This window comes from Siphateles boraxobius, unplaced genomic scaffold (genome assembly GCF_051911475.1).
Source record: "Siphateles boraxobius isolate OS27281-9 unplaced genomic scaffold, OSU_SipBor_1 1, whole genome shotgun sequence".
NCBI lineage: Eukaryota > Metazoa > Chordata > Actinopteri > Cypriniformes > Leuciscidae > Siphateles > Siphateles boraxobius.
The window spans coordinates 20721688-20793776 of record NW_027508699.1 but is presented as its reverse complement, the minus strand read 5'-3'; the positions used below and the strand labels follow the sequence as shown (position 1 = coordinate 20793776).

The following is a 72089-nucleotide window of genomic DNA, read 5'->3' as shown; positions in this document are numbered from 1 at the left end:
GCCGCTTCAGGGCACAGAGGTGCCTGCATTTCCCAACGATCCTTCGAGGAGAGTCGTAGAACAGTCAGTTCAGTTGTTCCCTGTCGGTTCGCCGTTACAGGGCACCGAAGTGGCTGTTCGACCAATACCAGATGGCAGCTTTGAGAGACTAGCGTGGACACTATTGCCAAATATATCTTGCTGGGTCCTGCTCACTATAGAAAAGGGTTGCAGAATTCAGTTCGGTTCTCATCCACCCCTTTTTCTAGGGGTCCTCCCTATGGTGGTGGACCCCAGGGAGGCTCTGGTTATGTTATGACAGTGTTCATTCCTGGGAAGCAAGTCTCTGAGGAGGGTCGCAGCGCTGCCAGTTCGGTTGTTCTCTGCTGGTTCGCCGCTCCAGGGCACCAATGTTACAGGGTTCCCAAACGATCCTCCGAGGAGGGTCGTAAAGCACTCAGTTCGGTTGTTCCCTGCCAGTTCACCACTTCAGGGCGCCGAGGTGCCTGCATTTCTTAACGATCCTCCTCCGAGGGTTGTAGAACAGTCAGTTTGGTTGTTCCTGCCGGTTCGCCGTTACAGGGCACCGAAGTGGCTGTTCAACCAATACCAGAGGCCAGTCTCGAGAGACTGGTCCCCTTAGTAGATTTTCTGGCAGTGTGTAAGCTACTGCCAAATACATCTCATTAGGACCTGCTCACTATTAGCCTGGCTAACGTCAGACCTAGTCTCATTGAGACGTGGGTCTGGGAACCACATGTTCATTTTCTAGTATTTGAGGCGTGGTTTACGAATTCCAAGAGCCGTTTATTGGGTACTACGAATGTCTATCAAATGCGCCTGTACGTAGCTCATAGCCAATCCGTTTCAATTATACCAGATGACGTATGTAGAGCGACAGAAATTAGACGTGGAAGAAGACGATGGGTCAGAGATTTATGTGTACACGATGGCGTTCAGCGACTATTGACTATAGGCTGCATCAAAGGTAACTTCTGCTGCCATGTTGGATCCATAGGTATAAACAAACTGCTTCGGTGTGTCGCATAGACGTCGTCATCATCTTGCTGCTCCCTCCCCATTCTGTGATTGGTCCCCTCGCTGAGGCGAAAATCTGGTCCATGGAATCCAGGCTGCCTAGCAGTGTGAATAAAATCGCACTGTGCCCAAGGCAGCTTGGGGAAACCCAGGCTAGCTCACTATAGAAAGGGTTACAGAATTCAGTTCATTTCTTTCGCCCAAATTTCTAGGGGTCCTCCCTACGTGGTGGACCCCGAGCAGGCTCTGGTTATGAAGCAAGAAGTACAGACTCTTCTGCGAAAGGAGGCTATAGAAAGGGTTCCTCCTGCCAGTACGGAGTCAGGGGTTTACAGCCGTTACTTCATTGTTCCAAAGAAGGATGGAGACTTACATTCAAACAGATTGTGTCACAGATTCAGTCTGAAGACTGGTTTGTCACGATAGATTTGAAGGATGCATCCTTTCATGTAGCCATCCATCCTCATCACAGCAAGTCCCTGAGGTTCGCTTTCGGGGTGAAGTGTACCAATACCGGGTCAGTCAAAACTAGGCCAGTCACTGACTGTTGGGTCTCATGGCAGCTACGTCCAACATAATAACTTTTGGCCTCCTGTACATGAGACCCCTGTAGTGGTGGCGCATAACCAAGGGGTTTTCGCAGAGGGGAAATCTTTTTCACATGATCAAGGTCACGCGGCGATGCCTACGTGCCTTAGTCATGTGGAAGAAACCTTGGTTCCTCGCCCAAGGCCCAGTGTTGGGGGCTTCTTGTCATCGCGTAATGCTAACGACAGATACTTCCTTCACAGGTTAGGGGGCGATCATGAGTGGTCGCTCGGCGCAAGGTCTGTGGCAGGGCCATCTACTTTCTTAGCACATAAATCGGCCAGAAATGATGGTGTTTCAAGCTCTCAAACACTTCCTACCAGACCTAAGGGGCCATCATGTATTTGTCCGCATGGACACATTGGTGGTCTCTTACATCAACCATCAGGGGGGTCTGAAGTCACGTCACTTACGCAAACTGGCACCAGATCCTCCTGTGGGCACAAGGGAATTTGCTCTCTCTAAAGGCAATTTACATCCAAGGCTTTTTAAATTCAGGAGCAGACATCCTGTCGAATGTGGTTCTCACTCAGTCATCCAGCTCCTCTGGGGCTGGACGCTATGATGCAGACGTGGGCGAGGTCACGTCTATTGGGGTGGTTGGGGGACTTTTTCTCTCAGTTGAGCGGGTTGATCCATATCAACCCTGCCATACTCCCTGCATGATCGACTTGCTTCGGTCTATCAGAAGCTAGTGCGGTCTGTTTTTAGGTGTGCTTTATAGTTTCCTGGTCGATGACGTCACCTGCCTATGACGTCTCGTCTCTTCATTGGACTGATTATACACGTGCTTCACGACGCAATCACGCAGGGGCGTTCCCACAGCGTCTCAACTCAGTGTCTCGTTCCCTCTTCAGGGAACCAGGGTTACAGTCGTAACCTGAGACGTTTTCAACATTGATAATATGAAATGTTTCTTGAGCACCAAGTCAGCATATTAGATTTGAGTTCTGAAGGATCATGTGACACTGAAGACTAGAGTATTGATGCTGACAATTCAGCTTTGCCATAAATTATTGAAACTATATTAAAATAGAAAGAAGTTATTTAAAATTGTAAAAATATTTCACAACATAACTGTTTTTTTTACTGTATTTTTGATCAAATTAATGCAGGTTTAGTATAAAAATTTTGTATAAAGTGACCTCTTTACAGAGATTAAAAATATTACAGACGCCAAACTTTTAAATCATTATTTTTATTCTATTATTCTATTATTTATATTACAATATTCTTATTCAGATATGTTGTATTTAAGGCTATACATGTCCAGTATATTGGATATTGAATAATGCACAGTTCTCCCTCCAGAAAAATATAATCATTGCATTTGTTTCATATTTAATATGCAGCAATTAACATTTTTCATAACTACACATTGTTTAATTGTAGTTTGCCATTTTCAAGACTTGAGGTCCCTCTTAACATACCCACAAAGCGCACAGTTCTGCGTAAGAAGGAGTTGAAGTTGCAGCCTCCTGCATTGATACTCCCTTCTGAACCAGAGCGAATCTTCAGTTTGGACTGCATGCAGTACATCAAGGCTTCACCCAGCATGATCTAAGCCAAAAATGCACAGAAGATTGAGAGCTGCCTGAAGCATCATAAAAATCACATCCAATCTGTCAAGTATTTAATTATGCTTTACACAAGATGCTAAAACTCAGTCCTTGACCATGCAATTCACTGTTACTGTCCACATTGCATCAATGAATAGAGTAACAGGATTTTGTATAATTTTCACAGAAGCTACACTGGGATAAATAGGTTAGGCTGTTTATGAATAGAGTATGAACACTCACAGACGCTGCAGGGCCAGCAAAGGCCAGGCTGAGCAGCATGAGCAGAGGGATGAGCTCGTCTCCCGTTTCCACATAGGGCATGCTCAGTGTGCGGTCATGGCAACGGAACCCAACTTTGGCTGGCTGCAATACGTCTGTCAGCTCCAAGAAGTAAAGAGAGATCATGGAGGATGCCACTATTGGCAGCTGAGAGAGAGAGAGAGAGAAAGAATGGGTGGGTTATGGGAAAGGTGGCACAGGAGAGGATTATGGAGGGGGAATCAGTCAACATTTACTGCATGGACACATTCATGAATTATTCATGCGAACAATATTAGGCATACAGTGGCCCCCCGAAACATTTGAACACTTAAGCCAAGCTTAAAAATTTATGAATTTCTTGGCTTTAAATAACAAAATATCAAACCAAGGTATTTATTTGAAAAAACAAACAAACAGTGTAAACGATTTGCATATTGTAAAAACAAGATTAAGCCAGGATTATGCCTTAGTTCAATTAGGACATTTACCACTGGTTTCACAGACAAGGATCAGTCTAAACTGCATGATTGAGTTGTGTTGACTGAAAGCAACTTGCACTGTCATATCTTAAAATAAGGCAGTCCCATCGTTTTGTCTCTAAATAAGGCCTAATCTATGGCTTAATTGAAACCCTGTCTGTGCAACTAGGCCTTAGATAGCTTTTATAAATGTGCCTTAGAAAAAAAAAACATTACTAGTGTGCATCTTGAGACAAAACAAAGGCCCTTTTTAAAGATAGTTCAGTTCAAGTTGCTTTCAAATAAAACAACTCAAACATGCATTTTATTTTGGGACTAGGCTTAAGCCTTGTCTGTGAAACCAGGGGATATTTTTTTTCCATTTCGTTTTCAAAGACTATTAGTTTGTTTATCCTAATTTCCTGTTTCCTTTCTGTTTACATATGTTGCTATGGTTATTCATTGTTTAATTGATTACACACACTTGTTGCTTATTAGCTTTCTGTGTATATAATGCCCTCAGTTCTGTCAGTTCATTGTTTCATGCACTACGTTGCCTTCGCTAGTTTGGATTATCCTTGTATTGGTTTCTTTTGTTTTATTTAATAAAGTTCTCTGCTTTAGCCAAATTTATATTGTTTGAATATGATATATGAGAATGTAATATATAGGCTATGGGCTATAAAAAATGTATTAAATGGACTTGAACTTCCATAAACCCTTTTAGAGTCGTGGTCTGGGTTCAAACGTTCTGACATGCAAAGTGAAGCATTCACATGACTTGAAAGTAAGTGAGACTTCGTTTTTTGTTGATCACGTGTTTCTCTGAAAACAATATGCGATCCAGTATGGAACTTCCCTAAGAATAGAGATGCGTACTCGATACATACATGCTTCGGTGTCATATGTAACATCACAAGTTCATACTAATTTGATGAACTGCACATGTGGTTACTAGCCAGGACACCTGTGTGAACTTGAGAGCAACTGACTTTATACAACCAAGAAAACTTAACTTGAGACCAGTTATTTAAATTAATTACAAAATAGCAAAAGAGTGATGTTAGTTCAAAGAAAAACTCTGTGGCATCATTTGTGGCATCATTTGTTTGCAGATGCCACTTGGTTAAATATTTTTTTAAATCCACTGTAATGACATTCAAACAAGTAAATCAAGACATAATAAGTCTAAGAGGTAACTATTTACATTTTCTATTCATGTTTCACAACATTTTTTCTTAGATGTTTACTTCAATATTATCTCCTTGAAAAGGAATAAAGCAGTTTAAGCCCAAGTAATCCTTGCTGAAATCCTGTTAAAATCTCTTAACCCTGGTTAAAGAGGTACTTGACATCGCCTTCATTTAAAACGGTGAGAAGCTGAGTTTTCCATTATCCATCTTATGACTCACTATATGTAAAATAAATGGCATGGTGTTAAATATCAACTTCACATTTGTCATTATATGTAAAGTTCACAAATGTCAAATTACACAGCTAAGATGTGCAATTCATTTTACATGCTCTTAAGATTCATCACATCATTATATTGTAACTCAAAGTGACATGTAAATGGCATTCTATGTAGATGACTCTCCTCACAAGATCAGGCAGTGGTGCGTGACATGTCATGCAATTTTTTTTGGCAGTTTAAGGGCAGGATGAAGAAGGCTTGTAGAGATTGTTAAAGCTTCACTACAACAACTGAAATACAGTGAGAGCATACCTCCACAAAATAGAAACATGGCAGTAATGTCATGCTGTCTTTGGGAGGCTTCTTCTTAGGCTTGTCTTTTGGAGACATCATTTTGGGGTTAGGCCGAGTAAAATCTAAAAGGGAATACATTCAAGACAGAATAAGATCAAACACATGATATTTAGATACATATTGTTGAAAACATAAGTAAGTGTCTATGCTTGTGGTATTAAATAGGCTGCAACTTTTAATTAGCTCAACCTAAAATAGTCTTGGAATAGTTAAGTGTTCAAATCAGTCTGGTAAATGGATCACTGAGCATGTTTGTAAATTGTCTTGCTAAGCATGCAAATATGATGTGAATGTGTAGACAAATTTAGAGAGTGTAAATTTATTACACTGATTAAAGCATCAGTAGGGTTATTTATTTAATTATATATAGAAAGAAAATTCCATGGAGGAAGAACGGATTTATTTTTTGTGTGATATCAGGCTCATCAACCTCTTATTTATGCATGTAATAAAATCCACTGGTCTTTGTGGCTAATAATAAAAAAAAGACCTCTAAAAGTTGACTTGGAGAGTGTTCCATGGTACTGCAAAATATCCTTTAACTGTTCAAGATCTTATTAAATTACAGGTAGAGCTTTTAAGGGGTTCAAAATCAGAGCTTTAAGACACATTACTGCAGTGCAACATTAACGGTTTTGGATAATATTACAGCATTGTGGTGGTATTTGATGAGGTAGACTGCATAGTCAGTCAATATCGTGATTTAATACTACTGCCTAGTATCATATTAAAACAGTGATGTGAATATTAGCACTGTGGTCAGTTCTGCATATTCCCAGACAACTGATTAGTGACTTAGTTAGGCTTCCCTTATTGGAGTTGCATTGTGGAATTCACTGACATATCATGCAATAGCTTGAATAGCCACATCTCTCTCCAGGCGGACAGCTAATGAAAGTTGGGTGACACATGGTGGCCACATCGGCTTCCATGCCTCACACTGCTCAAACAAAGAAGGCTCTTTTCAGGGGAGAGGGGACTATTTATCCTGCACAACTTTGTTTGTTTCTGAAGAGAGAGGGGGATAAGGAGAAGGCCGAGAATGAACAGACTCAAGGCTGTGCTGTCAAGGAGTCTATTGGCTGGCAAATAAAAAGAGCTTAGCAATAAAGCAGCAATCAAGTCGGCCTGTGAGCCTCTTCAGCGATATGTCTGAACTGGTGGGAAGTTGGTAGTGAATAAATAGGTACTAATAGTAGAGAAAGTGAGAGATTATTCAACTAATTTTAGTGGTTCCTTACTCAACGCTGGAAAAAGAATGTTTGAATAGAACCTGAAAGAGAGTCTGCAGCGCCCAAGATCTAAGATAACCCAAAATGTCTGCAGTGAAAGAAGCGACTTCAATTACAGTAGTGTGTTGTGTAGCCTAATATTAGCAAAATCATGCTTTGAAAAACCAAATTCAATCATTTCTCAGTTTCGCCTTGGGAATCCAACATTTTTATCAGTAAAATGATTAAAATAGCTAATACTTTTTTTCTTTATTCTTTTTGTTTGCCATAACATACAACATCAAGTCCATAAAATGTGGATGACTTTATTATTTCGTTATTGAATTATTTATATTGTGTTTATTGTTTGCATTTTATATAGATTCAGAAATGTGTTACAACATATAAACTTTTTTCATTACTTTCTGCTAATTGCTCAATGGATTCTGATTGGCTGTCAATATGTTTATCCTTCATCAGGTGGAAAAAAAAAATCGTTCTTAAAATGATTCCAACGATATCGTTCCTCTGTGTCCTTGTCGTTAGTTGTGGTGTGGACTCAAAATTGTCAACTAGAACGATTATAAAACATTTTGTTGTGGTTATTGTTACAGTGATCGTTCCTGGCGAGAACGGGCCTTTATGCTTTGTCGATGTCCTAGAACAGTATGCGACGAACTTTTGACAAATGGCTACTTACTCTGGCATAGGCAACTTCTGTTCATGAGCGTCTATTTAAAAAAACTCTTTATGTTTTAGCTTTTGTTTACTTTTATATGACTTTTTGGTTACTGAAACGTTTACAAATTCTTATTAAATGTACACTTATTAATAAAAAGAATACATCGTTTTTGGAGGGGTCTGTGACCCCTGTGTGGTTGTGTGAGTTGAGGTTGAGGGATCCCACCCTTGAATCACTGACCTACTGTACCAGCTGCGCTGTCCACTACACGGTACTGAAACTGCTCTGACTGAGCAATGCTCACATGGCTACAACGGAGATGTTTCATTAAAAAGGAAGGTGAGGATCATCTGTGCTGAATAGAGCATACGCGATTTCACGGGACATTCTTATATTTGTCTTTTAGCATATTGCCTAGCTTATCTTAGGCTATGTGAAAGCCCCATTTAACGTAAATTATAAGCTACACTTTCATTTGTTCCCCCCTTCTCTCAGATTTGGCATTTCAAAATGTCCTCGTGGTCAGTGACCATCTCACATTCACCACTCTCCTCTCCTGAAATGGTGTCATGAATTATTCTGGATGTCGTACAACACCCAGCGTAATGCTAAGGAACTTTTTTTATAATTAATGTGTATTTCAGAAAAAGAAATATAGCCTCGATAGGCTACTACGAACCAGCCCCATTCTACATGTCAGCTTTCAGCATGTCTGCTTTTAAGGGCTCCCAGGAACAGGCTCGGTCACAATCCGACTGACAGACACTGATATCTCACCTCTTTCTCGTTGATGTTGGAAATTCATCGACTCCCTCCGACCCCTTCGCCGTCGCTTCGTTCGTCTGTGGTGCTCCAGCTTTCCTCAATGCGACTTAATCCATTTCACGCTTGTACAATATATCTTTGTGTTCACTCCCCCCCGTCCGCTGAAGGTAAGTGATCGGATAAAAGTATGAATGGGACTGGACACTCCACTTATATTTCCTCAACGTAGCAAAGTCACTGAAGTAAATGTGAGGAATTACCTCGGAATTCGGCCACTTTCTCATGAAGATCTCAAATACAGAGCTCTCGGATGAGCGGATAGTAATCGAAACAGGAATGCAGTGACTGTGTAGGGCACCGTGAACACAAAAGGCTACTGGGAAGGGGGTTTCTTGAGGGAGGGGACAGAAATGAGGGAGGAGGCGGTCCACTTTTTAACACAAACACACGGAGAGCTTCTGAACCCCCGCTTATTTCCAGTCATCAACCCGTGTAATGTGCAAGAAAAGAGATAACGCGACAGAATAGCCTATACGAGAGTTCCGTTCACGACCGCAAGGGTTAAGTCGCGCGCTCCTCTCTTTGTGCATGTGCATCGACTGCTCCATCGTGCTGGACGTTATCTGTACTTTTAGATACTGAGGTATTCTTCTCGAAGCAAATGTCTTATGTGGACCCACGTTAGACAGGTGTGAAGTTTAGGCTCTTTGTTTATTTGTATGGGGTGGGGCTGCATTTGGACCATGCGCTCCTTTGTGTCTAGGTATGTTTCCCGTCACAAGCGGACAGCAGCAGCACATGGCGCACTACGCCTCCAGTGAGAACATGTCAGCGCGTCATCGCAGCACGCTCGCTCCTCGCTTGAGTGAATCTCGCTTTTTCCTTGAATCATAGGGCGACCATGAGTGTTTCTGGTCTTGGATTATTTTTTGTTCTCTGAAGCACTTTTGTTCATTTGTTCAACATTCCCCAATTCCAGACCCACTCTTTATCTTTAGGGAGATAGAACATATAAAATTAAAATATGACAGAACACAGCCTAATTTCTCCATTTTATGAAAATATAGCTAAACGCAAGAGATGAATATATATAAAACGAATATATGTCAATACAATTAGTAAACACAAATAGCAAGTGTATGTGAGCTTCAGGTGCTGCTTGGTTATTGTGTATTGAATAAAATATGAATCAATGACAAATAAGAATGTTTGAGATGATAAACAGGAGAACTGTTTCAAAAATCTAATTCAAAATACATGAATAATGAATAACCTTTGTAAGTTTCATACATTTCTGAAAAACAAATTGATTTATTGACTATGATCTTAATAGTTATTTTCAATAAGGTTTTCAAAAATGTTTACAGGTTTACAATATTGTTATAAATAATTTCATTATTTGAGGAATTTGCTTAGTTACTCGATTTGACCTGAACAAAACGGCCAAAATATGTAATGTTTTTTAATGTAATGACAGTAATGGCTCTTTTATGGTTTTCTTGTCCCATGACACCACACTGACTTTAATTTGGCAGAAAAAACATTCAAATTGAAATACTAATATTTAGTGTTTTAAAAATAATAATAATAACTAACTTTTATGGGGAGGGGGATTCAAGAATTTCAGCCTAACAATGTGACTTTTTCCTTAATTCAATCTCTGGACAGTTTGGCCTGTAAAAACACACACATTCTCTCTCTCTCTCTCTCTCTCTCTCTCTCTCTCTCTCTCTCTCTCTCTCTCTCTCTCTCTCTCTCTCTCTCTCTCTCTCTCTCGCACGTACACTTTCTACATTTTTACATTTTCAAAGAACATCACTTAGTATGATTTATAAGCTGTTTTCCACAAGGACAAGGATTTTGGATATTATGTCCCCATAATGTAGAGAGTTTACCAGGCCCCCCTGATGTTTTTTTGAATAACTTAAATCCAATGTTATCTGACAAGGAACAGGGCACTAAATAAAAATGCAAAGCTCTCCTGCAAAATCTCAGCACACATTGCTCCAAATGTTTCCTACAAGAGAACTGAAGCAAGGGGCAAAAAATAAAAACAGCTCCTCCCCCTATTTCCCCTCTCTCCCACACTAGAAGAATGGGGGGTCTCCTGCAGCAATGGGCTTACCGTTAGTTTCCCAGGAGATTGTATGAGGCCTCTTGGGCAGTCCTCCTATACCTCAGGATTGGGCCCAGCTGCAGAGAGTTAATAAAATCATCAGTCAGCCATTCAGCCTCACTCTTCACGTCCTCTCTGGCCAATTAGTCGCACACCGTATGTGGCTCGACTGCCTTCACAACATGTTTCACGCTTTCACCAATTTCTTACACACTCATTATAGACTCAAAATAGAGAATGAGGTACTATCTTGCAGCTTCTCCAAGTGTCACAGTATTAAAATGTAAGAGCTTTCTTGAAAAGATCTCTGTGTATTAATCTCAATTGAATTCTTTTGGGATCAGTTATTACGACAACTGACCTAATTATTGCGTCCAAATATGCTGCTTTGGTCCTCGCAGGTTCATAATCATTATGGACTCGCATTGCATGATTGTATCATGATTGATTTTTGCTCAGCTCTCACTTCAAACCATGTCTCATATGTCATATGGCCATGTTAAAAGAAATAAGAACTGCCGTCTAAATGTGTGGTGAGAGACCAGCTCATACTTCAAGATATATGTCCACTGACATTCCCATTTCTTTCCATGAGTACACGGCTCACTGGCTGTGAAAATTTTCACTTTTAATTCAATGTTCAATATACCATGTATCAATTACCAGGGAATAGTGTGCTTTTTTACTTCTGAATCTTCATTTCTGTGAGGGAAATACTATGGGAAATACTGAAAACGAAAAAGCAATGAACTTTCATTCACAAGCTCCTATTTTGACTAAACCTAAACAGTTTTGGTCACATTACTGCAAAACAGCACCGAAGACCCCTTGTGGCAGAAGCTTGCCACCACAGCTAGTCTCACCCAGAATCCTTTTGGCACCTTAGATTTCTTCCTTTTGATAAATGTAGAAGTGATGCAATTATATTTAAATTGTTTTCTGGAGGCAACAATTCAGTCAATGTGATTGAGAAACCGAAACAAACATTCCATTATGTTTTCATACATTGCTTGTAACAGCAGAGGAGATAAGTTGTAAAGCGGAAAACCAAATGTAATGTGCTGCATCCATCATAATTTGCAACATTATAATAATTTATTATTTTTTTCCAGAGATGCTCTGTTATTTTTGTTGAAAGTCAAACAAATGTTTTTAAATATATAATGTGAGCGTGCAACATTATTTTGGAATCATAAAAAATCAGTCAAATAGCGCCTTGTGAAATAAGAAGGAAATAGGAAACAGTAAAACAAGGGCCATAATTATGTGACGCTAAATTGTATGCCATTGTGTGAATGTTACACGTTTGAATTAATTTATAATTTAATTTTATAATTTAAGATTTTAATTTGTAATTTATCTACAATTAACTTTTTATCACTTCAACGAATCAATCAATCAAAAGTCACAACATTTCATTTCCTGTAATAGGGCTATTCTCTCTTCTTTTATCGTCAGTGAAGCAGCACTGTGAAGTGAAGACACTGTGAAATAGTCGTTTTTTAAATTATTGTAAGACTAAATGCAGCTGTTAGTCACATGCAAAAGCGTTCTCGTGTGACCTTTATGTCTCTTTTTTGTGACATTGAATCACTGGGCTATAGCTGAGAAGATGATCAGCTCTATCTCCGCTAGGTTCTTGAGTTGGAGTTGGTGTTCTTTCACTCAGTCTAAGACGTCTGCCAGGTACGCAGAGATCCGTGCACTGTGGGCTTGTCCAGCTAGAACGACACGAAGAGCTATATGTCATCTGTGTAGCAGTAGAAGAAAAATACCTGTTCCTGGATGACCGAAGAATCCAGTGCTGATGTGTAGCCTACATTCAAAGGGGGATAAAGCACAATGTCCTGAGATACTTCAGCAGTGAAACTTTAGTTGATTACAGAGCTTGCAAAGAAGCACTGTTTTGCCTTTTCAAACTGTATTTGTAAATCCGACAAGGCAATATTAAATGTAACCGAAATCGGTTAGGTCTATCTAACAATAATATTCAAGAAATTGGAGAAATGTAGTATAGTAATCAAATGCAAAATAAAAACCTGCATAGTCTCCATGGTATGAAATAATAAGTGAAGGATTTTCTGTTTGTTGTTTGATAAACATTAAGGACAGCAGCAGGTTATTAGGTTTGCAACTACATCTGAATTTACTCTAACACTAAGCCTACCAGTCTACCAACACTCTACTAATACTCTAATGAGAGAAATTAGACATGTAGGTAGGCTACAGCATCAAAATAAAGTGAAAACAAATACCCAAATATAGTAGCCTACACTGTGACGGTCGCGTCTCACCAGAAGATGGCACCCTCAGCTGAATCATCCATCCAACTATTTTTCAAACCGCTTGTCCAATGTGGCTATAGCGTAATATCATACAGGTATTATTCCTTTTTAATTGATTATTAAATTGTTTAATTAATGTTTAAACATAGTTTCCATGATAGTGTTTGCTTAGCATGTTTGCTAAGTTTCAAGTGATTAGCCTATATGCAAAAGCGGCCTAAGCTGTAACTCTGTGTTCTTTGGATATTGTTTTGTAGGACTATAAAAGTAAAAACTGCAGATATAACAGGTATGGATACATTTTTCTGAGAAAAAATAAAAATAAGATTATATAGTCTAGATGAAGGGCAATTTTAGAGTTGCTATACTGGAATGAAAGTGACTAGTGTAATTTAAATGCACAACCTGTGTATTGAAATTATTTTTGTTCTGTTTAGGTTTTTAGACATGTTGTAGCCTATAATTTAAACTGATGTATAAGATCAGTCCTATAGGCTCGTGACCAGATGTTCTCTTCTCTCTGACCCACTACAGAGATTGGCAAGTGATAAAAGCACTAAAAATAGATAGGCCTACCACAGATAATCAAAACCCAATGCTCATCTCTCTTCAGCTGGAACACACTCCCTGCTAGGTTTGCAAATGCTTATGCCTAAAAAGCTGGATTAAAACATGAGAAAATTAGTATGTCGGCATCACTATGCTACTATACTGATTATACCTGTATATTTTTTTCTTGCAGGAACTGACGCAACACCGTGAGTATAGGGAAGAGGCTTGTTCGACTTGAACCGGCGCTGCGCAGACCGATCGGTTGATGACATCAAAGTACCGCGAGAGCGATTCAAAAGCATAAGGAGCCGTCTGCTCTCTAATCGCTCTCGCGGTACTTTGATGTCATCAACCGATCGGTCTGCGCAGCGCCGGTTCAAGTCGAACAAGCCTAAAAACTGTTCGCTTTATTACTCTTTAGCATCAGCCAAACAACATGCAACCTGGAGCGCCCTCTAGTGGCAACAGACAAGAATGAGTTAACCCAAAAACATGACAAAAACCACATATTTTAAAAATTCTATATTTACATTCACAAGTTAAATTATTTAATAACCCACTTGAATACTTAAAGCAATCGTTTTGAAGTGACCAGGCAATGTTTTTCTTAGCATTATTAAGAGCGGTATGAGATTTGAGCTAGCAACTACAGTTTTTTACAGACAGATTTTTCTCCTGAAAGCATTCGGTGTCAGACTGTGTGAGGTTTGAATCATCGACATATGGCAGCTCTCTCTTTCAGGTCATGTTGTGTAAACTGTAGCAGCAGGGTGGCACTACAGCTAAGGGCTAAAGCATGGTGCTCATGAGAATGACAAGCAATGATTGCACAGCCAAAATGCTTCTGAAATGAATGTTGTCAAACATTACTAATTTTGGGGTCACTGAGAATGAAGATTATGCTTAAAATTGTTGATTTGCTCTAGTTTTCAAGGTATGGTATTGGGTCAGAATGGTGGAGGATAAGTGAATACAAATGGGAAGGGTTCTCAATTTAATCCAGAAATGACTCAAATACATCTTTGACTGGATCTATGAATAAATCTATGACTGGGTTTGGACAGAGTCAGAAAGAGCTTTATTGCCAAGTATTTTTCGTAAGGAATTTGTTTTGGTGACAGAACAAGCTTCCAGTACAGGGATAACAGTATATATTTATATACTTAAACAGATTATAATAGAATTAACGAGGAATGGAATAAGAAGAGATAGGGTATTGTCATATAAATATAAGTGATATTGATCTTTGCAGAGTGGGGAGAACATTTAATTGTTCATGAGGCAGATTGCCTGGGGGAAGAAATTTGTCTTGTGCCTGGCTGTTCTAGTGTTTGCTGCTCTGTAGCGCCGGCCAGATGCCAAACGTTCAAAGAGAAGGTGGCTTGGATGTGAGGGATCCAGGGTAATTTTCTGGGCCCTTTTTCTTACTCTGGATGTATACAGTTCTTAGAGGGTGGGCAGAGGAGCACCAACAATCCTCTTAGCAGTCTGAACCATCCTCTCTAGTCTTCTGATGTCTGATTTTGTAGCTGAGCCAAACCAGTTATTGAAGTGCAGAGGACAGACTGAATGACGGCTGTGTAGAACTGCATCAACAGTGCCTGTGGCAAGTTGATCTTCCTCAGCTGGTGAAGGAAGTACAACCTCTGCTGGGCCTTTTTCACAATGGAGTCAATGTGATTGTCCCACTTCAGGTCCTTATAGAGCACAGGACTAGTGTACTAGCACAATTCTGTTATTTCTGTAATGGCTTCACCATAACATAACAGACACCATAACAGACAGCTGTTCATCATCCGTCCTATGTACAGACTCACCCTATTGTATTTGAGCCCGATAACGGTAGTGTCATCTGGAAACTTCAGGAGTTTGACAGAAGGGTCTTTGGCAGTGCAGTTGTTTGTGTACAGGGAGAAGAGTGGTGAGAGAACACAGGCTTCTTCTGTATTCCCCTCTGATTCGTTGGTCCATTTTTTTTGTAGTCCTTACTACAGGCTTGGCTGATTAAAATTTATGCATGCAAATCGGGAGAAGATGCAACAGACAGTTATCAGACAGAACTTGCTTTTTAGGCAAAACAATGAATGATGTAATCTATGTCATACATTATATGAATTGCATCATGTTATTCCTATAAATCATGGATGATGCAATAATAACAAAGATTACATCACTTTGCTGAACAAATTGACCTATATCAGATCTAGAACTCATACATCAAGGGTACTAAACTCAATTCCTGGAGGGCTACAGCCCTGCAGAGTTTAGTTCCAACTTCCAACCATACCTGTAGTTTTAATAAGCCTGATGGACTTGATGAGCTGGATCAGACCTAATTAGGTTTGAAGCCAGAGGTGGACAAAGTTCACAACTTCCTTACTTGAGTAAAAGTAGCCTACAGATACTACTGGTCAAATATTACTCCGTTACAAGTAAAAGTTGTAAAGACCAATTTTTACTCAAGTAAAAGTACAGAAGTACTCGTTTTTAAAAGTATGTAAGTATCAAAAGTAAAAAGTAAATGTCAATGCATTGTATTATTATTGTTGCATAGGTGTATGTAATACTTATGGTACCTTATGCCTCTGAAGCAACCTAGTAAATACACATATTTGTAATATCTGTGGAATTAAGAGCTTTTAGAATGTTATAAAAACTATAGAAATTAAACTTAATTGACAAAAAAAGACAGCCATAATCATCTTCATTTTTTTTATTTAACACTCCTACCACCCCCACAAAAGAAGTACACATGTCTATCCATTCATGCACATTTGAATCAAGTGGTCTGTAAAAATCCAACCTGCTTTAAAACCCAGCTACACAACCATAGCTGTATAACTGCCCAACAGCAATAAAGATCTATTTGCCATGGACTTAGTCGACGTGTCGACTGATTGGGATCACGCCAGGGAGCCAGTCATCTTGTAGTGCTATTGAAACAAGCCAATGGAATTGACGTCTGTGATTTTCATCACAAAGTATAAATACAGAAAGTGGATGCACGCACAAGTTGCCTTTCGCTTCGGAGCCGATCGTTTGATGTCTCTGAATAGTGCTGTTGTTTACAACGAGCGAGTGTGTCGGTGTTCATCTGGAAGCGCGAGTGCAGTGGTGATCGCGAGCTTTGAGCTCTGAACTGCTGTTTTAGCAGCAACAAATTTCTAAATGTTTGTGTTTGTTGATGGCTGGTTAGAGGGCGGAAAAGTGAGTGCTTCACTGTTTCAGTTCACTGTTCAGTGTTGCTGCGGTCATTCCCCTGTGTGCTCCGGCACTGGTGATGGGTCCTATTTCCAGAAAGAGCAACATGGGTGTGTTTGCATCTTTTTCAAGATGTCATTACACTCGTGCGTTTCTGGATGCGGTCGTTACTTGTTCCTCTCTGACGGTCAAAATTGCTGCATAACGTGTTTGGGCTTACAGCACGCTGAAGCAGCTTTTGTGGACGGTTCATGTTCCCATTGCGGGAATATGACTGCCGCGGTGTTGAGATCGAGACTCGCCTTCGTCCGCGAAGCTGGAGTCCCCATTACCATGCCCCACCCCCGGGTGCCGTGTGGGATGGGTGATCAGAGGATAGTAATGGATGTCTCACCCGGTAACCATTCCCTGTGGGCTCCTCACTCCTCCATCACACTGCAGCCAGTGGAATTTCCTGTTGAACAATTGGGGTTCCCCCAGAGCATAGGATGTCGATAGCAGCATCGGAGGGTGAGCTGGCCTCTGGAGATGACTCGGCTGCGCTATCTCCCTCTGGGAGTGTAAAGTTACCCGAGCCGGATCCAGAATTGTCAGCTATGCTGAAACGGGCCGCAGAGGCCGCCGGGCTCAAGTGGAATCCTCCACCGTGTCCCGCTCAGTCTCGATTGGAGGATTGGTATCTCGGGGGACCTTTCTTTCCCGAAGTGCATGGAGAGCTTACCAGGTTTTGGACGGCACCTTTCTCTGCCAGAAACTGCCTGAATAGCTTTTTCCCCCTCACTACCTTTGATGGGGGAGCGGTGAAGGATTGCGAGGGTATCCCTCAGTGGAGCTGTCTGTCGCGACATAGGTGCACCTGTGTCCGGCGGCCGTTCCCTTTTGGACGGGGGATCCTCCTCTCCCCCCAAGGCCTGTGAGTTCTCGTCCCTTCTGACGGGCAGAGCTTACAAAGCCTGTGGGCAAGCCGCCTCCTCTTTGTGTGCCATGGCGCTGGTACAGGTCTATCAGGCCAGGGCACTCATTAACATGCACAAGGGTAGCCCAGACCATGCGCTCATAGGTGAGTACCGCACTGCATCCGACCTTGCCCTCTGGGGCACGAGTGTCGTGGCATGCGCGATCGGTCTGGCGATGTCCACCTTAGTGGTTCATGAGCGCCATCGTTGGCTCAGCCAGGTTGATATGGTGGATGTGGACAAGGTTCGGTTCCTGGTCTCCCCAATTTCCCAGCTTGGGCTGGTAGGCAACAATTGTCTGCCACGCAGGCACAGAGGGCGTTCCCCTGCCGCCGCTCCCGCTGGGCCTCAGCAACAGCCTCCAGCCAGGCCTCAGCATGGAGCTGGCCGCAGTAAGGATGTCCAGCCCGCTCCAGGTGCTGCCAAGCCAGGTGGCAAGCGACAGCGAAAGCATTCCTGAGTGGGCCGCTCAGGGATGGAGGAGGATGCTCTTGGAGTTGGTCACCGATACACTCCCTCCCCCCGGATTAGGGCTGGGTGGAGTCTTCGTTTGTGTGTGTGTCTGTTCCACCGATTGGTCCCAAAAAAAGCAGAGCAAGCGGTACCCACACATCAAAGGAAGAGCAATTCCTCTGTACCTGGGTCCCAAGAGGGCAAGTCTGATGGTGTGCGACCCTGTAAACCCTTGCACCCCTCAGCCCCCTCTTGTTTGCCAGCATGGCAGCTGGATGTGGTTTGAGGACCCGGTCATCTGCCTTCTCACGCATCCCTGGCTATCTCGTGGAGACAGGTAAGTATTGTGCACCATACTCAGACCCTGCTTCGGGCCGTCTTCGCGCCTTCCGAGCCGGGTCCCTGTCCTCCACCTCGCTGCCCAAACCTCGGGTACGTCTGTGGTCCCCTGGCCCAGTTCGTGGAAGCCAAAAATGCTTCCCAACCGGTCCAGATGGCACCAAACTAAACCATCAGACTCGGCTTGCGATTCCTTTTCGCTCTGCTTCCGCCGAAGCTCAGTGATGTTCATCACACCTAGGTGTTGAGCAAAGATGCTCCTAAAAGTTAGTGACTTTCGTCACACTTGGGTGTTGAGCAAATATGCTCCTAAAATTAGTAACTTTAGTCACACCTAAGTGTTGAGCAGTGTTCCTGTCATGTGTGCGCACATCGCAGTCTACTGGCGAAGGGCGCGATGCAGTCGCTCCCTCTAGTCGATATGAAGGCTGGCTTCTGTAAGCCGTACTTCATTGTACCCCAGAGAGGTGGGTCATGACCATCTTGGTCCTGTGTTAATTGAGACGGGCCCTTTTTTGAAAGCCTCCGTTCAATTTGTTACACAGGGATGAATTTCCAAATGCTCCGTCGCCAAGATCTGCAAGGTCTGCAGCATTCGATCTGAGAGACATGTACTTCAGATCTCTATCCTTCCGCACCACAGGCCACCCTGTGTTTGTGCGTTCGAAAGGTGTGAAGTATCAGTACAAAGCCCTACCCTTCAAGTGCTCATAGCCAGTTGGGTCCTCAGGTGAACTGGGAAAGAGTAAACTCGGTACACCGCATCTCTGAAAAAGAGTATGTGGATGGTTAGTGCTGTATAGAAGTGAGAAAGGCTTCCACTGAAACTCTTCAGAGGCTCCTGGGGCATATGGTAGACGCAGCCGCTCGGCTTCCTTCATATGAAGACCGCTTCAGCACTGACTTCACAGCCGAGTCCAGAGGTGGCCTTGGCAGAGCGGCATGCTCTGTGTGAAAGCACCCTGGCCTGCCGCCAAACCCTCAGTCCATAACAGACCTTTTGTTTCTCTGGGCCTATGAGTGTCCATTAGTGAGTTAAAAATCCGGTTTTTAGAGAAACAATTCTCCTGCTTGCTTGGTCTCTATTCAATTCAATTCAATTCAATTCAATTCAAATTTATTTGTATAGCGCTTTTCACAATACACATTGTCTCAAAGCAGCTTTACAGAAAGTGCATCTATCTAGAGGGTAAGGACACATTTTCGGTCAATGAATCGTGGTTGGAATTCGGGCCGGCTATCTTTCAAGAAATTTTAGACTCCGGCCTGGATATGTGCCCAAGGTTCCTACCTCTCCTACAGGACCAGGCAATGAGCCTGCAAGCGCTGTCTCGGAGGAGGCAGACTCAGCCCTGGCTTTTCTCTGTCCGTCCGCTCCATTGTGGTTATACGTGCTCAGTATGCAAAGCCTGGACCTCCGATTAGCTCTTGTCTGTTTCAGAGACCAGCAGAAAGTAGGAAGGTTGTTTACCCTGGTCTCCTCTCCCACCTGCTCCGCCCCCATCAGTCGGCCCCCAAGAGTCGTCAGCCCTGCCTCCTCCCTGGCTCCTCCCGCCATTGTCTCCCCTGGCCGCCTGCTTCGCCCTGGCCGCCTGCACAGCCTGCTCCGCCCTGGCCACCTGCTTCGACCTGGCCGCCTTTACAGCCTGCTCCGCTCTAGCCGCCTGGACAACCTGCTCCGCCCTGGCCGCCTGCACAGCCTGCTCCACCCTGGACATCTGCCTTCTGTCTGCCCTTCACCTGCTCTTCGTCCTCCTGAGTCCCCTCCCTCCGCAGTTGGCCTATCTTTGGCTGAAATTTGGCCGAATTTCAAAGCGAATTTAGCCGAAATTCGATTTGAAAATGAATGTGAGAACACTATCATCTCATAATAGTGGAATAAATTTCACTGCTACAACCAGGGCTTCGTTTCCCAACAGCATCATAAGCCATAAGTTGATCGTGGAACAATTGCCACCAATTGTCTCTGATAAATTAAGGCTTCAGATGCTTTTGGGAAACACAGCCCAGGCTGTTAATCTAGTTTAACATTGTTTAGTAATCATTGATTTTAAGCATTTGCTATTGAATCAACCAAAGCGAGAGACACATATCTCTGGCAGAAATAATAACCACCCAAAATAGTTAGCGCAGACTTTAACACAACGTTGAGGGACTTTCAACAAAACAATTGCTAAAAGTGAAACTTACACTCATAAATGATTATTTGAAAATGTTTTTATTAATAATAGTAAATCCAATAACTCTTTCAGACTTTATAACATTTAGATTATATATTGGAGGCCAGTGACATTTGATGGTCAAACATCTCAAACAGAATCATACTTTATCACCATTAAAACACACAAGCAAACAATATATTTATTCAAACATTATAAGTGGAAAAAATACACCACAGCAAGACAAGTAGTGGCTTAATCAAAATTGGTAGTTTGGTCCATGGCAGCTTATTTTGGCCAAGAACCGCCCACTCACACAGGAAGAGGCCGCCTGATTGTAAACTGACCAACCCAGTTTGTTTTATATGTGCCCTTTTGGGCTTGGATAATCTGAAATGGATAATATCATAATATTAGTAATAAAACACTGAAAAATGTATGGGGCTCTGCTCATGGCATGCAGAGGAGAAAAGACCCCTATATATTGTGTCCATGACTTATTAATTAGTTTGCTTTTTATAGTTAAATCATAGCTACGTTTTAATCAATTTGACTGTTATCATGAAATGAGAGAACACAATTTTACAACGTGACCACAATTTAACTGAAACGAGGGAACTAATTGGGACAAGTGTAGCCACGAATGAACGAAAATTAAATAAAACATCATAATTTGTGGTAATGAATTGTTAATTCATGGCCATTCTGCCGCATGTCATGTGTGGTGCTCCATAAAATGAAATCGAATAGGTGCACTTTTCTGACTGTTTCCATCAATGGCGGCACAAAAACAAAAAAATGTTCAGAAAACAAAGCTGAATGTAGTTCTCATGGATACTGTATATAGTTAACTTGCTACTAATTTGCTCAAGCAAAACCCTGATGTTATTAACCTTGCAAACTTTGTCAAATCCAGGGATTAGTTCTTCCTCATTGTATCAACTCTTAACATGAACAGCTTGGACTGTAAAAAAAAAAATCTATATGCCTTTATTCCCAAAAGTTGCTAAACACCTGCCAATCAGATCAGAACTAGAGATGTTATTTTTGTGTGCAATAAGCATCAGATGGTAACTGAATGCACTGTGGGTGGTCCATGGGCCTGCCGTCCGAGGCTGAGACTAGATCCATTGCTGCTTATCCCACTAAATAATCCCATTGAATTATTCACAAAAAGAATCTATTTTCATGCTGGACGTCTGTGGGTGCAAATATTCACCTTTGCCAGCAAATATTTAATGTTGCATTAAATGTCTGTTCTCTGTCCAGTTGTCTGGCTTTAAACACACACACACACACACACACACACACACACACACACACACACACACACACACACACACACACACACACACACACACACACACACACACACACACACACAAATGCTTTCTCTCTGAAGCTGGAAGTCAGCCAAACAACTGCAGGATTACAAGCTGAATCTCCATCACAGAGTGTTTCATCCATCACTACAGCACTCCAGCTGTCATTGAGAGAGAAGGCAGAACATATCCACTGCCTTTGTGAGTGTCTGGACACATAGTGTACATCACCTCCCCCTATTGATGTCTTTGGTCAGGGTGTTGGTGGTGGGGTTAGATGCCGTGCTTGTTTGGGATTGACCGAGCCGTTGTCCGACCAGGGTCCGCTGGAGCTCAGCTCGCCTGGCAAGGGCGGCCCTGAGATGGCCGCGAAACTCCTCGATCCTCCCCTGCAGCTCCCGCAGCTCCTCTTCCCACGGTGTAAACTGTCCTGAGCAGGCCGGGGGTGAGAGCACCAGGCTAAGACTGAGATTAGGTCCGCCATTGGAACACAACTGGGTAGGCGGGCTTCCCACCAAGCCCCTCCGGCCCCTTTCTGGCCCAGGGGGTGGACCTTGGAGCTGGTAGGTGTTGAGAGTCTCCAGGTTAAAGTGGACATGCTTGTTATGTTCTTTGGCCTCTCGACCAGCCTTGACACTCTGATTGTTCCACTTGGTTGTAGAAGTGGAAGGGGAAGTGGAGGAGGTGGAGGGCGGAGGAGAAGAAGTGGAGGGTGGCAGGCGGTGGAGATTACAGTTCTCTGACAAGCACAAGGTGGGACTGAGAGGAAAACACAGCGGCAATCAGTTTTACAAGATGCAGGGACACAGCACATCACAAACAGACTCCACAATCAATGGAAACATGGAGCCTCTTCTATATGCCATTAATGAAACAGTATTCACTCGCTTTTACTGGAGAGGCGAATATAGATTTTTGTCCTTTGTTTTCTAATTTCTTTTTTATGGGTATTTTTTTTAACATAAATAACACTAATTGCACACATTAGTTCAAAGCTCAAAGGCAATAATATTTTCTTATACACAGTATGCAAATTATAGTGTACCGTCGTCAACTGGTCATTACAGCAAAATAAAGGATGATTAGGGAACCTATTTTGACTGCCTTAACTGTACATTATTCAACTTATTAAATGGCTACTTACCAAATAAATATATAAATGGTCATGAAAAATTGATTTGAATACAATTATATTATAATGTAATTAGAAAAAGTCCATTGAATGATTTGAGAGACATAAAACTAGCACAGCTACATATGCTGGAAATTGGTTGCCTGGAGCAATGAACAATTATACAGTTTAGTGGTCATTATCTAAAAAATGTTGACCTATAACTAGCCAATCAGAATCGGCCCATTCCAGAATTCCAGCGAGCCATATAATAAATTGCTGTAATTTGACTGGTAGTAATTTGACTAGTAATATAGTACTGGTGTAAATTTCAACGAGGAGAATTACTTCATTTAATGGTGCTTTTAAGAAAGTGTGGTAATTTGTTATGCAATAATCACAACTTACCATCTGTTACTGCTCTCAACCTCTGATTTCCTTTCATCATCACAACCCACATTTAATGCACGGTGGATTTTCTGTACAAATAACAAAAAGGCCACTGAACAATACTCAATGAAGTATATACTGTATATAATCAAATGCCTACTACATAGGCTATAGACTTGTGCTTTCAACTTCCTAACACTAGAGGGAGCAGATGCCCTGTTTTTTATGAAAGGAACATGCCTTGTAACTTATATATATATAAATTACTAAACAATAACTATGGTTATGTGTTAGTAAAGGCTCTACTTTTGGTGCGTTCAAGTCCTCTTGGGAAGTTCGCAGCATGAGGTCTTAAGGAGTAATATGGCGGTGTACTTTCTTTTACAATTACACAAAAATACAGCAGGGTTCTTAAACTCTAGAAAATGAGTTGAAGCATAATGGTGGCACACACTCACCTGACTGGTGTGGAGCCAGTATTTGAATCTCTGCTGGCGGCGGAGGTGAGGCAGAATGAATCTGAAAAAAGTGTGTTCCCCCAGCAGAGTGAGTAAAGCACCTGCAACCCCCACACACAACAGCACGAACAGCCCCGAGAAATGCTGGATACCCATCTGCAGAGTCTGCGCACACATACACAACAAGAAATAAAAACACACAAGCACAGAAGAAAGGATCACAGTATATTGCAGTTCTGGTGATGACTGCACATTTCCCCCAGAGGGTTTATCATTTTTTGAAAATAAAATCCACAAGTAACATCATCAAAAAGAATAGCAGAAAAGTCCACATGCAATCAAGGGATTCTGTAAAACTGGTGATTTTACATATATTTAGTTTCTGTTTAAATTTCTTTTCTTTTTTTGCAAACAACCTATGAATCACCAATATTTAATGTCATATTACAGTAGATGCTTTACCAGAGCTTTTTTTTTTTAATTAAATGTGAATCCTAGCGTTTTGCTCTCTCAGGGTATACTATAGACCTCCCTGTGCCTGTCCCATCATTATTTTCCCCTCGGGTGTTGGAAGCCCCAATATACACAAAGGAATCCATCATTCCCCTGCAACGGCTTTGATCTGGAGGGAGGAGTGCTGCTGACTAGAGAACTAATCACAATTTTATAAAGTATTGTTGTTATAATTGAAATTAAAGGCATACGGAATTGGAGTAGCTGAAAAGGGGAAAATATTCCACTTCCTGTCCCTCATATGTGTGGAGCATCCGTGCAAAATGAGAGACTCATTGGTCATCTAGCATTGCACACACAGAGAGACTGCAGTCCCATGTTTAGTTCATCACAGTCATGCCACCTCTGTTGAGAGTGTGTTCATTCTGCAAATAACAGGATTGCCTCCAGCCCTTTATCATGATGTCAGTTCCCAAGAGAGTGTTACAGAATGGGATAGTGGCTAAATGCACATGCATACATATGCATACGTGCCAGTGCCACTGACCAGATGAAGTGCTCACTGCACTTCATGTTGGCTGCTCTGATTTCATTAAAATAATGCAGCAACGGTATACAATAAGGTTCTATTTTATCTTTTAAGATTTTTCCAACCTCTGCTGTGCACTTTCTATAAGACTGTTGTGGCTAGTGCTCTCTTCTTTGGTGTGGTGTGCTGGGGGGTGGGCACACACACATCTGACAGGAACAGACTAAAATAAACTGATTAAAAAGGCAAGCTCCATCATTGGCATGGCACAGGACTGGGTTGAGCAAGTGGAGGAGGTGAGGATGTTGAGAAAAATAAACTATATCATGAACAATGATGTGCGCCCATTACATGCCTTAGAGGTGTTTGGTGGAATCAGAGTGGCAGGGTGATTCCACCTAAATGTACAACTGAACGGCATTGTAAGTCTTTCCTGCCTGCTGCTATTAGGCTCTTTAATGTGCAATAACTAATAACTGATTCTGATGTCTAATTTGTATTTATTTATTTATTGACTTATTTTATATTTTATATACCTATGTCCTAAGTATTATTAAAATAGGGTGGTGTTTGCTTTAGTTAATTTTGTGTATTTTTTTTTAGTATTATCATTATAGGGTATAGTATGTTTTAGTTAATATTTTATAGGGTATAGAATGTTTTAATGAAAGTTTTGTTATACGAATGTTGTTAGGTAGATAGATTGATGTTGTCTGTGTGGGAGGACTGAATGTGGGTGCTGCTATTGTAACAAATATAATCCATTCATCCATCCATCCATCCACCTTTTAAGATTAGTTATGGATTTAATGTTAATGTTAATACTCAAAAGAGTTCTATAAACAGAGATAATACATTTTAAAAGAATATACTTATATAAGAATGTAAAAGAAAAATGTATAATAGTCTAAATTTATATTAAATGCCATTACATAAATATTTGAGAGTTTTTTTAATCCTTAGGACTCGAGTACATCTTTATATGTAATTTCATTATTACTTCTATTGTCTGGTTAAAAGTGTACTACTGAACATACCGACAAGCATTTATGGTAAACTAAAATATACTTTAACTTAATTTCTATTGAAACGTGTATGTCATGTATGTAAATATATTTGTAATTATAAACTGTAATGATGAATCTGTAATTTAGTACATATAAAATATATTAGCTTTAAATGTAATATTGGGTAGCATGCTACAAATATATTTTGACAATGCTTCCCCATAACTGGTGTATAATGAGATTTTCTCAGTTTTTTGTTCAAAAAGTTGCTTTTTTTTACCCACATTCAAGTGTTGATAAATAAAGAATGCATGAATTTTTTTTCTTTTTTCTTTTTAAAGCAGAGGCTCTTTTCTTTCTATTGATATATTACATGTTCAGATATTTATACAACAAAATATTAGTCCATATAAAGCTTTGAAGTTACTCTTTTAGACAAAAATATTTATTTGTCTTTGGCTTTATACACTGTTGGCCCAAATACAGAAGTAGTGTTTCAAATATGAACAACAAATAATATTTAGGTATAAAAGCTGACATTTTGTTTATTCATATTTTAATTACTCATTTATTTTGAGAACATGCCAGATGCAGCACTTAATGTTGGATTGTTGCTTTAAATTCCCCATTGCTTTCATCCCCGTATCTTTGTATCTGGCTACGAACCAAGATGCTGTTTGAAGAATCCTGAGTAATTTAATTAAGACTGCATTACGTTGAGGAAATAAAATGCTGTTTTTTTGCATTTGAAACTCCTTCTATAAACAGCTCTAGAATAAACATTCAAAGAGGACAACTGACTGCGAGGACCCCACAGTCGATCCTGTATGCTTGTTTGCAGAATTTATTGCGCAGCAAAGTAGTGGTTTTACAACATTGTGTCTGTGGTGACAGGACAGCTTGGCTCCAGTGCAAGAGAGAGGGAGAGCGTGAGATGAGTTCCAGCTGGCACAGGGGCCGAAAACAAATGTCATTGCTTGTGCTCATGAAGTCCCCCATTCATAACCACAGCTAGGTAATGAAGCCAGACTGTACAAGACAATGTCTTACAGGAGTGCTACAACTCCTGGGAGGTTATTGACTGAGACTCCATTGATGGAGTGCGCTGGCTGCTGCTACTCAGAGCCTCAGGTGTGTGGGGCGGTACGGCTGACATGGAGCCCTTGGGAATGAAAATGGATTGTGGTGGCCCGGCGTCGCTCTGACAGAACGGCTATTAAACTGCAGGAGACAGTAATTCCAAACAAAAGGATTTTTCAGAGACAAAAAAGCCTGTCGGATTCATAGAGCAACTTGGTCAAGGGCAGAAGCCTCTCACTCGCCTATGAAACAAGAACAGACACGCACACATATACTGTACCGCACACTCTCAGCCTTTCTTTTTTGATGGCTCACCTCTGTCACAGCAAAAACCCTCTTCCCACAGGGAACCACTTTATACCACTTGTCATGCAGCATGTCCATGTAACCGTCAGACTTGTAACGGCTGACGTATTCAGACACGTTTCGGGTGAGAGGGGAGTTCTGGGGTAGCCCGATCCCGTAACCTGAGAGGACAAAGAATATCAAAACAACAATATACACATACAGCTCAGCTTAGCAGGATTTTGTTAAAGAGACCACATTTACATTCTAGAGTGAACTGATACCTCTATTACTCATTGTCAGAGACGCTTGAGAAGGAACAATCATGATATTTTAGTCATCACATTAAAATAAGTGTACTACTTTAAAGCTTGACAAAACATTATTAAAACAATTACATGACTTTTTATGTAAAACTTTAAAATTGACAATTATTAAGTGTATTTAAGGGTGTTAGGCAACAGTCATGAAAGTGTACTTTAAGTAAGCTTGTTAAAAGTGGCCTTTTATTTAATTATTATGAGTTTTTAAGTACATGGAGCAGCTAAATCTTGAACCTCAGGGGAATCACCTTTTTTAAAAAAAAGCCAAACAGAGGAGAGTCTGCTGGCAAAAAGAGAATGCAACAGAGCTTGGAATAAAACGAGAATCAAGATTGGCTTGGCTTTTCGGGGAAGGCGAGAACTCAGGGATTTGAAATGTTGTAAAAGTGATGCAGAGATGGTGTTTATTACTCAAAGGTGAGTAAGGTATTTTATTGAACGGATAAATTGCCATATGAAGCTCTCTAATAGAGTTCATTGTACAACATTATCTATTGTGTCTTTCATTATGGTTGTACGCTGTGCTGGAATTTATTTTCAAGGAAGTACCGTATCTATTAATGGGTATAGCTACAGTAACTTCATCAGCTTGAGATCCTTTCTATCTAAACTGGTTATTAACCCTAAAGTGAATGTTTTCTGAGCAGTAGGATAACCATATTCATCCGCACAGTCACGTAAAGCCGAAGCAAGGCCAAAACAATGTTCTTCCGCAAAATGCATGTAGTTTTGTTTTTTATCTGCTAGAGGGCCAAAAGTTACATTGTGTACCTTTAAGTGCACGACTTGTTTACAAGGCGATGTGTGATGCATTAAATAACATTAACAACGTGAACCTTATTGTAAAACATTAACTTAAATCCTGTTAATATTAAAAAAGTAACACATCTCCCAGATACAGCTTTGAAGGTACTCTTTAGACAAACGTGTTTTGATAATCTAGACAAATAAATAACTTTACACATACAGCACAGACAGTCCAATGATCATTGTGGGGTTTTGTTAAAGAGACCATCCACATTCTAGTGTGAAATGATACCTCTATTATTGATATGTCAGAGAGCCTTGAGAAGGAACAATCATGAATCTTTGGCAACCCGTGCCAATGTACCGTCTGTCATTGCGGCGTCTCTGCAGCCAGGCAGCCGGAGAGATACGAGCGCAACTCTGACATCCACAAATTTCATCAAAGCCCTCGCCTCACCGGCAAACCCACACATCACTCCTGGCAACTGGCAAGCAACACCCCCCCCCCCCCCCCCCCCAATCTCCTTTCAGCACGTGGCACAACATCCCTTGAATTCTGATAAATGTCTGTCCTCTCCTACTGAGTTCCACTGCTGTATTTTGTTACTCAGCCCTCTACAACCAATAAATGTGTGCTGTTGAACTCTTTGAACAGGGGGCACCAGCGGGCTTCTGGAATATTCTTAATGGAGTGGATCCAGGCAGTCATAAAGTGTGCAGTGCAAACTAATACAATAAGGGATTTTCCAGCAGTGTTAAAAGGACATGGTCCACTCTGAAGAGACGGTTCTACTGAAGGGTGTTCATTCAATTCGAGCAAAGCCTTTAAACTGATGCCTGTAGGGGATCTCAAAAGAACCATAATTCAGTACCAAATCATGACAAAAATGGGAAACACAAATGAAATAAAAACTATATGAAAATGAAAAACATGCAATAAATATAATTATATACAGACAGAGAGACAGACAGACAATTAAATGTTAGGTTTTACAGATGTTAAAATAAATATTTGAAAATACAAAAATTACAAATTGTATATAATTTTGATCTGTCTATCTTTCTATCCATCTATACAATTTATATTAATATAAAGACAGACAGACAGATAGATACACATGTGTAACACATCTTCTTCATCTGTTTCACACACTAGGTCTGTTCCTAGTCAACAGCAGGCTTCGAGTAGATTCCTACGGTACATCTACAGCTAATCTTTCGGTAGCAGTACAGTCGACTATTTTCTTACAGACCTTAACCCAAACTCCCTCAGAGCGTTCACAGTCAGCCCACTAAACCCACTATCAGACCACAGTAAAATAACCCTCTACTTAAACAGAGCAATGCCCAACCAAGAAGTATAGATGACATGAATTAAAAATGTATGGAAACAAAACAGTAAAGATACATATCTAAGTACAATTATGGGACCAAAAATTCAAGCCCTATTAGATCAATTCCTCACCACTCCTTTCCCACACAACAGTGAAGGTACAAACCTAGCAGACAAGCTGAACAGTATATTTGAGGTTTCAGCAATGTTATACTTAAAAACTTAAAAACCACAAAAAGAAAACCAAAAAGACCACATGAGACTGAGAAATGGTTTGACAATAAGAATCCTATCAAACCAGAAACAAATGCTGAAAATGAGAACATCCGTCATCTCTATCACGAAAAACTTAAAAAATATAGGAATACTTAAAAAAAAATAAAAGAACAAAACATAAAATGTCAGCTCAGGGAAATTGAAGAATCATTAGAATCCAACCACTTCATTGGAACACACCAAACAAATCTTACCATCAAGAACTAGCTATCCAGAATAGAGATATTTGGATAAACCATTTCTCCAACCTCTTTAGTAATATAAACAAAAATCAGGAACAAACTAAGGGTTGCATGACAAACTAAGGGTTTTAGAATCAACCATCAAAGACTACCAGAACCCCTTAGACTCTCCAATTACACTAGGCGAATTATTAGACAAAATACAAACCCTGAAATCGCAAAAATCCTGTGGTGTCGATGCCTAAATTAAATTATTAAATACACAGAACACAAATTCAAATGAGCCATTCTCAAGCTCCTCAATATCATCCTGAGTTTAGGTATATTCCCCAACATTTAGAACAAAGGTCTTATTACCCCAATCCATAAAAAAGGAGACAGATTTGACCAAGCCGCCAAGACCAACATCATAGTTTTAAATTGGACAACATGCTCCTCGAACACAAGCAGGACAACACTAACCTTGGCATAAATATTAGCAATACAAGAAATTTAAAAAAAGCTTTTAACAACTTGAGAGACAAGGCACGGAGAGCTTTTTATGCTATTAAAGGTTAACTCAACCCCTGGTCAGAGCCTGACTTCACCCACTGGCAATATTTGAAAAATGCTGGAAAAGTGGACAGAGCCCAATGGAGGATGGGCGTCCACCTGAGACCCGCGTCTCTCTGTAGGCAAGGGCGTGGGGGCGTAACAGCTTTAATAAAGCCCCAGTCTTACAGATCATTAACTAAAAATTAAAAGTTGTTTTAGGGTTTAGTTACCCTTTAAGAGAAATATCCAAACTGACATCCCAATCAGAATCTGGCTAAAAATAATCAAAACTGTAATAGAGCCCATCGCACTGTACGGGTGTGAAGTCTGGGGCCCACTCACAGACCAAGAGTTCACTAAATGGGACAAACACCCAATAGAGACTCTGCAGACCGAGCTGTGAAAATCTTGCTATGAGTTCAGCGCAAAACCACAAATAATGCCTGTAGAGCAGAATTAGGAAAGATCAGAAAAAATTCCATCAGAAATCAAATATGGACACACTCCCACACCTACTAGGAGAAAGCCCAGTTAGTTCAAACCTGCAGGACAGAGCTACCAACTATAAAAAGAAATAAATATATATATATATATATATTTTTTTTTTTTTTTATTGTATAGTGTTATGAATGCTTTGGCAATGTAAAGATTTCTTTCACCATGCCAATAAAGATTATTTGAATCTTGAATCTAGATAGATAGATAGATAGATAGATAGATAGATAGATAGATAGATAGATAGATAGATAGATAGATAGATAGATAGATAGATAGATAGTGGAAATTCACAATTCACTAATACTGCAGCAAAAACTAATTTGCTATTGAAAACGCTCCTTTATTGTGATAACCTTAGATACCAGACTCCAGTCTTTCACCTACATGGTTTGATTATGCACCACACTGTTTTACAGGGTTTACAGACCCTGACGGAGCTGTCCATTTCGGGCCAGTAGACGGGATAGTGATGGTTTAGTCTTGATCATCCATCTAATAAAAAGCTGGCTTAAAGGCGTGAGTAAAGCTTTTGGCAGATAGCAGGGAAAATTCCTATGCATGCAGCAGGAGATAACATCCGGATGAGAGGTGTGGACATGCCTGGGTGAATGCCATGAAACCCATCTACACCCTGTAATAGCTTTCGCTTATGAAATGACATGTGTCAAACTTGACTTGCTTCAATTTGGAGGGTAATTACAACAGCCTTGAGGTGAATTCATGGACAGGCATTAATGTGGGGTGGAATTCTAATGTATCTGTAGAAAGTGTTACAAACACCTTTTGCCTTTTTAAAGAAGAACTTCACAGGCTTTTGTATTGCAAGCTATTATAATTCAATGTGACATGGCCAAAGGTGCTAGCCTTCTCAGAGACAGCAATTTGCTCCGTGGCACAAGTGTCCTTACCTTCAATAGCAAATGGTTTTCCTACAGTCAGGAGTTTGCAGTCTGCATCTATTGACACCTCGTAGTCCAGCAAAGCCTTATCCATGATGAAGGCATCTAGCTGAGGGGGATCTGTCCTTCAACATACAGAGGAGGATAGTCAGAGCTAAACAAAACACACCGCCAGCCAAACATATGCTAATTAATTACTGTTGACTTTAAATGACTTTAAAAGTTGATTACAACAAGCCCGAACCAAATCCTGTAGCTATAAACTGCTTAAATCTTCAGGATTTAGTTAGATTTACTGAATAGAAAGTGCTATTTGGCATACTGTGTGTGTGTAACAAATTTTCAAACAAATTTTGAGTAGTACATTGCAAAAGACTTTCTCTATAAAGAGGTTTATAGTGGAACTTATCAATATGGGTGGCAAAATAAATACAAGCTGCTTTCACTAATAACACTACCTAATTAAAGCCAGCTGCTTAACAAAGCCAATTGCAAAAACCCAGCATGGATTACATCACCCTAAAATGAAAGAATATATGAAGACCTCCGATGCAAAAGCCTCTAAAAGCCACCTCTGTCAAAAATGAGATAATAATATTGAGTGAATGCTCTCCGCACATAGTATACGTTCATCAAATACTTTCACTTCAAACTTACTACATCCTGTATACTGTAATATATATATAATATATACAGTATAATATATATTATTATTATACTGTATAATATAATATATACAGTATAATAATACTGTATACAGCTATAGTCAAAGACATTTTTGCATTTTAGATGCGTCAGGGAGTTCAAGTTTGGTGAACTCTGACCTGAGGATGTGGATATTTCGATTTTTTGAATGCAGTATTTGTTATTTATTATTTATTAAAAACAAAAGCCCTAGAGTGTGATATCATTTACTGTTTGTTGTTTATGTCTGAAGAAATGCTGAATTATCAATGAATAGTGTGAGGCAATGCTTGCATATCAGCTGACCTCCATTTTACCTCAAGTGTGACAGAAAATAAAGTACGGGAAAATTTTGCAGGATCAAACTAAGACTCTTACACAACGTCTTTTAAAGAAAAGAAAAAAATCTATCCGGATGCTTGTCCTAAAAAAGGATGGCTCCCAACTATGGCAGCGATCTCAACTCTAAAATGCTGACCATGTAAGGTGTCTCCTGTGAATCGAACAGAAGGATTTCTGACATAGAAGAAAACTGGCATCAATCATAAAAGACAGGAAGTACAAAGTAAAACACTACACTATGTGGGAGCCTGAATATGAGGATGAATCGCTGTGTGCGTGTGTTTGTGCATGCCTGTAAGCGTACGCTCGTCTCTGAAGAGAACCTTTAGCCTCATTCAGCAAGTTTAGATTTGACTTGAGAGTGACTGCCTCTCTTCTCTCCTTGGAATCTATTCTTACAAGGATGAATGGAAACAGAAAACAGACAGAAAGCCTGGAGAGCTGACACTTGTTGCTGTCGACCGACTCCGTTGGTTTAAATCAAGTGAGCTGGATGGTGCGCATAATTCCTCATGAAAAGAAATGATTTTAACTCTGTGGCATATAAAGCAGACCCACAGGAGTGTGAAGAGCTTTCGAGGTTGTAAGAACTGACATGTTGCCCTCTTATTGTGACCCTGTTTATTGTTGTAGTAGTAGCCTGCAGCCTTTGTGCCTGTGCCTCCATCAGCACTGTGCAATTACTGAGCTCAACTCCCTTCAGGCTTTTTCCAAGATGCCCATCTCCTTTGAAAGCCTTATTTGTTTTCTGCATGTTGCACTCCTGCTCAACACCACTTGATTTTATTGCCTTAACAGAATATAAATGTGTCTATGTGAGTGCGAGTCTTTATGATGATAGCTTTCTAAATACACTTTATTGCAAGTGTTTTTCATTCAAGGCTGCACGGAAATTCAGCTTGATTATTTCGCATCTTTTTTTCTCTTACTGTTACCTTTTCATTGGACTTTCCACCACTGGTATGCCCAAGTTATGTTATGTTTTGTCTCTTCTCTCCTGGTTCAAACACTTACTTGAGTGTAGAGACTCCATCCGGAGTGGTGGGCTTGTTGAAGCGCCTCATGTACTCGTACATCTCAGGAAAGCTCTTTTTCACATAGTCCTCAGCACTGCTTTCTCGAACTGTGCCGAAGCGAAACCCAAGAGACGGGTGATGGAGCTTGAAAAAAGCAATGAAAAGTGAACTGACTGTGTGAAAAAGGTTCGAAAACATAATCCCATCATTTCCAAAAATAGTACTAAAATGCACTGTGGTACTACTATAGATTTTTCGACATGTGCATGTACAATTGTAAAAAACTGTTTTTTGAGGACATTCACCATTATTATGTTTTAAGGGATACACATTTAGACATACTACAGCACAGTTTTAGTCAATCAACAAAAAAAATATGTGTGTACTGTTCATATGTTCTTTTAATCAAAAAATGTTCATGGTTTCATCAACAATGTTATGCAGAACCACTGTTTTCAACATTGATAATAATAAGAAATGCTTCTTGCACACAAAATCTGCATATTAGAATGATTTCCGAAGGATCATTTGACAATAAAGACGGGAGTAATGATGTTGAAAATTCAGCTTTACCATCGAAGGAATAAATGATATTGTTAAATATGTTAAAATAGAAAACAATTATTAAATTTTTTTGTAATATTTCACAATATCGCATCAAATATGTTTCTTTAGTAATTCAAGATGAAATGCAGTGTTTTACCTTGACATCATGAATCCCTGACACCTCCTCAAAGGTCTTCTCCCCCACCATGACAGCTGCTAGGTTGGCCGTGTAACTGGACAGAACCAGCAGGCAAAATATGGCCCAAAGGTTCATGAGGAAGCGGCCCGTCCAGCACTTTGGAGTTTTACTGGCAACGGTCCGGCCAAACAGAATGGCGTAGCAGAGGTTCAGGGCAGACGAGTAAGAGAAGACCCTAATGCGGTTGCGTCCATGCGGGGTCATGCCAAATGGACTGTTCCACTCATATAGGGTGATGAAAAGAGCTGTGATGTGCAGTGCCACAAAGATACCCACCCACATGGACCAGTGAAGCGGCCACATGAAAGCACCTATGGGTGCAGCTGTGTCCTTGCTGCGCACCAGGATCCCAAGACTGGTGGAGAAGAAGGGGCTGGTGAAGTCTATCACTCGGCTTCGAGCTGAGTTGATGCTAAAGCTGGCGACGGCCATATCAGCCACGCCACTGAGCAGGTCGCCCACCAGACCAGTCCATCTACCCCCTTTCCACGCTCCGTACTTCCCATCACCTACGATGTAGAGGTCAAACTCGAAGTGCATGTCTTCGGCTAACTTCTCCAGCAGATCAATGCAGTATCCATAGCAGCATTTCCGCATGTCAGTTGGCAGTGAACTGCTGTTGGTTTGCTCCAGCTCTCTGAACAGCTGGTTGAGGACTTCAGAGCTGTTGGTTTGAGGGTCAAGGCACAGCTGACCCGCTGGACATTGGCCCTCCTCATCCACCTCCCGTGTGAACACAAACGGGTGCTCGACCAAGGTCACGACCCGCAATCTGCTCCCGGCTACTGGGAGTCCTGCCTGCCAGCGGCCGCCAGGCCTAATTCCTGGGCCGCCCTCCCGGTGGTGCTGGGTCATGCCTGGCCACAGGCTCTGTTCCTCTAATTCCAGACGGCCCGACTGCCAGCTTGCCACAGTCACCCAACTTGGCTGGCCCAGAGGGTCCCGCTGTAGGCTCCATATGTGAAAGCGCTGGGAGGTAAGGACCCTGGAGAGCGAGGGCTGTACTCGCACCGGGCCTGTCAGCCCCATGAACGAAGTGTTCGACAAGAACCTGAGCACAGCAGGGACATGAGAATTGTGAGGGGAATATATATGAATCCAGCAAAAGCAAAGACAGTGATGAGATGGCAGAGCAAATTTTTTTTGCTGAATCTCTAGCTAATCAAATCTGATAAGAAATAAAGAAGAATTTTTTAAGCTATTTTATGCCTTTTTATATAATGGCATAAAAAATTCTTCTTTATTTCTCATGTATTATCACTTCTGTACTGTATATTGATTAATTTTACTAGTTTTCACTAGTTAGCTCCCCTGGCTCTTGTGTAGGATTGGGTTAGCTAGAGATTCAGCAAAAAAATTATGAACATAATCAAAACTTTGATGAAAAACCTGTTGTACACAATCTATTAATACCTTCTGTCATCTGATTGTTTACTTTTTGCACTTTTTTAATAAGTAAAACACATTTTAGTATATTTCTGAAAATGTATTTCAAGATGAATACTTACTGTACTGAAGCAACTTAAGTTTACTTGAATATTTTATATACTTGTTTATATACTTTTTTTTATTTAGAAAAACGGTGTTAAAATGTATCAAATAATACATAAGGCTTTTGAACAACATTGTAGATCTCTCAATCATCATTACATTGCATTATATGTTTGCCCCCACAAAAAAAACTACAGAGCTTTGATCATAAAACTGCATTTAAATATCATCTTACTAAAACATATTATTGGGAGATATACTGTAGAGTGACAAATGATGTTTATGTATTTTATGTAAGTAGCCTGCTATATTGTAATAAATATCTAATTGATTTATACAATCGATCAGAATTTTATCTTACTTTATGGCCATATAAATACCAGCAAATGCACCAAATTGGATATTTTTGCCGAGATTGGGCCGCTGAATAAAACTGAGGTGTTTTTTCCTCCTCAAGCATGAGCTCAATATTCTCCTATATGAGCAATAAAACATGAAAGCCAACAAAAAGCACATTTTGCACATTTTTTATTTTTATTTTTTAGATTTTGTAGTGTTTAATAAACTAAACCATTTAAAAAAATAAAGATTTTTCTGACTATTATTTCATACTGTTTGTCCATATTTACAGGGTTTAGGTCTTCTATAAGTAAAATATTATCAGTGTTCCAAACTCATCGCCTTTGACAAAATTCTCCATTTTGAAAACACAAGACCAGCTAAATGTTTAAATGTCAGCCTTGTGTGAAAATGCCATTTGCTCAGTCGATCAGGTGTTTGAAACAGCAGTGTGAGTTGCACAGGAACTGTGTGTGTGTCCTAGTTAACCCTACATTATGGGGACAAAATGCCATATCTGAAAACCTTGTGGGACATTCTATTGTCCCCATTAGGAAAACAGCTTATAAATCATACTAGGTGATGTTTTTTTTTAAATGCAGAAAGTTTTCTGTGATTGGTAGGGATAGGAATAGGGTTAGTGTAAGGGGATAAAATATACAGTTTTTACAGTATAGAAATCATTATGTCTATGGAAAGTTCCCATGAAACATAAAACGTGTGTGTGTGTGTCTGTATTAAATAAGGATTTGAACCCAGGTCCCCTTGAATACTAAACGAAAATTACACCTCTAGATGATCATGTCTAACTGTCATAGAAAGAAGTGCCACAGCTGTCACATAGTACGCTGAAAAAAATTAGCTGCATGGTGCGTCTGCCAAGATTTAAATAATTATTCCTATTTCAAGAGCAACTGATTGGCACAATGATTATCCTTTTAAAATTACATTCGAAAAATGTTTAATCTTTAATTCTCAAACAATATGTTTCACAGCATGCAGGAGAAAAGAATAAGAACAGACGGAAATATAGATCACTCTTGAAGCCCACTGAAGTTCAAGGCTTTCTTCATAGACAAAAGGACAGGATTATGACCTGAGAAACCTGAATCAATCACACTAAATCTTTTGAACCAATATATGACCTTTTACAGACAGTGATTTTAACCGCTGAGCTGCCACAATATTCGTGCTGTTAGCTAACATCCACCTATGAGTTGTAAACAAACAAATATAGTAAATAAAGCATGGTTTATAGGTGAATAACCCTCCATGCAGCTGTGGATATTTTACTCTTGTGATGTTGTGCAGATCACATAATTGTGATTTCTTACACAGCCGACCAACACTGCTTTTATGGCAGAATATACGCCATGAATTAGTTAAATGATCGATTTTCATCAATAAATAAACTGGGGATGTAGAGTAGTCAAAGGTTTGCTGGGCAATGTCTGGGTCACAGAGGGAAGATGAAAAATCCTGAGTGAAAAAGGCTTGTGATGTGTGGCTAAATGAGGCCATAAATGATATGCACTCTGTGTGACCATAACTGCACACTTCCATTAAAACAGGGGAGAACAGAGAAAATAAAAGGGGAAAAAACTGATTGCCTGCATCATTAATTTCTCCTGATAGCCCTAGTTTGACCCGCAGAGAACACTTGATCTGGTGTGAAAGCAGAAGTTAAAAGACAGGGGATAATATGTTAGACACTGCAAAAGCTGATTTCCTAACTGACATTTCTACCCGTGTGACTATTATTAAACTTTTAGAAAGCATTAGCACCTCAGAGAACCAATAATCCCGGTGTGTTGTGTTGTTTTCAGAATCTGTGCTTCTGTGCTATACGCTCATTTCTCCAAAGCAAATACATTTCATTACATGGGGGTGGGGGGTGGGGTTGGGATTCTCACTCTGTGAGGTGAATATTAAAGATTACATCACTGCGTTCAATCCAGTGCTAAATCTCAGGGGTCCTCTGTCTTTTTTCCCCTTCATTTAAAAAAAAAGTTTTTCAACTGAGCAAGACTCATATAACAGCTGCACTTTAATCTTACATCTGAGGGTGCTTTTGCTCTTCTTTTTTTTACCACAAAAAAAAAAACTAATTTGTAGAAGTGAGCATATATGACTTTTTCCAGCCTTCAGTGATAAGAGTTCTCAAGTAGTGTAGGGACTAGATCCCAATACAAACAAAACTCTACAGTTTGTTTTCCAGTTGTGTTTTTCAACATATATACATTTTCAATATTAATAATACAAAACCATTTTAACATGCTGTAAGACTGAAAAAACTGATAGAGACTCTCTGAGAAAACAAAAGAAATTAACATTTGAACTAGCATCACCATTTGAGATGCAAGTCTCGTCTGAGAATATATGTCTTTCCCTCTTCCCCCACTCCTTTCTCTCTCATGCTGAGATCACCAAAATTCACCCAAAAATCGATATGGTTTATTAATGTGAATTTTTATCATACAGTATTATACATGTTTGGTATCATTTGAAATGTCTCACTATGACTGGTACACATGTCTCATCCCCAAAGTAAACCAAAATGTAATAAAGTGCTGAAGAGTTTAGAGATAACTGGCACACAGAGGACGGTGTGTCTTCCAGGCAAATGGCATTCTGCTCCCAAAAGGTGTAAACTCTGAATGCAAATTCCTATTGTTAGCAAATGTTTCCATGTGAAAGTCTTTATAAAGAAATGCAACAAGAGGCTCAGGGCGATTTGTAACTTAAATTAGCCTGTGATGCAGAGTGTATGCAGGCACTCCACATCATGTATTTTATAATGTCAGGTTTGCATCTTCTCTCTTTATTCCAGAGCATTTGATGTTTCGTATTTATTATCTTTGAACTGATGATGAAATTGGCCTGATTCATTTACCTGACATAATAAATTGTTACATTTGATTTTATTCCAACTGACTCTGAAATTGTTTTCCCAAGTAAATTAAACGGATTCGTATCTTACCGCAAGTTTTGCGTCAGATTAGTGACGACTAATATTTGGCACTAATTCAAGTGTACGTGTTTTGCAAAGACAAGAAGTGAATTTCCGTTTAGGGCAGCAAAAGTGCTGCTTGACCAACCTAAATCTGGGTGTCTTACCTCTGTTTTAATTTAATGTTACTTTAGATAAGTGTACGTGGGAAACAACGGCACGGCCCATCCAAAGCAATTATAAAAAGTTGGTTGACTTATATCTGTAGTAGTGGCCATACCTCAACTGAAGTAAACGTTACTTTAATTTCAAGTGTATGCAATCACGGGGTCTATACCAAAGTATCTTTGATTGTGTAAGCGTGACTGTGACCGATCTCAGGAGCAATTACCTCTGTTTAGTGACTGAAGCTTGAGAGCCACGTTAAACAAGGTGTGAGGACCTCTGAGCGACATAGCTTCATAATATGAATGGGTAAAATATAAGTAAGGAGTTAAATAGAAAAATCAAATGTATTGCTAAACTATTATATAATTGACCAATAACCAATTGGCAATTTAACCTAAATTCTAGGCCGTGATAAAATGGAGTCAGAAAAAAGCTTAAATGAAATTAAATTACTTTGCCACGTGGAAAACAGTAACGCGCAGAGACCTTCACCCGTTCTATCGGATACTGCTTTGGACCAATCTAGACGGGCTTACAAAGATAATAAGTGTTTAATCAAGGCATTATTAATACAATTAACATAATCCTTTGATTATGTGTTCTCATTTAAATACATTTGACTATCATTTAACTGATCTTATCAGTTTAATATTTGCATTGCGTATAGATTTTTAACCTTTTTAAGGATTTTAAAAAATTAAAAAATTACATATATATATATATATATACAAGTATGAATGAATACAATTATGGAGATACAAGTATAAATATCTTAAAGAAATATAACACAACATAAAGAAATGTCAATTGCCAACTTTTTAAAAATAATTATAATAAAATATTTTTAATAATAGTAAACGCAGTATGAATTATTTCATTTTGATTTTTTACAGTAATAAATTGCATCATTTATTTGTGAGAAATAGTAAAGCAATATATAATAATAATATAGAAAATAATTAAAAAAAACAATTTTCTGCAGTTCCTCCCAGATTATTGTCTTGAGTGAGAAACTGTAAATATTTTCATCCCTCTAGATCTACAATCTCTGTGTTCTGTGATCTAATAGACAAGCCACCCACGGCCTCCTCCACTAACACAATGATAACAATGCATCAAGCTGAGAGGCAGTGGACAGGACTGCTCTGTGAGCTCTTGACATTGAAGATGAAGAAAGAGCCTGGCAATCTGAATGCAGAAAGGATTGTGTCCTGCTTATTGAAGAAAGTGAGTGAAGAGGATACGGAATTGTCGCAAAAGGCTTCCACATTGCTGAGAATGTATCATTCTGTTAACTGCTAACTTGACGGTGTATGTAAATGCACACAGGGTTATGGTTTTGATTAAGGAGGTATAAATGTATTGAAAATGCCCCTGAGTCCATTAATTGCATTTTAAAGTCTCTGGTGTTTGATTCAGAAAAATAACTTGAGACCATACTGCAGTCGAGACAGAATATTGCTGTAACTTGATACTAGTGGATGGAATACTAATACAGCCTTTTTCCTTGGACAGAATTTACTACCTTATAATTCCCCTAATGTAAAATATGCTTAATATGTCTATGCACACTAATCACTAAAGGTGAAGTTAAAGCTTAATAGAAATGACTGCACTGCGTGATCAGATAACAAATGAATTCCTGATTACGTATCATACTTAAAATACTGCCAGGATAGACACTTGTGTTGGTAAAGTTATTGCTCATAATCTACAGAAGTTAAACTACAACAAAGCGATACTTTTGACAGAATAGTTAACTAGACTAGAATATAAGGATAAAAATAAAATACTGAAAATATCCTTTTAATAATGTACTGTTAAAAAAATAATTAGGGAAAACATCCATAATATGAACAATTATGGTCTTTAAAGATAATATGAGATTAAAAGCTTTATACTGGGTATCGCATGACAATTATGTTTTTTGAAAAAGAGCCCTTTTTTAAATGTAAACCATTAGCAGTGACATTTGGCAGCAAAACATTATATGTCTACACACACTGCATCCTTAAATCGATGCTTTATGACTTTAATTTCCAGTTTGCATAGGCTGCATACAAAAATGTGACCTATGATATTTGACTCTTTGAGACACATACATTTAATAAATGAGGCTATGCATAGTTGTTTCCTTCGCTAATAATGTCTAATTCTAACACAATTACCAGATCCGCTATAGGAAATTGAGCTTGAAGGCTAGGAGTCCAAAAGCCACACATGTGTCGCATGCAGATTCCACATTAATCATAAATGTGAAACATGGTAAATAGGGTTTATTTGTGCAAAAAAATAAATTAAAAAAACATGTTAGGTCAGCACACATTTGTATAATCTATGACACTTGACTTTTTAAGGCACATTTCAATAAATAAGACCACGGGTATTTGTTTCTTTCGCTATGTCCTCTAACACAAACTCCAGTTTTATTGTGAATAACTGGGCTTGAAGACCATGGGTTCATATAAGCCACACGAGTCACATAGAAATTGCACACTAATCATATGAAACATGGTAAATGGGGGGTAGCTGTGGAAAATGTAGCCTATTAGTTATAATGTGACAAACAACAGAAATGTAGCATTGCTAAATGCTACATCGCAGTTGTTTATGTCATAATATAACTAATAGGCAACATTTTCCACAGGTACCCCCCATTAACCATGTTTTTGTCCCACATTCATATTTACTTGTTGGAAAAATAGCTTTATGAACAGTTTTGCTACTTCATTCAACAGTTCATACAATCTGATTCTATTTAAACCACTTACACAGCTGTGCTCAATCTTAAACACTTGTTACATTTCTACTTTTCTAATGATATAGTTTGGGTTTGATTTTTAGAGATATTGTTAGAGTAAAGGATATGATATATTGACCAAACACATCACACAAGACACTGCATATTGATGAAAATATTTATTTCTCTCCACATTGTAAAATCAGTCAATACACCCATGCCTTTCCAAAGGTTGAATTTTGCACTGAAAATCAGAACATATTATTCTCAATAGAATATAGTAGTACATAAACATAAATCTCTTTGTCTAGCTGGATCTGGCCATAGCACTTCGCCCACATCACAGGCTATGTCCTCTCTCACAAGACAGCGAGGGAAGAATCTTTTTAAATGGCGAATCCATCCTTGCACAGACCCTGCATCAATTAGGTCACAGGCCTCCGACATTGGTTTGAATGAGGGATATCCTGACAGGCCTGGAGACCTCGTAAACCTTCCATCCCCATGCCGAAAAAAACTCCTCAATGGGGATAAGGAAGGGAGAGTATGGTTTGAGATATTGGAGTTAAAATTGTGGATGCTCATGAAACCAGTTCTGGACCATAGCAGATCGGTGGAAAGATATATTGTCCCAGATGACTATGTATCTCATCTGCTCTGCATCTATTTGGTCTTCTGCTGTGACAATGTTGTGTAGTCTGTCTAAAAATGTGAGTATGTGGGCCATGTTGTAAGTTGGCAGGCTGGTGGAGGACCCCATTCTGCCTGATTGCAGCGAACCTTGGGGGACATTCAAAATATCTCTGTGGGCAATGATGTTTCTCTCTCTTCTTACTTTTGTCAGGTTAAACTCAGCCTCATCTATGAAGATAAATTCATATGGGATTGGATCAGCATCAATTAGAAAATCTCTCTGGAAAAAAGACAATATTTTGCAGTTCAATAAGGGCCTACTATAAATTTACATGTTAAAAGGTTCTTTGTATTCAGAATACTGAAGTGTACATTACTCACCTGCACATATTCACGCCGCAGATATTTTACTCTTTCAGACTTTTTTTCAAATGACACTCAGTAGAGTTGTTTCATCTGTATGTGATGCTTTTGAGGATTCACCACAGTCTTGATAGAGAGTTGTTATTAATGAAAATTGTGTGGTCATCGAGGATGTTTGTTTGAATTTCTATGAGAGCTATCGCGTTATTGCTCTCTCAATGTCAACCCATGGTATACAACGTGGTCAACCAAGGTTGCTCGAATCACATCTGGTCTTCTCTGTTCACATCCTCCTCCAGGTATACCTCTTCCTCTCCCTAACCCTCTTCCTTCACGGGCTCCATCTCCCATCCTCACTCTCCCTCTTCCTCTTACTGCAATGTTGCCTTCCATTTTTGTTGAAGACTGGTAAACTCACCTGTTGCCTTTCTATAGAGCTTACGCCTGATTGTTGAGTTTACAATTAAGCACCTACGTATTTGATCAATTGGTTCATAGGTGTGGTATTTAAGAAAGCAGTGCCTTGAAATGGCAAAGAAGTGACATGTTAGATTTATGTGTCTAATGTAGAGAAGTGTGTTCAGTGTTTTGCAAAAAAGTGTGAGGCTGAGAATAGTTTTGGTTCTGCAGATCTGGGCTGAGGTTTTGCTCCTTGAGTGTCAGATTTCTCTAACTGCGTGTTATTTTCAATTTGAGTGTGTAAGCAATAATAAGAATCTATTTGTTACTTAGCTGGAAAAAGTTACACGTTTACCTGGCAAGGTACTGTCCAGAAGAGGGTAGCTCATGTTTATTGGGCTTGTCAAAGCAGTTGACCATGTTCTGGATGAGTGCCAGGTCCGGTCTCACCATAGTCGCCGCATACACAGCCCTGCCAATGAGCTGCAGGGTATCCCTAATGTAGAAGTTCAGGGGCTTGCGATTCACCTCCCCATAAGCCAGAAGACCCAGGGGGGAGCCAATGGAGTGTAGAGAATCAAGACTCAGCGGATATCCCATGATCCAGTGCATGGGGGGCAATGCAACGCTCAATTGGTGGGCACTGCGCAGCACTGTGGCCGTACATTCAGGGTCGGAGCTGAAAAGCACCACGGAAGACGCCGGAGCAGAAGGAGTCCTGCTGAGGAGCTGTGAGAGGAGTTCCATCACCTTGTCTTCACTTGTATTTTCCTCGAGTCTGGACAGGTTGAGGGTCTCCCAGAGGTGCCAGTGGGCTCCATCCAAGCCTAGGTGACCCCACTGTTCAAGCTCTTCCAGCATCACTGTGTTCCCACCTCCCGGACAAAGAACTGCCGCTCCACCCTGCCAGCCTCCCTTCAGCAACACCGCTAACAGCAGCTCCGACAATGCAGAAGGCGGAGTACGTGTCATCATCTGCAAATGGAAGCGGTTCTGAAACCAGAGAACATACACAGTTACTGTAGGTCTAGGGCTGTGTGATTCATCAAAAATAAAACCGCAACATGTGATTATCAAACCACAAAGGCTGTGATATAATTAAATAACTATTTGTGAGAATGTTTTTATGGTTTCACATGCTGCACCATCTTTCCTCTCAATTGTGTCGTAATAACGAGGTTATATAGTTTGAACAATATATTTTCTCATAATAACGAGATGTTATGTTGTTAAAACAATATATTTTCTCGTAATAAGATTCTATGTCGTTAAAAACAAGATATTTTTTCTCCTTAAAACATATTTTCCATATTTTCTTGTAATGACAAGATGCATGTCATTAAAACTTTGTTTTTTTCCCGTAATAACGAGATAATGTGATGTTAAAATGATATCACTGGAATACAGTCTCTTGTTGTTTAATTACAGTTTTTACTCATAATTGATGTTTTATGAAATGCATAACCTTGTCTAATTTTAATTCTGTGCAGTGTGATCTGTTGTTTTTGTATTCCATTCTTGCATGTCTTTAATAAACAAATATGGTCAGACTCTGAAGTACGCCTTTAAATAATGAAATATGTGTTGCAATAACATGACAAACATTTTTATTTGTTTCATCATAACCTTTACCCGACTAATTATTATAAACTGTGGTTAATGTTAATCACAACAATCCTGCGCTATGGGCTACAGCTGAAGTTTGTAAGTTTCTATACTATTTAAAGCTTCCAACTTTTTGAATGTGGACTGTGATAAAGGCCTATTTCACAAGTTGTCACATCACGTACAAAATATGTGGTTTCAACAATTTAATATCTCGTTATATTTGGGAAAAGCATATTGTTTTTATGATATATGTTTTTGTTATATGTTATTATGAGGAAATGTATAGTTTTAACGTTAAATCGTTATTACGGAAAAACAATTTTAATGTCAACATCTCGTTATTAAAAAAAATGTTTTATTGAGAAAAAAATATTGTTTTAATGATAGCATCTCGAGAAAATTGTAATACTTGATTTTTTATTTTAAAGTGAAATCTTACGATAGAAATATTTCTAATGTTTTATTTTTCCATTTATTATTAATAATCATTATTTTTATTCATATGATATTTAAATCACAAAATGTTTGGCTAAATTGTACATTCCTAAAAACAAACACAGCAAACTTAAGGAAAATAAAATTCCCCCCTAAAAAGTCATGTAACCCGAGTTAGGTCTTCACACTGACTCATCAAAACAAAAAGCAAACCCCACCATAAAATACATATATCTTCAGGCTGCAAATGCGTATTGTATTCCCTAATGACTATACGTTTGAATAAGTAAGCGGGAAGTCTGGAGAGAGTGTTAGATCTCCTGTGACTTCCAACTCCTAAAGCTGCCTTATAGGCAAATAGAGGAATATATTACTTACTCTGAACTTATGATGACCTCATACTCAAGAACCCTGAAAACCACACTCCTTTAGACGCAATCTTGGACGCAAATATTTGAATCTCTTGAATGAAAAATAGACACTAAAACAGTGAGGAAGAGCTGTCAGCTCTCCTCCGAAATAGCTCCTGGCCATCTCTACACCGACTCTCTGCTGTTTTTGATGTGGACTGACAGGGAGGCGTGCATGAATGTGCCGTGAGAGTGAAAGATGGGATGCTTGGGTGTTCTGAGAGAACGAGGGACTGTTTGAACCTGGTGGGGGGCTGCGAGCGAGCAGCACGGGGCCGTGGCGCTGAAGAGGAGTCCCCACGCAAAGTTAAAACCTATGTGACTGGAATAACATTACCGCCAGCGGCTCTGACACGCGTCCCTGTGACTTCACTGCTACTTAGGGCACACATAAATTAGCACGCACACTGACGACTCCATCCGTCCAAACAGGACGAATTTGAAGACAAAATATAAAAACACACTGTCATTTGGAGTCGAAGTTCTGCTCTGCTGAAACAAAAGAATAGGACTTCAAAAAATAGAAACGGACCAAGGGGGTCCCGGGATTGTGCTGCGTACATATGGGAGCTTAGATAAGAAGAGAGAACGGGGCTGGCTTATCTTTTATTTACCAGTATATCCAGGGGATGCCAGGTGAATAGCAAACAAACAAACAAACAAACAAACAAACAAACAAACACCTTCTATGTGAAGGCAAACGTTCAGCCTCGAAGCCTCTCATTGCTCAATCGATCTGAAAACAGCCGCTCCTCCAAACAATACCTGTGCTCAGTAGGACATTAGCCTTCTCACTTCTAAATGGATCCACAAGCTGACAGCCTCTGAACAGCATGAGCAGTTTGATTTGTTCTCTCGGTCTTGGAAGTTTAGCGGGGAACGTCTATTTCCATTTCCACTTTTCCCACACCTTGCGAGCAATTTTCACAATCTGTCTTAACATCAGGGAGAAATAAATGGGTGCTATTTTATAACTGACAGCTCATAACTGGCCCAAATGTTGTAGAGTAACATTTCATTAATATCTAATACGGCAACATACAGGTTTTGCAGACTAATAGAAACAATAGTTTGGCCATCAAATTATCGTTCAGGTGTAGAGAAGGACGTGCTGAATCTATCTGTCACTCTCACACAGCAACGGCACCTGATCCATAAACAAACCATAATTGAGCTGAGAAATTGAAAAGTACTGTCCATATCTTCCTGAAACAGACGCTGAACTCTTGTAAAAAACCAATGATTTCTGCTCCGATAGCTGATAAGCTTGTGCGGTACCAATTTTGAAATTATGTTTCATAGCTTCTGCATTTAGTTATGAAAAAAAGAGAGACGATTCAGCAATACCACTGCAAAACGATGATTTTTCATAAATGTTATTATAAACTATTTTTTAGTCAGTAGGTTGTCTGAATCACTAGCTGATTAGTCAGTATTAAATTAATAGTTTACTCAAAAATGAAAATAAATTCACAATTTACTCGATCTAAACCTGTATGACTTTTTTTCTTCTGCTAAACATTAAAAAATATATTCTGAAGAATGTTGGTAACCAAACAGTTTTGGTAATTATTGAATTCCATTGTATAGACAAAACATTTTTGGGTGATACATCTCTTTAAGAAAGAGCGTATTATATGATTTTGGGTCATTTCCACCACATGTGTTAACAGTGCAATTGACACTGGGTAATAATCCTGATCTGCCTGTGACATGAAAAGGCATAAGAAAAACCCATAGAAAAAAAGTCCATTACACACTATTGGTGCCCTCGTAAAATATCTATGATACAGAATAAAAGGCACATTTTGAATGGTATTAATAGTGAAAGAAGTTTTAAAGAACCAGATGGTCTTTGACAACTAGCAGCAGGGGCTAATGGGTCATGCTAACCAGCCCAATCTCTGTACCTTGGGTCTTGCCTACAGAAAAAGCCTAAGGGAGCACAACAGAATGAGACAGAAATCAGGTGTCAAGATGCGTTTCTAAACCAAAACTATTTTTAACTTGACATGCCACATCAAAAACACAACATTCACGGTGCAAAATGTGATGCAACAGCCTAAGATTTCTGTTTGCAACTCTACATGTGTACACAGAACAAAGGTAAATGGTACTCAAAATGCCAGATATTCAAGAAACAATTAGGTTAAATATCTATAACCTTTAATTCCACAAAAACACCTCTCAACACAAAAATGGCGAGTTGGATTTCAGCAAAACAGTAGAACATTGGTCACATCAGGCGATCTGACGCCTCCATAGTAATTGTCTTGACATTTAAATGTGGACTTGTTACAAGAAGCAGTGTTTTGATACCGTGCTTTAAAGTGAATGAATTCAAAGACCAACTTTCTGAGGCATGATGTTTGAAATGCTAACGTTGTGCTAAAATTCTTTAAAAAAAATAAAAGTAAAAAAAATTATTAAAAAAAACTCTAGACCTTGTCAACCTCATTAATTCAGAAATTGGTTTGTGGGCGACTAGTCAACCATCCTGACTCATCCCTACTCTGTAATCAACTTTAGTTCCACAGCGCTGTGCCAAAGTGCTTTAAAGTCGTAAAGAAAACTGCTTATCTAGATGTAAAATTCTGCCACACAATGTTTTGAGGAGAGAAATATGATGGCAGAGAGAAATGCAAGGAAAGGTACATCAATACTGCATGTTCTCTATTAAGAGTGACAGTATCTTAATTAAGAAAGACCACTGTTGGAACCGGTAAAGATTTACTAACGTGTGAATAATTTCAAAACACTTCTTGACACACAGTCTTGAAAAAAATAAAATAAATGCTTAATTACTGAATGAAGACGAGGCTCTCTTTATGGTTCTGACTGACATCTGAAGTGGATCATGTGGGGATAAAGAAGTGATTTATGCAATGTATCATTATACATACAAATTGTTTGGGGTTTTATAACCTGAGGAGTGATTTATGCTCATGTATCTGGACTATTTATGCAAATCAGTAAAAAAAAAAAGGATTTAGCATAATTCAAAAAGGGTGAGCAACTTGTATGGATGAAGAGAGTAACTATCATGCTTCATAAAGTGTTCATGTGGCTTGAAAGTGATGCTTAAATTGGCTCAGTTTGCCATACTCAGTTGTGTCCCCTCTGTGTTTAGTTAGCCACATATTTAGGCATAAGCATGACTTAGCAAATGTGTGACATCCCAAGTCTCAAACTGTACCCGAGGCTCACTTCAGCAGTAGATAAGCGGAGAGATGGCAGCTCTTCATAATCTCTGCATTATCATCAAAGTGCTTCATGTCTTGTTTTACATTTTTGATCTGCTATGATAATTAAAAACATGAAGGAAAATAATAACTTCTGATGCACAGTGTCCACTACTAAAACTAATCTTTAACCCATCAGGTTATGATGTAATATCCAAGCCAACATGGATGATAACCTTTGACCCTTACCCATAATTCTGCCCTCGCTATACGTCTTTGGCCGCTTACAAATATACATACTTCCCTACTATATAGTTGGTGAAAAAACAGTATGTGAAGAGTATGTCCGAATTCACAGTATTCATAAAGCAGTAAGGAAAAAATCACTTGGATGACCTACTATTTCCAGCGAGATTCTGAAGTGTGCATCCAATGGAGACCTTATTATTCCATGAGGCCACAGGAGAGGATTTGTAGATGCAGTGAAGCGATGCAACTGACGCTGGTAGGCCACATGTTCAATGATAATGACAAATGTAGTATTTCCAGATTACATTCATCCTAAACACATTCATACATCTACTTTTTTAATGGTCAGGAAGTACTTATGAAAAAGCAGTACTTGGAGAGTATGCAATTTCAGACACAGACTTTGTGTTATTTATTTATGACATCATATATTCAACATGGCTGATGGTGGTGAAGCACAAAGTACCACTACAATATCTACTATTATTCATTGGAAATGTATATGAGAATATCCTTTCAGCTCTACTGTGAACATTTCTATGGTGACTATTTAAAATGAAATAGATCTATGTAAAGCATAGAAAAATAAATATTTTATATAATTTAATAATTTATGCATCATAAGGTTAATCAATTGCTTTAGGGATTAGGCATGATTAGGGGTAATCAACTGAATGGTAGAAGTATTATGTGTCAAAGGCTATGACTAAAACGGCACTTCGATTTTCTTATCTTAACTGTGCATATGTGGCACAGGATTCAAAACTTTATATAGTGTAATGATGAAAGGGAAACATAAGCCAAGAAACCCAAAGCTCAGCTCTTTTAGCAGCTGCCACTGTGCGCATTTTGCCACAAACTGATTGTTTTTTCTCTCCAAGGGAGGAAAGTGTTTTTTGTTTGTTTGTTACTGCTGCTTGTTACATTTTTTTGTGTATATCACTACATCACTGTCTGTGTGCACCGCTGCGCACAGTTTGCATCTGAAGTATAATGGCATTTCTGTGTTATTAAATGTTAGCTGCCTAGACTCTGACCTGTTATTAGTCTTGATAACATTTCCAAATCTTGTTTGCTCCACAGTGACCCTAATATGACACTGCAAAAATGTCCCATTCCGTGAGTGAAAGGAAAACCCATAAATTTATAACTCCATAGGATAGAAAACAACAATGTAATGAGGCTTTGAAATCAACATTTTTTTTTACACTTTATAATAGGAGTGATCACTCACATTAGGCCTGGTGAATAGTGCAAGGCGCACTCCCACTGGGCGATAAAGTAATATTTGAAAATGAAAGCCATTTGAGGAAATGTGAGTTTATGAATGAGGTGATTTACCAAATGATCCTGTCCAAATTCACCAGAACAGAATCTTAAACATCCAGCAGCACTAGGCAAAGCAACGAGTCCTCAACGAATGTGCGAAAGCTGTCAGACAGCAAAACACGAAGTTTAACCAATACTTTGGACATTAGTTTGACGTACTGCTACAAAGGCTGGCAAAATATGCGTGGTTCCTGCTTGGGAATTAGAAACATAATTTTAGATATTCCAACAGTGAACTTTAAAATGTTTTAGGGATAAACTTTAGCAGCGGCTTTTCGTGCGAAGAAAGTTACAGTTAATTGCGGAGACAGTCCTCGAGCCGAGGAGCTGTGATTTAGTGCTATGCTTAAGGCCATAATGTTGACAAAGCAGGATTGCACTCTCAGTAACTCTCAAAAGTCTGGGTCATCCTCACAATGTTTGGTCACAGTTGCATTTAAGGAAGTATGTTATGCTGCATCACTGAACCAAACAGTCAAATAATAATAATATTAATAATATTAATTCTAACATTGTTTGGACAAACAGTTTGTTTAAAATTTAAAGCAATGCCAGCGACCACGGCTATATTCATGGAGAGAAAAAAGTGAAATATATAAAAGTAAATAAATAAATAAAAAGTAATACATTAAATTATAGTAAAAGTAAAAAAGAAACTTTCATTAGAGGTTTTTAAAATGTATCTTTGATAAAAAAAAAATATATATATAATTAAATCTGTTCTCACTTTATAATAAATCTTTTCATAAGAATCAGCTGCAAAATAAAAGCTTATAATAAGCCAGGATTAGGCCTTTGTTCATTTAGGACATTTAAGTCGTTTTTTTAAACATGCCTTAATAAAAAACGTGTGCATCTTGAGAAAAAAAAAACAATGGCATATTTTAAGATATGTCAGTGTAAGTTGCTTTCAGTTAAAACAAGCTCAAACATGCATTTAAGTCTGGGACTAGGCTTAAGCCTTGTCTGTGAAACCAGGAGAAAGACATCACATTATACCAAAATATGCTTCAGCGATAAAGGACTCTGGCAAGAGGGGCATAAGGAGGATCTTCAACCATTAACACAATGGGTTAGTCTGCCTATTCAATAGCGATATTTGGACAAACAGAAACATGTTAGACTGCACAGACTACAATGTTTACACTTTTTAGGTCTACCTGTTTGTGTCTGACTCTGCACAATTAACAATACATGTTTAACTTTGTTTTTTTAAAATACACATATAGGCCTAAATTGTGCACCGTTACAGCCCTAACACTGATTCCATCATATAAACAATCAGACCAGGAAAATTGTATTTATGGGTCCTTGGCATGAAAAAGGTTGAAAAGTTCACTGAACTTTAAGAGCGAGTCATGGAATGAATGTACATTACTTCAGTACAGAAGACACAGTCAGGGTTTGAAATCAACACACGCCAAATGCGGGTAAAAATCAACTGTGGCGTGTAACGCTGTCAAATCACTAGCCAATTTGGCGGGTTACTTATTATGTTTACTCACTTTGCTGGGAAAGTTTGTGTGAGCCAGATCTGTTCAGATTTAGCTCAAATACTCAACTCGGGAGTTATCATGATATATTAATTACAGCGTATTGCGCAGAATCTGCGCATATCTGGCTTACTTGAACATGCACTTCACTACACAACAAATAACGGCATGCTTGTTCATTTTCTTTGAAGCAATAGCGAAGATTAAAATAGCATTTGGTTAACAGAAAAGACATTGTTATTTTCCAACATCCTACTTTTTTGATGTTCTTTTTACTGTATTGATCTGTCAACCTAAAATATATTTTTGGTGATGAGGATGAAAGAGGGAGGAGATGGCTGGATGACAAAGATAAGAAAGAAATGTATGAAATCCAAATTTTATTATATATATATGTGTGTGTGTGTGTGTGTGTGTGTGTGTGTGTGTGTGTGTGTGTGTGTGTGTGTGTGTGTACAAATATTTAGTAGCCAAATTAGCCGGTGAGTGAAAGTTAATTTCCCTGTTAAAAACCCTGGACACAGTACATAGTACAAAGATAACTCTAGCTCTACCGCTACCTGCCTTTAGTCCCAAATGATAAACCTTCTCTGGAATTCATTGCCTTCGGCTTCAGAGCAATATATCCATCAAACCACCTATATCCTAAAAAACCACTATCTTTTTGCTGAATTTTAGATCATCTTCATATTCAGACATCCTGCTCCAGAGTTTTATACACTTCCCAAAGCCATCAAGTAGGCCTTAATCTCGCCTCAGCCCGATAAATTTCTACCCACCAACAGTCTGTTTTTTGGCATCCCGACCTCCTGGGAGGATTCAGGCCTGCCGTGTTCAGACATTGAGTGAAAAATGTTATTCTTTCTGAGCAGAGACCATGTAAATGTCAACCAAAACTTGAAAAAGGATGACGGATCCAAGCATGAAATCATCATTATCTGCAAAGCACAGACGATAGTCTTTGGATTAGGGAAATTTAGTGATGACAACAGAGAGGTGCTGCTGCTCCTTCCAAAACTGAGGAGTTGTAACATGAGCTTAAAAGAATCCAATGTAAAGCGACAGTTTTAATATTGAAAAGCCCTCATAGAAGAAACAATATTTTGTTAAATCTTCTCAGTTTATCACAGGCCATTATTGTAATGGGATTTTCATCCATTAGTATAACGTCAGCTTATACCTTTTATATCATAGTTTAGTTTCTAAGTGGCACCATCAACTTACATGTAGCAACATTTCATAGGTCAGGCTTAAAAGGGTTACTTAAATAATTAATTTACCCTTGAGTTAATTAAAATTTTATCAAATATTAATGGATAATTAATCATAAATGGATTAATGTCATTCATTCTGGGACACATTACACGTCATGCATCATATATCAGGATCTTTTCTGAAGACCACAGTGGAGCACGCTTACCGCCAGCCTGGCTTTGAATCAGATTGCGTGTTTGAGTAAAGATATTTTTGCATTCAGCCTGAAAAGATTATTCTTTCCTTGTGATGTCCTTTGCACGTTTCAAACGCTATCAGTCAACAGCTTTGCATACGAAGCGTCTAGATGAGGCCGGGCCGATTGGGCTGCATATGCCAGGCCGTATAGAGAGGATTTAAGTGCATTTCAGGCTGACTGTGGATGGCACCTCTCGCTGCCTATTGCTTTCCTTGCTAATTGAGCAAATCGCAGCGTACGCCTCACGGAAGTAATGCTAGTGAACTTCTTAGCGATATGAAAGTTTAACACGGCTCTGTACATTATGTACATCAATTAAAAGGATTTTTGAACAGAGAAGAATTCAGGATTCATACCAAAATGTTGGTTTGAACAAATCGCTTCCATGCATACTTTATGTGGAGATTTACTGTAACTGAGGAGCTCGTTTGTTATTGCCTTTTAGCTCTCTTATTTTGGTAGAGGTGTCAGAGGCCGTTTGGCATCTAATCTGTGTCCGTTTCTATCTGGGGATGAGGTCTCCTCTGGCCATCGGTGCACTAATAGCATTCAACCTCTTGTTACAATTAAACAGAAAACTTAATGTTAACCTTTTCTTATCAGGCTGACTGAAGTCAATTAAGTAGGCACTTTTTGGATGAGCAGTCGGGACATATAATTAGATTTTCAATATACTTTTATTTTGACTTTAGATTATTATTTAGATAATTTGCTCAAAGCTATCCAATTATGATATTAATATAATACATTTAGTTTTATCAGTGTTCTCTATTATATTCAATTTTAACTGTTAGTGTCATTATATAATTAAGACAAGAACTAAAAAAAGTTAAATATATTTTGTGTATTGGGTAGCTTATTACCAGTATTAAGGGGTGTAACGTCACACAAACATGATGGTTCGGTACGTACCTTGGTTTTGAAGTCACGGTTCGGTACAGGTTCAGTTACAGCAGGGGGGGACAAAATTAAACATAAAATTGTTTTTGTTTTTTTATTATTATTTTTTTTAAACAAACTTGTCTCTGTTTTTAAATAAATTCAAATATAATTAAAATTTTCTTAAGAATAAAGAAAAATCTATCTCTATCAGCTAATGCTGTAATAGGGAGCCCTTACTTACACATTTCTATAATATTAAAAGTTTCAATAAACAAAAGAGCGCAAACAATTAGATTCAGTCGCTATTTATTTTTAGATATAATAATCAACAATAAAAAACAAACAAAAAAAAACATGTAAATTGCACACAAGGCAGGTAAATATAATGAATAGGCTAATATAGTGCATATACGAAATCTAGTGCTCTCAAGTGTCAGGCATTGAGTGTGACAGTCACTCGACACTTACTTCGGTCTCACACGGAAAAACTATTTATAATGTATTTAATATGCTGCAGCGCCCAAAATTTCTCTGGCCGCGCCACTCTCACTAATGAGACTGTAGGGTGTCACATTTGTCATTTTAGGTCTCAGAAGGGTGCTTGCGAGCGGTTGATTTGCGCCCTTGATGCGCAGTTTTGCTGAGGCCGCACTGATGCGAGCTCCGCAGCAGACTTCTTCCCGACAGTCAAAGCGGCATTAAGTCATGAAAGTGCGGACTCAGAGGAAGACCACGAGTGATTAGGGTGCCATTTAGGACAGGGCCTTAATCGAGCCTGCCACTTATCAGCCAATCAAAAAAAAAAGAAAGGGGTTACACAATAGCCAATCAGAAAATAGCACTATTGTATCTGGGTAAGATTTAACGCAACAACCAATGATAAAAAAGCATATCCTGGAATTGTTAACGTGATTCTGCTACAACATCTTCCGAAAGTTTCGTTCATCCACAGAGGAAACTCAGAGGAGCACAGAGTAAGTCATGATCTCCTGTTTTAATGTTACAACAAATTCACAACTTGTTTGACACAAACAATGACAACTTGACTGCTGTTAGAGAATGTTTCCCAGGTAATTAGCATCAATGTCTGTAACTTAGCCAACAGTTTTAAAGCCTGTTCACTGACAACACCTGCTCAGAACAAGTAGTCTAGGCCTGGTCATATCTTCGTTATCACACGATGACTGACATATTGTCATGAAACACCCCCATTCCCGCGACCCGGATTTGCAGGTGAAACACTAGTTGAGAGATTAAATGTAAACATATCGATCGATCATCTGTCTCTTTCTCTTCTTTTGCACTTTTTACTGGTAGTAAACCGCATTGCATTTCTGCCACCTTCTGGTGTGGATCCCCAGTGATCCCCAGAATACATGTACCGTTACACCCCTAATTAGTATGTAACATTTATAGAAACAAAAATTTACTTTTTTGTTCATTTGGATCGATGCTGAAAAGTATTTACTTACACGCAGGCGCAGAACACAAGTGATAATTAATCCTTTTGGTGTGTTCAGGGCAGTTTTTTGGCTGAGACATAGCCGACAAAAGGCAACAACACAGTCAGCTTCCGTCGCCGCTAGTTCTTTGGTGTGTGCCAGGCTTTAGAGAGGTGCTGTCCGCTAGAGCCTGGGAGGATGCAACACTCCTCATGGAGTGTGCACGCACTCCTAAAGGGCACGGCACACCTTGGGCCTGCTATGCCAAAGCAATGGCATCACAATCCAGTGGGCCATCCTCTGTTTGGAGAAAGCCTTCCCCTTCTGCTGTCCCCCAAAACAGCTGCTCAGAGCTTCTGAAACACTGCGTGCGGTCCAAGTAAACAAGCAGGACTGGACACAACCATGACAAGGCTGGGTCTGCCTAATCCCAAGGCAGCGATTCATCACTTGGTAACTAAAAGGGGTAATGGGAACTTTTGGGCACGGAGGGCCAGGGTCTCAGGATCCCGCAAGAGTATGCTGGACCATATTCAACGCACCTTCTGCTGATAGAGGACGCCTGTAGGTCCCCAACCCTCTTGATGGAGGTGAGTGTGGTAAGAAGTGCCATCTTCAATGAGAGAGCCCTAAGCTCGACTGACTTCAGCGGCTCAAAAGAGCTCTCTGTAGGTTCAGCAAGACCACAGAGAGATCCCATGCAGGAATAAGGCATGGCCTTGGATTCAACCTCCTGGTGCCTCTGAGGAACCTGATTTCCAGCGCTCACTGAGGCGCTCTCAGTGAGCGCTTTCTGCCTTGAATTCAGGCCCAACGACTTCGGAGTCGTCCTTAAGCCAAGGCACGGGTATGTTCCTAAAGTGCTCTCTACTCCGTTCAGAGCGCAGTTCATTTCGCTGTCAGCTCTTCCCTCGTCAGAACAGCTCTTCGTATGAGTCTAAGGGCTTCCGTTGTCCCATAGGCATCAGAACTCATTCCATGAGAGGCATGGCCTCGTCATGGGCATGGTCAAGTGGAATACCAGTTGAAGATATTTGTGTGGTGGCCAGCTGGGCCTCACCGTCCAGATTTATGAGGTTTTATAACCTGGAAGTTCTCGCTTTGCAAGCAAGGGTTCTTTCCGTAAAAATAATGTCTAAGCACAATTTCCACAAATTTAGGGCCCAACGTCAGTCTGGTCCTGGGTGAACCTGAACTACAGTTCTATATATCATATAAAGAAGGAGCTTGGCCCTTTATAAGGCCCATTCCTATATTTCCCTGTATGAGGCTCATTACTGATCTGGCCTCTATAAGGACTCATAACTTTACTCTTCTATGAGCCTCGGGCGCTTGGCCCTAGGCTATAGTATGGTAATCCGCCGTGCTACTGTGCTTCGATCAGTGGATCACTTCAGTTGATTTAACCTGAATTCTATGGGCGAAAATGGGGGCTTATATAGCTATAAGCCAAGCCCATACTGTCGGGCTCTGATGCGCTCTGGCACGAAGCGACCTGATTGGTTCGCGCATCTTAGCCGACTCGCCATAGGTTCGTGCAGTTGCCGCAGCACAGCCAATGAGCGCCCTAGACGCTCAGCTAAGCACTTCGCAGCTGCACTGCGTATATAATTTCGAGAAAAGGAGTTTTCTCATAGCGTTGGTTAACTTACGCCAGAGGTGCCCAATCCTGCTCCTGCCCGTCGACTGTGCTGCACAGTTCATCTCCAACCCTAATCAAACACATCTGCCTTTAATTTCAAGTGATCCTGAAGACCTTAATTGGTTGCTTCAGGTGTGTTTGATTAGGGTTGGAGATCAACTGTGGAGGACAGTAATCAGGAGCAGGATTGGGCACCCCTGACTTACGCAATACTCGTTCCCTACTCTCAGGGAAAGATACAAATATCTTTGGGAGGGAACGCAAAATATTTGAAAAATATTTTTTTCTCCCATCCCAAATTTTTTCCACCACCACGTCCCTTTAAAACACCAGGCAGAAATGTATTATTTTAAGAGAAAAGCTCTGTTTGGTGCATTTAAGCTCTTTTTTCAGAAAAAATAGCAGACCAATATCACTATGGTAATTTTTAAATAATCAAGAGAAGGAAAAAGTCGTTATCACGATTAAAATATGACTAATTCTGCAGCCTTAGAGTATAGCCTATAATACTATTATCTATAACCCTCGTGCAGACCCCAGTTTAAAAAAAGTTAGCTGCTAAGAGTAGCCTAAAACCCAATACAGAAAAGCAAACCAACAAATAAGAAAAGGACAAACCTTTGGAGAATGAAAATGAAAAAAATAAGACATATTACATTGTATATATTATATCATATTAAAATAGCTTGATGGATTTCCAGTGGAATAAAATAAAATATGATGTCTAGCGAATGAAGAGTTAAAGGGAACTTAATATGCAAAATTCACTTTTACATGGTGTTTGAACATAAACGTGTGTTGGCAGTGTGTGAGCAAAACCACCCTAGAATGATAAAAATCCACCCAGTGTTTTTTTTACAATCTCAATAAATCATAAGCACTGTCTCAGAACGAGCTGTTCTAAGATTCGGCTCAATTTGACGTAGAATTGAGCAAGCCCCACCGATGGTTTGATTGACAATGTGGTTTTGGCATAGACCCCGCCATCGGTGATCTGTACACCAGCCTCCATTGTCTCAACTACAGCCTGTGTTCTGACGATTTGTGCTGCCTTGTCGAAAATGTCTCCTAAGAAACATAAGTGTTCTGTTGTGGGATGTAACAATGTGCATAGTAGTTTTCACTTACTTCCGACATAAGAGCCTCTGAAAACGCAGTGGATGGATTTTATTTACAAAGGAAAAGGCGCCACTTAAACTTCCAAAATACGTTTGTTTGAGCGAATCATTTTCTGACTGACAGTTTTGTGAACAAGGGTCAATTCAAAGCAGGTCTTGCTTCAAAGTTAATCCTCAAGTGTGGATCATTGCCTACTGTTCGCGATCCAACGACACCTCCAGTAGAAGTAAGTGTATTTTATGATTTTTGAGCAAATAGTCATTTCAGTCGATGTCAGCCAATTAAACAACAAATGCGTCTAAAGTTGTTGTCGTCGTCGTCGTAGGATGTCTGTGTATATAATTCAAACCTTGTTTGTATAGTGTGTAACCACACGTTTATAAATATATTTTTTAAAGATATTGTATTAAAAACTGTGCATGTTTTCTGTAAAGATAAGACATCAAAATTGTTATGTTTATACAAAGGTTTGTACGTAGCACACGTTATCACAGTATTTGTGTTTGTAGTTTCAAAAAATTGCGCCAACGTTATCACAGTTTGTGTGTGTCTGTGTTGCACATCCATAATTGCAAAGGTGGCGCGATTACAACTCTATATAAGTACATACCAAATAACCATTCCGAGACGTCCTGGTCCATTCTCATTTGTGTTTCTTCTGCCGGAGTCTCTTCATTATCTGTGTCTGATCCCGGTTCAAACATGTACGGCTAAATGCCATACAAAACAGCGGGTCTGTCATTCTCAGCCATTCTGCTTCTACCGACTGTTTATTGCCATAGATATGCAAGTTACGTCCTCATCCAAAGGCTGGGCGGGGATTTGCAGCTCATTTACATTTAAGGTGGTACACACCAAAACAGCTCTTTTTAAAACAGGCCCCAAAAATGACATTTTCAAATGGTTATAATAAATTAACTGTGGGGTATTTTGTGCTGAAACTTCACAAATACATTCTGAGGACACCGAGACCAATATTACATCTTGTAAAAAGGGGCATAATAGGTGCCCTTTAAAGACTGTGATGTTTTGCATAAAACTATTTCTATTTCTAACTCTAAAATGACATTTCTTCAGTAAAAGTTTTACCTGTCAATGCTTTGCATTATCCACATGCAGGGCATCTAAACCCTCATTAAATCATGATCAGTGAATGATTCATTATTAATGGCAACAGATGTTCCAGTGTTTCATTATCCCTGTGGATTCAAAGGTGAAGCTGTAAATAAAAACGGGCAGTTGACGCCTGCTCCCTTTAGTCCTTTGTGTCATCTATATGAGGGGAAAATAATGTTATAGGAGATGTCAAGGCAATGCAGGTCATGTTTTCCGATTCCCCTGAAATGGTCAATAGAAAATGAAAAGAAAAAAAGATGAAAGTTAACAAGAATTCTGATAGCCAAGCAATGTGCATTTAGGGGGCTGGACAACCTTGCAAGAAGGTGCAGGGAGGCACAAAAGGTAATTCAGCACAATGTCTGCAATCATCAGCAACACACAGCCAACAGTAAGTGAGTCTGACAGAGCTGAATAAACACTTCCACAAGGCTGTCTCTGTGTATCCCCGGTTAACACTGAGAGTATCTTTAGAGACAAGCTCCATATTGCACTGCAACTGCAAAAACATTCAAAGCTAGAGGACGACCCAGCTTCAGGCACATTACAAGACTGGGGAACAAGTTATCCAACTGAGGGTGGAAATGAATCTGTAGGTTAAAGATTCAAATCGAAACTGTGGCTGTTATTTTCTTTCTTTCACTGGTTATCAACTGGCATTAAAAACAATAAAAGCTTGAACAAGTGTTATGAATCTTAAAACTGCTCATAAAATAAGTTTAACTAAAAGTGCTGTTGTTGTTTTAAAGAATATTCTGGGTTCAATACAAGTTAAACTCAACCATCAGCACTAGTGCTATAATGTGGATTAATAATTAATTGCCTTAAAAATGAACTTTTTGCTTCTTTAAAGAAATAAACAATATGGGTTAAAGTGAGAAATTTGATTGAGGCCAACTCATAAACATTAAAAATGTTTCAGTAGTGTAGTAGCCATAATATGTAAACATTATGTGCAGTAACATGATTTTAGTGTGACAAAAAATTTCACTAAACTTAACCTTTTTTTTTTCTTCCAGATTTGTTTATTGGTTTAAAGTTAAGTCTTAACAGCAGAGATTAGCATTACTACCCATGTCTGTTCTGATATAACTTCTGTTCAAGTTATATGAAATTGTACTTCATTGCCATGAAAATGTAATGCCTATATTCTTAAAACAACCATAAAAATAAAAAGGACAACTTTACAACTTAAATAATTTAACAGGAAAAAAAAAACAATGTTATTTTATAAATTGATAAGCTTTATAAATTCTTCAGAAATAAGCCGTTCATTTCTAATTTTATTCCAATCTCCATTTTTTTAAAGGGACCAGTCAAAATAATTTGACTTGTAGAAAAGTGGTAGACATCATGCCACAAATGCTGTTGATTGAGCTACTGTAACTTGTTTTATACCCGGAATTCCTTTAAAGCCCGGGACACACCAAGCCAACATCAAAGAAATAGCAGCGACGAAACCCGACTGTGTTGTCACCCCTCGTTGGCTGCGTCTCATCCAAAAAGCTGCGCTTGAACACACCAAAGGGATTAAAGAAGACTGTCAACTATATGTGCTTTCTGCGCCTGCGCATAAGTCAATATCTGTCTTTATCAGCAGGTCAGTCTATTTTCATCATTCAAAAAGGGAAACCGAAACTAGGACTGCAGATATACAAACCTTAAATAAAGCAGCGCTTGCTTACCATTTTGAATATCAATCACGCTGATCTCTTTCTTCATTCCGACTAGAGCCAATGGTGAGGAACACACTAAGCCAACCAATGGTCAAAAACTAACTAACGGCAGACCGTTGGCTTGGTATGTCCCAGCCTAAAATGCAGGGGTGTGTTTTATAAACCGATGCAAGAAATAAAAAAAGGCCAAATCTCTTCCCTAGAAAGTGAAAATCCTCACTTACAGCTTAACTGAAGCAGAGGCATTTTTGTGCTGATGGGCAGGAGACTTTGCTCTGATCAGAAGTGCATGCATAGTTATTAATAAGCATGATAGCAGAGCTGCGTTTGCGTGCCTCATGCATGATGGGAATGGTTGTCAAATCTTGTGCCTTGTTATCCAGCCCAAGACTTTTTTCTATCCCTTCAAAAAAGGGGAAGATAATTGAAACATACTCACGAGAGAGTTGGGTGAAAGAGATAAGACAAAACTAATGGAAATAAAAAGGAGGAGAGGAGATGGAAAATGACTTACAGAGAGACTTTGACACACAGAAAGGGAACTTTGCATCAAAAGTACCCATAGTGCTAAACTGTAATACCCGCTTATGCAAATTTCTCCCCTATTCAGAATAGATGCCGTTTGCAGGTTCCCATGCCAAAACGAACAGACGCTGCTGTTTCTCTCTGTGTGTTTTCTGAACTGGCTCTGTCATCAAAGCCATCATCAGTGAGGCTATGAGATTGCAGATTGAGATATAGACTATAACCAGAGCCAAGCAGAGTGGATCCTCCATAGGAAAATTTATTTAAAATGTCTCTTAACTGATAAAAAGATCAACAGACTGTTCATTGTTTTGCTATGAACAGTAGAGTACGCTATGATTAGGACAAAGAAAACAGCAACAATATTCATTCCATGACAAAACAAGAATTAGCTGCTCTGGAGAGGCATCTTTGGCATTCAATGCAGCCTGGGCAGCACTGTGCCCACCGTAATGCTGCCAACAGCCAAAATAAAGACAATGAATCATTTCTGTCATGAGATCTGAACACCAGTGAGATTTGTTCAGTGAGACACCGTGTTCAGAAGTGGGGTGAAAACTCAATCACGCTATATTGAGAGATCGGGCACCACTTCAAAGCTCACCTCGGGCAGAGAGAGGGTTGAATTTTCAAAGATACATTTTAGAGTAGAAAAAAATTATAAGGTCGGTGTAGTGTCATATGTACCTGAGGGTGCAATCGTGCCACTTATTGGAAACAGACCTTCAGATTCAATTAAACTCTCATATTCTTTGCAGGCACATCAAAATGGATAAAAAATAGTTTTTAAGAGGAGGGCTCCAACCCAGGGCATCCGAAAAACATCCCTCAGCTTACTTGCTCAATTAGTTTTGATGGGTCAGAGCATTCTCGGCTTACAGTATATGGGCATTAACCCAAATCCAGGCGGAATTAAACCACAAACGTGGCTGTGAGTTAAATCGTATGAATGTGCTTGGGTTCTGTAACATTAAGTGCCTGGCAACACTGAGCCATCTCGGCCCCGTGAGCGCAGCTTGCAGAATTCTTCCTCACCTGGCTGATGCACTACGTTCTTCCCGCATCCTTACTCTCACAGACCTCAGCAGCCCATCTGTGCTTATCTCAACCCTGCACATGTGGGAGATTACAGAGCATCTCCTCCAGGTATTTCACACTTTATTTACACCCTCTGCCTCCATAATGGAGTGATCCAGGCTGCAGACAATCACAGCAGCAATGCACCGATGACCAGCATTGTACCGGCTGGGAATAGGTGGTGACTTGCGTGCAAGTGTGCATGGCATTATATCAACAGAAGGAGTGTAGACCACCTCTATGACTAATAAGTGCTTGCTCTCCAGGTGCTTTTGGAAATATGTATTTATATAAGTGCACAAAAAATGGGTAATGTTCTATGGTTTACTTCAGCTATGCATTTTACACACTACACTGTGCATGCAAATAACAGACAAGAAGGTTTTGTGCTCATTTTCCTTAAAATTGCATTTTAACACAATATGATGGCACTCCATTTTACAATGTGAGTTCTGATAATGCATCTACTGTTGCATCTATTTCTTTGACTAAGGGGCCGTTCAAACAGAATGTGTTTTTGCATTCCACTGTGAAGTTTTTCCATTGTTTTTCTATGTAAACATGTGCTAGGCAGATGTGCTTGACCATTGTGCTCCTGTCTCTTGCAGTGTTTTGCACATGACACTGCGTTCTAAAAATGTGGTGCTCAAGATAAAAATGGTCAACTTTTACACTGCCCTTCATCTCGCTTGTCGAAAAACACTGATCAAAACATTGATTTATACAGTAACAAAACAAGTGACTCTCTTAATGGGCGAGTAATTGAATTATTGGCTCAACTGATTAATTCAGGAATGAAACAAGTGACTGGCTGCATCCGAAATCACATACTTCCCTAGTACTATATACAGTAGTAAGCGAAAAACAGAATGTGACAAAAGATGTACAAATTCACAGTGTAAAATAGTAGGCAAAAAGTACCCGGATGACCTCCTTCCGCCGAGAATCTGAAGTGTGCATTCGATGGATATTTATTTGATAAACAAATTATCATGTGACCTACCAGCGTCAGTTGCGTCTCTTCACCGCCATTCATAAATCCTCTTCTGTGGCTTCATGTAGTTTGAATGAGATAGAATGTAGTATGTCCAGATTACATTTATACTACACACCTTCACACTATATAGAACATACTTTCTTACGGGTCGTGAAGTAATTACTTATTCAAAATAAGTATCTACTGTACTGAAGAGAGTATGCGATTTCGGATGCAGCTAATGTATTTTTGAGCAAGTCATTGAATTGTTCACTGAAGCTATTTGTTTACAACACTTATTCATTCGGTAGTGCCACTACTGTCTGATGCTATGAGAAACACAACAACAGATTCTGCGGTGGCTTCTTTTTACACTAATTTCACTAGCGGAGCAAAAATACACAACTCAAAATGTTGTGTCAAAAATGCATATGTAAGTTACTTAACATGATCTTTTTTTCTTTTTTTTTAACTGTTGTAAAAATATTGTGCTGTCTGAATATCTGAATATTCTATAATATGATGACCGTTATCATGGTCCTCTAACTTAGTGGTTCTCAACCCTGGTTTGATAGGAAGACAGTCAAAATGTGCACTGTTGAGAACCACTGCTGGGGTTTCAATTTTCCAAAGGTTACTATTTTCAGTGATTACTGCAAGACTGCAATAGCAAAAGGTCATGCTATAAAATAATGAGGAGGGAATCTTCAAGATAACTGTAGCTTTTTCACAAATTAATGTCTTAATTTAGGTGTACAAGAATAAGGTCATTCTGAGTCCACTGTGAATGTTACGAACTGGATTTTAACTCAAAATCAACACTTGGACAGTCCCGACGGCTCTCTTGAATTAAGGATTCATTAAGCCTAATAACCTTCCAGTGGTTGTCCACTGGTAAGCTAACAAAGAGGCATAATTGAGAAAGGCCTTTGGATTAGAATGTGATTTCATTCAAAGGGACAAAATTAGTTTTGCATGTGCTAATCTTCCTTTTGTGCTCAGGAATATTTGCTATAGAAGGGAGCCAAGTTAATGAGCACTCAAGCATAGATGAGCAGAAGAATTTTCCAGAACGAAACAGGCCCAGCATATTTGGTCAGCAAACAAAATAATTTAAGACACACTAAGAATATGGTAATCTACCCTGCGTTTGATTTGCTGTGGGGCGAATATAGTCACGGAAATGAAAGAAACTATTTCATTTGAATCATTCAAATTGCAAATTCAGGCTAGTGCTCAGTAAAAGACACCAGTGGATGGCTATTTCGTTCTAGAGAGCCAAAAAGGGAAGATATTCAGCAAGGATAGAGAAAATTACTTTTGAAATGCGCTCAGACAGCATAATATCCTAGGGGTGGTGTCCTAAAATATATGAACATCCTTGTCCCCACTCTGACCATTGAAATTTATAGGATTAGATCTATATTTTAATTTGTTAAAGTAATTTGAAAAGTTAACGACTTCACAGTGATGGCATGAGCCAAGCCTTGCTCTGTCAAGAAAAAGATGGGCACTAATGATTTCACACTTCCTGGGGGCTGTGTCAAAATGGAGCAATCACAAACATTTTGCCAATAATTTTCATTAATCACAGAAATGGCCTTGTTTATGATTTCGCTCTGGCTAAGAATAACACAATATATGAAGCAGCTTTTACGAGCAGCCAGGTTGTAAATGTACAAGACACAAAAGCCTTTTGACTGACACTTTATAAGATGTAGGATAAATCATGCTGTTATGAACGAGCATTTTAAAAGATGAGTCTCACTGCTGACCCGCTGTTCACGCCTCTTTATGCAAAATCAGGGGTGCCTTTGTTCCTTTGTGTCCATATGCTGGCAGAGTTTGACGGGAGGAAAATCTTTTGAGGTTTCCCTGCCAGGAGAAACCGCTGCAACTGGCTGCACTGCTGGAGACAGAAACAACTGGTGCGACTGGCATCCGCTCTGGTTGCTGCTTAGAATACTAACGAGAGTCAGCACGCCTCAACCCTGAGCCCTAAACAGTGTTAGGATTGTTCCACTGGAATACATCAGGATCTCTATGTCCAGCACCTGGACAAAAGCACCCTACAATAGACTACATGCCACAGCTCTAACTCTTAATTTCTTTCCCCCTGACTCTTTCTATGTTTTTTTCAGCATGTAAAATCTGTTTGAGAATAGAGTTTTCTGCCCACCACCCTCCTGAGGTGACAGTAGAAGTTGTAGGACTGTGTGTAACAACATAGAGGGATTAGGACAACAATAAAAACTGGCTAATAATATAATTTGTGGTCAAATTAAGGAATGTCACATAACAGAACTGGTAACATCTGGTATCTGGCAGCAGGTTTTCTTCCATCTTCATCTACTTTCCACAAGCATTGCACAAAATGTGCCAAATGTAGGTCTATACTGTTCCAACTGTGAGAGTGACAAACAGACAAATAGATATGCTTTTATGTATTTCTATATTTGTTTCCAATTCTATTTGCTGATTATATGTTTAACATTTTTAATCGAAATGTTTAAAAGGAAATGGGGTGGGATGTGGTTAATTTGAACCAATAAAATCGATTCTCAAATGCACAAAATTGTGTTACAACCTAACCCGTTGACTACAGCACTCTTTGTACTTGATATTAATTTACACCGTTTAGGGATAAATTGGAGATTTATAACTATGTTACATGTTTCAGCTAATTTTGGAACATTATATCAAAGTTTGACAGTGCAAAAAAAAAACAGTTAGAGACGCGGAAACAAAACACTTCGCGGTTCTCACGCGCTTTTGGATTATGTTGGTTTTGTCTCAATAACAACAAGTGACAGTTGCAACAGGAAGAATAAATGATGAAACAATTAGAAAACAACCGAAATTAGGGAAATGCACATTCGAGACCGAAAACAAGTCCGACAGACCGACGCGAAAACATCGGAAAGGTTTGGCCACATATCTTCCTCAACATCTAAGCAGCACTTTGGATAAAAGTAAAGAAAATTAGTTTTCTGCTCACCTGTGTCTTAAGAGGTTCACCCTGTTCAATGATGCTGATGAAAGGTATTTCCAAAAACGAGGACATGAACTCCACTTGTATGAGCTCCTCGTGGCTCTGAGGGAACGCAAGCACAGCCGAGACTCCCTGAACAACGATATCCTGACACACGCACCTGAACATTGACTCCGGGTCTCCATTGAGCGGTTCTCGGGACAGTACTTCCAAGCTCAAATTGTACGGCAAGAAGTTGTTCCCACTTTGCCGGAGGTGGACCAGGGCGCGGTTGAGAGCGCCCTGTATCCTGGACTGCTGGCGGGTCGGCAGGAGCGCACCCAAGCGTACTGTGTGCCCAATGCGTGCCAGTATGTGACAGGGCTGGGGATGCAGATGACAACAAGGGTAAATAAACATCTGGAGAGCGACCTGGAGCCCGACATGAAGGTATGCCAAGAATCTGGAGAGCACTAAATTCATCCTGCTCCTTTCGCAACTGGATTGAGGTTTCGTCACAAGATGGCATCGCTCTATTCTTGTCCAATTGTTCTTGTCCTTAATGGTTTTACGAGTACGCGGATGCAGCCACGGTTAAATTACAAGTAGTGCAACCATTCCGTCCTCTCCAAGTGTTGAAGGCGAGGAGGTGGTGTGCGCGCCGTTGAGGGAGGAGGTGCTGTGCCACTGGAGATCTTCAGCATCACCGAGCTCGGAGGGAGATCTATTGTGGCCACGCCAGGTTTGGTAGAATATCAAATTATGACGAATTAAGCTTCCCCAAAGGTCACTTATGCAACATTTTTAAAATGTTTTCAAATCTTAACTTCATGAAAAAGTAAAGGGCCACTCAGTAATGTTTGCTTATTAAAAAAGTTAATCACATAATGAAATGAACAGCAGTATCATTCAAATTACATTTACGAAAAATTTTTCTAGAATTTTAGATTTTATTGTACATGGAGAGGGTCGCCCCCTTTTGGACGCCACGATGTTGACATCACATGACCAGTTGTGTCATGCAATTAAGCAAGTTACTGTTATTAAAAATGACAGGAATAATAATACATTTACTTTATATTATGCATTCAGACAGTGCTTTTTACAGGGAATGAAGCATGAACACCATGGTTACAGCCACCACAGTAAAATGCCATCTGCAACCAGCACAAACTATCAACACTGTTCAAAATTGGTGAGATTAAATTCAAGAATGTCCATTATATTGATAATAAAAGAACAGATTATATTTACTAAAGAGCCTTCTTGAATCCAAACTGATATACATCAGTTTTAGGGCCATAACCACTTGTTCTATTGGGATGATTAAGAGCCCGCTAAATGTAAAGCTAAAGCAAAAACTGAGAGGGTGCACCTTTAAATTGAGATTGCAGGTGCAAAACTATCTTCACTCCAGAAGCTGTCAAGCTAAATATTTTTCACAGTTAATGATTTCAGTAAAGTCTTAAAAAGAGATGAAGAGGTGACTGAGGCAGTAATTGCATAGTGAATTCAGACAGTTTGGCATAGTTCAAGGACAATACCCCATTCATAAATTATTTAATTAAATAATAATTGCATGGCAACACGGATGCTCTGTTCAGGGTAATTAATTTACAGTGGCCTTTGTTTGCTATTGAACAGTAATCCAAATATATTAAGTTGTCACTCTGAGCACAAAACTCAAATGCAGTGTAATAATTTCTTTTTTCATCAAAAATGAGATACAATAGGTTACAATCTTTGATTTAGCCAGACCATTAGTTTATTTCATGTAATTTTACATTTTAATATCCCAAGGCTATCTTTACAGAGCATTTTAATTTAGTACTATAGTAGGTACCGTAGGCATTTTCCCACAATAGGTGGTTAATATGTTCATTAAAATGTTTTTTCTCCTTTAGTAATTAAGCAGAAAATGCATATCTGCCATAAACTACTCATTACACAATGTTTCCTTAACAGTAATGGAGTCTAAAGAAAATGATACACATTTAGTAAACTGAGGAAGGAATGAACATGTGCCCTTTTCACCTCTGTAAATATACACAAGAAATATGAACAATGGAAGTTTATGTTAGAAGAAAATATTTATTTTCAATACCATTGTCGTTTTATCACTATGATCCGATCCTACATAATTTCAGTGCATTTTTCTTTCATGCATCTAGTTAATTTCCTTTCTGACAAGAAAAACATTTTGTAAAGCTTTGCAACCTCAAATCCATTTGCTGGTAATGATTTCAGTAAAGTCTTAAAAAGAGATGAAGAGGTTAGCGTGGATGTTAAAGACTAATTGAGGATTAGAGACCACTAACTGAGTAAAAAGCATATGAACCATGTCAAAATTTGGCAGCATGTCCTTGTTTAGCAAAACCTCTGGCATTTAATGTGTGCTACTGACATCACATAAAATGATGATTTACTCTATATGGCCCATATTACACTATATGTAATCTCTTTCAGAAACATCCAATATATATTGAATCTCTTTTCCTGTTCTAAACCACATCTCAATGAACAATGTCTGAACAATGTCACCAAAAACCATTTGCCTTTCTGCTTAATAGGCGTATACTATGATGTCCGTCTGATGTCTGACACTAACATGTAACCAGTGATGCTTGCTTGATTGTTTTTTCAGCTCCAGTGCATATAGATCAACATTTCAGGATATTTCGGAGATGCAGGTGATTTTTAGGATAAATCAAAATCATTTCACAAGACACCTACACAACTGTCCTGTCCTGACACATGGATGGCTCCACTTGATTTTTAGCAGAGGTGTGCGACTGTCTTTTACTCACCTTCAAGCAGACTCATGCGGTGTGGATAAATATTCATATACTGTATGTCCTTCTGATTTTCTTCGAGACGGCTCGTACACTCTTAAAAGAAAAGGTTTTATATAGAGCTTTTAAGGGTTCTATCAGGTGCTTCATATATTGAGCTTTTTAGGGGTTCCTATGGGATCCCATAATTTGTTTTAAATCTTTTTTCCCCATTAAATTGTATGAATTAAACAGCTCGTAAACATGCTTTATCTCTAGAAAAAAATCAAATAGGCCTAACCCACTAAACATAAAAGTATTATGCATACATTTAAGACAGTTCTCCCTTACAGAACCTTTTGGCAAAAAGGTTCTTTAAAGAACCCCATTTAACCTTTTTTAAGAGTGTATCTCTGTAGCCTTCCAATAGTCGATTGTCTTCAACTTGGTTTAATATATAGATTAATGGATTACACTTTAATCAGGAAACCAATTAAAACACATGTTTATCTCAGAGGGATTACACCCACCTTATGTGAGCGCCAATATAGATAATCCTCCTCAGTCTCTCCCTATGACTTCACTCTGTTATTGTGACATACGCATGCATTAGGCATTCCTGCATTTGCACTGTTTAAGATGCAACAGTTGAGTCAATGAGTTCTGAAATTGAATTTTGAGAGGTACCTCAGAAAAAGCCTCTGAGCAGCAGAAGCTCTGCAATTACAGCATGGATAAATGTAGCATCAGTGCTGTTTCTGTCCAACTGCATGTCGCAGCACTCCATAATCTGCCATAATGTTCTACAGAACAACTCGTACAGGAGAGCGGAGCTTTTAAATATCACTGTGCATTCTCAGCACATACTTGACTAATTTCAGCTCCATCTTTTCTTTTGTGTCGACTAGACAGTTCAGCAGCATGCCGGATGCGGTGAACTATTGGGACTCTCTGCGCGAGAGGGAAGGAGCTGAAATGGATAATTCTATTCAAATCTGAGGTGCTATATACTCATATGTTACAAAAGAATTAGCTGGAGGTGAAGCAGTTGACTTTCCTTACTGTGCTAAAATGAAGATCTTTCTTACTTTTGGAAAGCTTGGTACATCTTTCAAATCAAACGAATATCTGTGTGGAAATGGGAACATTTTAAACCTTATCCCTCCACTGACTTGTGTTGGAGATGAAGAGTAATTTAGACCTCAAATTAGGGTCGGGATGCATAAATAATGAGCGCAAGCCGGTTCACAGCAGGAGGGTATCTATATTATGAAAACTCATTTAATTTGGTCAAAGACTCCATAACCCCTCTCTGTTTTATCAGACTGAGCAAACCTGGTTCTGATAAAAACTAATGAGTTTCATGCAGTTAATTAACTTAACAACACATTATTAAGGTTGTAAAGTACTGTGATTACACATTTGCTAGTCTCTAAGTAGTTGAAAGAGTTTGTGAAAACTCAACACACCATTTAGAAGTGCAAATATAAAATATAATATGATCAGAAAGCATCGCAGATCTAACTTTGGTTTAATAGGGAAAATGTCTCGTTTCTGGCTGTACTTTTTTCTGAAACACAAGTTGTGTCATTGCATTAAAATTTAATGAGGGATAAGGTTCTATATTGCAAGTTATATTTCCCTACATGCACTATGTAAATCCGTACAGCTCCCCATGCCGCTGGGTAGGTTAGTATTGCTGAGCTGGATTCATTTTTACTATGGTTCAGACATACTTATCATATCCACAGAGACAAGCCCTCACTGCTTGTGTGTAGGCTATGTGCATGTTATAGTTTATAGCCACCATCAATTGAAACAACCTAGTCACTTCCCCTCTTTTTCCCTGCAAGAGTGTAGGGAGCTGGAGGAAAGGCTTTATTGATTTAGGTAGTGTTAGGGCAATGATAATGTTAGGGCAGAAAACCTGGTTTACCCCATCAATGATAAGTGAATTATCACAGGGATACTATTTAGTCATGTGTACAGGCGCTGTGTAGGGGCTAAGGGCTGTCTTAATTTGTTGATTGTGTTTTCAATCTGGGTTTGGCAGGTCATTGCTG

General features: G+C 39.4%; 2 protein-coding genes and 1 long non-coding RNA gene across 4 annotated transcripts in view; 1 reads left to right on the top strand and 2 right to left on the bottom strand.

Moving 5' to 3' along the window:
* plppr3a (phospholipid phosphatase related 3a) overlaps positions 1 to 9108 on the bottom strand; it is a 17891-nt gene extending 8783 nt beyond the window's left edge. The window contains exons 1-4 of the mRNA XM_077228312.1: positions 8325 to 9108; positions 5613 to 5716; positions 3408 to 3593; positions 3036 to 3165 (exon numbers count right to left, since the gene is read on the bottom strand). Of these exons, the coding sequence (XP_077084427.1) occupies positions 3036 to 3165; positions 3408 to 3593; positions 5613 to 5716; positions 8325 to 8352 (448 nt within the window). The 5' untranslated portion in view covers positions 8353 to 9108. The remainder of the gene's footprint in view (positions 1 to 3035; positions 3166 to 3407; positions 3594 to 5612; positions 5717 to 8324) is intronic.
* An 11305-nt stretch (positions 9109 to 20413) lies between these two features.
* Positions 20414 to 67978, bottom strand: grin3ba (glutamate receptor, ionotropic, N-methyl-D-aspartate 3Ba). 2 transcript variants are annotated; one of them, XM_077228279.1, is made up of 9 exons: positions 67283 to 67978; positions 44026 to 44663; positions 34546 to 35638; positions 33841 to 33986; positions 31810 to 31925; positions 27039 to 27190; positions 23655 to 23819; positions 23215 to 23285; positions 20414 to 22454 (listed from the first exon to the last, which is right to left on the bottom strand). In XM_077228279.1, exons 1-9 carry the CDS (start codon positions 67736 to 67738, stop codon positions 21923 to 21925), a joined length of 3369 nt encoding a protein of 1122 aa, XP_077084394.1. In that variant the 5' UTR covers positions 67739 to 67978; the 3' UTR covers positions 20414 to 21922. The 2 variants fall into 2 exon arrangements, with proteins under 2 accessions (XP_077084394.1, XP_077084403.1); XM_077228288.1 differs by lacking the exons at positions 20414 to 22454; positions 23215 to 23285; positions 23655 to 23819 and adding an exon at positions 26470 to 26864.
* On the top strand, positions 67605 to 71088 carry LOC143737211 (uncharacterized). Its single transcript, XR_013203639.1, has 3 exons — positions 67605 to 67997; positions 69900 to 70039; positions 70935 to 71088. It is a non-coding gene; the product is annotated as an uncharacterized LOC143737211 (long non-coding RNA).
* Positions 71089 to 72089: the final 1001 nt, after the last annotated feature.

Excerpts from the sequence above, each read along its gene's own strand:
- grin3ba (XM_077228279.1), bottom strand. The coding sequence starts at position 67,738 with ATGAATTTAGTGCTCTCCAGATTCTTGGCATACCTTCATGTCGGGCTC. Across the intron at positions 33,987-34,545 it reads CAGGGATTCATGATGTCAAG|CTCCATCACCCGTCTCTTGG; the intron begins GTAAAACACTGC and ends GCTTTTTTCAAG. Across the intron at positions 22,455-23,214 it reads GTTGAGAGCAGTAACAGATG|TCCCACCTTGTGCTTGTCAG; the intron begins GTAAGTTGTGAT and ends TTTTCCTCTCAG.